Here is a 64,986-nt window from a genome sequence, read left to right on the forward strand (position 1 = left end):
ATTACAAATTATACAACCATAAACCAACCAAGCATGTCATTAAGCAAAATAATCCTAACATGCTTAAAAGACAAAATCAAGACATGTTACAACAAGATTTCGAATCTCCGTAACAAAATCAATCTATAAAATATATCATCTTTCAAAAGTACGTATCAAAATTCATTTTGAAGTTTATAGTCAACCAGAAGAGTTCCAAATTTAGTTGAGTCCCACGGTTAAAAACAAAATCAATATCCGAAGATATCTCCTTAATTAAATCAATTGCTTTAAAATTTCTAAAGTATCTCAATCCATAAAACCATCGAGTTAGCCGAATCATTACAACTACCAAGCTCAACTCCCAAATTTGGGTAACCCCTGTCAAACCCGAAATAACCTTTTATAAAACGTATTCAAAACATTTGTAAATTCGAAAAACATTTTAATAAAAACACAATCTTTTCAAAATAAGAGCTCAAGCAACCTAAGTATAAAAAAATTAAAAGCATTTGAAAAACATAAGTGAGAAAATCTTTGATATAAAATAATCATTCTGTAAGCACCTAAGCAAGCCAACAAAATTACCAAGCATATGACCAAACGACGCTTCAAACGTCGACATGCCACAACATGGTAAAATAACAGCCACAAATATTGAATTTTCTATACGGTGATAATATTGTTTTTGAAAACAACTGTTTGTCAACACCAAGTCAAACGTAAGATTCTGAGATACGAGAAATTGTTCTTACTTGAAAAGTATTTAAAAATCACACACATATTTTTTTTTTTACAATAGACTTCTCTTCCGATTCTCGTGTCAAAACACAAATCAAATCGAAATAGTTTTCTCAATAAAACCATGAAACCAACGCGTGACCAGACAACGTGTAGCCACAACACAAGCTTAAAGATTTATCACAAAAATCCTTTAAAAACCAGATATGGCCAACGCCTAACGTATCATAGTACGTGCCAGCCTATTTGGCACACAACCACACAGCAAAACCAAACTATGCTCACCGACAAGGTGAAAACAATTTAATTATAATCAAAATCATCGAAGGCGTAAAAGCCAAGAACTAATCACCCAAGGTAAAAATCATATAATGAACAACATCGTAGAAAGCATCACCCTAAGTAGACACCATATAAGGCACAACAGTCAACCAAAACGTCACCCGAAGTAAACACCATATAAGGTGCAAAAGCCGACAAAATCTCACCCAATGTATATCTCATATATGGCACAACAGCCAACAAAAAAAATCGCTCAAAGTATATCTCATATATGGCACAACAGCCAACAAGTCAGCCAATATATAAGCAGTAAACATTCCAAAGCAAGGCATCAGTAACACATAAGACCGACACTCAACATCCCTATAGATGAAGGTAGGCAGTTTTGAAAACAAATGATGACGTTTCAAAGACAAGACTTGAATCCTAATTCCGCAGTAGATCCTATGACACAACAACAACACTTAACATACCTCAAAGCGATAAACACATAACATGCAATTATTTGGCCTTAGTTCGAAACTAAAGCTCTGATACCAACTTTGTCACGACCCAATTTCATGAATCGTGACCGGCGCTAGGGTATGGGTATGGTTGTACCAAAACCCGTAGCAAGCCTTGCGGAAATCAAATGAACATTTAAACCTGCAGAAAAACTGCTCGGGGGCAACCGAGACTCCAACTTAAGTCTAGCAATTTATAATACAGTTCTATTATAAATAACTTAAATATCTGAAATGCTCAACAGCATGCCTTAAATATAATAATAAAATATTCCAGTGTAACATGCTAAAAATAAACAATCGGTCTAATCGATAATCCCAATGCAATAACAAATGTAATATATAAACTAGCTCTACTGCGGTCTAAGAGTTCGAAAATAGAAACTAGTTTAATAACATAAAAACCTCCGAGGAATCAAAAGAATCGGAGTGGGCCGGCTTTTAAATCATAAACCTGGAAAATTTGGGAAAACAACGGGGTCAGATATACTGAGATGAGTTCGCAATACTATTTACATTTATTAAGTTTGAAACCCTTAAATCAAAACATTTTTATACTAATATAACATGATTATGGAAAAACAGTATTGAAATGATCCCAGCGTAAGTATGACATAGCATACTGATAAACCCAGAGTGGACGGGAACAAATCCTCGTCATAAATATATACCAGCGTAAGCAAGACTTTAGTCTGCCGTTTCCCAGAGTACTTACCGGTGCACACAGTCTCGATACAAGCCTATCGAGTAGCTCGTTTCAATCCAGTTCCATAATCCGTAAAAACAGTTCGCAAACATTTATAATATTAAAATAAATTGCGGTACTTAATAAAGCGGTAAATAGCACTACAAACTCACTGCTTGCTTATCCACGTGAATCTTGGCAAACAGCTAACCCTGCGTAGACTCCGAAGCACGGGCAGTCGACGGTCTAAAACAATATATAAGTTAAAATTCATTCAACCCCTAACTCTAAGAATACTAGACACCACATAGGACTAGCACAATACCGAGTCAAGCATAAACGTAGCTAGAATAGAATGAACAGTTAATCACGTAATGACCCGAGTCAAAAACAAACCACATCGAGTAATGCAATACTCAATAAATAAATAAGTCAAGTCTATTGGGTTTCCACTTTAAAATCCGTTCCTGAAAATATTACTTAAATAATAAGTAAATAATAACTTAAATCAATTCCTCAAATAGTGGGTTAGCCGAGTTACCAATAACCACCAAGCTACCTCACATGTCGAGTGACCCAAGTCTAACCCGATCCAAAATATTTTATCAAAATATAAACCAGAGTTTATAATTTTCAAAAATAACTTTAATAAAATAAATATAACTAAATCCAATTATAAACCTTAGTTTATAATTGTAGAAACAACGTTGATAAAATAATAAATTAATATTTAAAACGGAACCCAATAGCTTTAACTTCAAGTAACCCAATTTACAACCAATTTACTTAATTAAAATAAATTAAGAAAAACGTTGAAAATTTCAAACGTCAAATTGACACACTCAGTCAATAATTAAAATAAAACATAATTACCCAAGTAATTAATTAATAATTTCAAACAAAACTCATCGCTAAAATAATTTAATAAATAATTAAAAACTAAATTATAAATTTAGTCAAATTGACACGTTAGGCCCAAATCTCAAAATAATAATAATATCCACTTTGCCATTAATAAAAATAATAATTATTAATTTAACTATAAATGAATCAAATATTATTTTTAGATATATCAAAATGTCAAACTTTCAATTTAAAATAAATCCCCAAATTAAAATCAAAATTAATTAATCAATAGATAATATTTAACTTAAGAAATCAATTAGTTTAAAACCAATTAACTTAAGGACCACTCTTGCCTTTTTTTTTGCCATCACTTTGAAACACACCATTGCTGCCAAATATCAATTTTAAAAGTAAAAGAAACCCAACACTTTGAAACATACCATTACCGCAAAAATCAAATCAGTAGCCTAATCATCCTCAATAACCATTAATATCATGAAAATCAATAACCTCAAAAACATGCTTAAAAAGAACAAACAAAGCTAGGCAACCATATTCAAGTCAAACGAATTTTCAATTCTTTGATCTAAACAAGAAACTATATCACTTAAATATTAAACAAGCATGAGGATGAAATCACGTACAAACAGTAAGAACAAGGCAGCCATAATCAATAAATAATATCGACGAAGAACGAAACCGACGTGAATCGAAATCGTTCGAAGAAAACCAAAGGTAACAATAATACATCAAAACACATCAAATAACAACCATTTACATTTCATAAACACTCTAGGACACATCAGAAATACCAAGAAAAGAACTGACAGCAACCTCATGAACAATGCAGTTAAGGCATACCAAAAACGATAAGAAGACGGTGGCTTAAATGGAAAGATTAACGTACCGCTCCACGAAACGAAGTGTAGATCCGAAGAGTACAGAGCTAACTACGATGCCAAACCAACGGATCTCGAATTGATGCAAAAACGAGGGAGATATAGTTAAGAAACGGGACGTGACGTGACGAATATCGAACATAAACAGAAAAAGGGATGAGGAACTTACCAAATACAGGAACGATCTAAAGGAGTTTAGACGAGTGATTTCAGAGCGTTTGAAGTTAAAAGAGACGGCTAGGGTTTGGTGAAAAGTGAAGAATGCATTAGGTAAAAGAAAACGTATTAATATAGAAAATAAGGAATAGTTACGTTGCTGCTGAATTTAAATGCAAGAATAAGTTAATTCATTCAAATTTTTTTGCATGGGCTTAATGAATCATGGCCAAAAAAGTCCATTTAATGATCAAGCATGCATGGGCTCTTAATTTCTAACCAAATACAGGGCTTACGTTGGCCTATTGCATGGGCTATATTACTTCAAACAAACCGGACACGGATCGAACCACGAACGAATCAACGAGCAACTTCAATAAAATTAAATAAAATATTTAATAATAATAATTTACCTAACCTCGACGGAAAATAAAATTAAAAATTTTAAAAAAATAATTTAAAAAAAATACGGGATATTACATTTATATAATAAAATTCTGTTATTTCTGCATTTTTTTGTGTTTTGTTGTATTTCTGCGTTTTTTTTATTCTGCAGAATGATTTGTTGATGATGATTGATTGCTGAATTATTGTAATATTACAGTGTTATTGATTTTATGTTGACATTATGTTGATATTATGTTGATATCTACTGATTCTTTTTATTTTAACAATGACAAATAAGATAATATTGTCTGTGAAATAAACTTTCGTTAGATGAAATGAAACTGTATCATAACCGTGTTTGTCGAAATTTAGTTAGGTATGAGAGGTGGAACGCAAAACAGTTATACAAGTGATTTTGAAGAAACTGTGCAGCTGCAAAGAGAATTGAGGAAAAAATATATTTTAAAATAGATTTTTTTAATTTGTGAACTGTTGTGTTGGTGTATATTTAATATATTTTTATTTTTATATGTAAGAATAATTTTATTTTTTCATTTGAATTATTGTTGTTGTTTTTTCATATTGTTTTGATTACTTACTATGCTAATATCTTTATCTAATTCATTTATTTTAAACATTTTATACCTTTGTTGTTCTTTAGTAGAATTAACACTACCATATTAACAAATTATCAAAATAATGTCAACATGATATCAACAATTAATGCTAATTTAGTCAAGATGTTTGTAAAATGAGAACATCGATTGATTTAAGAAAAAAACAATCAACATATTATCAAAAACATGTCAACAGGTCATCAATACAGCAATTCAAGACTAACTTTACTTTTCTTTTAATGATTGAAAAATCAACATATTATCAACAGTATATCAACAACATGTCAACATAAAAATTGAAAATCAAAAAAAGTAGAAATACTTATCAACATAATGTCAACAATAAATCAACAACGAATCAACAATGAATTAATGCTAATTTAGTCAAGATGTTTGTAAAATGAGAACATTGATTGATTTAAGTCAAAAACAATCAACATATTATCAAAAACATATCAATAGTACATTAATACATCAATTTAAGACTAACTTTATTTTTCTTTCAATGATTGAAAAATCAACATGTTATCAACAGTATATCAACAACATGTCAACATAAACTTGAAAAATCAAAAAAAGTTGAAATACATATCAACATAATGTTAACAATAAATCAACAACGAATCAACATAAGGAATAAAATAAAACATAATTTTTTGAAAAATTGTGACAATCTATAAAATATCAACAAGAAATCAAAAACATGTCAACATGATAATGCTAACATATCATTATCTAATATCATTTAAATTTTGTTTTTTTTAGTTTATTTCACGCACGGAATTATCTAATTTGCTAATGTTTTTTTTTAGAATAAATTTTTTCAATGTTAAAATTAAGGAAATACCAACTGATTATCAACACAAAATCAACATAAAATCAACAACACTGTAATATTATAATATTTCAGCAATCAACCATCATCAATAAATCGAAATGCAGAATAAAAAAAACACAGAAATACAACCAAAAACAAAAAATGCAGAAATAACAAAAATTTATTCCATATAACCATAAATTTATATTACATAACATGAAATTAGCATTATATTCTTAAAATATAATCTCTATACATGTTTAATGGTGAAATAACAGTAAAAAAATTGTAGATCTGAAAATAGAAAAGAAGAAGAACAATGAATAAATTATAGATCTGAAATCAAATAGATGACGACGATGAGCAGAAGAGATGATGGCGTTAACAAAGTTGACAACGGAGGCGATGATGAGAACGATGACGGAGGGGCGGAGGAACAGAGGACGGCTCAGCAGAAGACGGCGAACGGTAAAAAAAGAGAGGAAGATGAACTGAGAGGAAGAGAGAATTGAATGATGAGGAGAGAGAAAATAAATGAAATTATGATTTGTATTCTGTTAGGGTTTAATATATAGAGTCCGTATAAAAGTAATAAAATAGGCCGCACATGGTAGTTTAGAAAAGGCAAACTTGGACCCGTATAAAAGATAAGAAATTGGCAAACTAGGTTGTTTGTGTAAAAAGCCCTTAATAAAAAAACAACGGGCCTTTAGCGTTTTGGAGCCTAGCCCATTTTGTTTTGCTTTGGCCCTTTAAACATAAACAACTTCTTCTCCTCTTGCCGCCACCGACTGCGCCACTCCTCTGCCGATCTCCGCCTGTTCGAACGGCAGCCCGGAGTTTAGCTCACCGGCACCGGTAACACCAGAATTCTTTTCTTTTTAAACTTTTGCTGTAAATTTATTTCGTATAGACTCCACCAGCGCAATGACTGGGAAGTAAATTATACAGTAGATTTTATCTTGTCTTATAATTTTAAAGGGCAATTCGTCGAACACCTCGTGTGCATCCGTAAATTTTCATTTTTTTATCAATTCCCGCTGTCTCTTATCTGCTCTGCATTTCATAATTAATATCATTAGCTAAAATAGTTCTATTTGTTCAATTAAATTGATCTCGCTTCAAATTTTTGTCTAATTAAAAGCAGAGAGCTATGGGCAGTTCAAATCTACTCGCGAAATTCCGATCAATACAAAACCCTAACCACCGTCTACTGCTCCTAAATGCCACCGTCAGACGTTTTGGTCAGCAACCACAAAGTAACAATAGCAAGATTGCTGACACTAAACCGCTAAAGTCTTCGTCTTTGAAAGATATCGAAGTTGCTAAATTTTCAGCTATTGCTGATACTTGGTTAGTTTTTCGTCTTTTATTGCTTTTATTATTTTAAGGTTAAAGCATTGTGATTTTGTTTAATTATTTTTAATTTTATGTTAATTAGGTGGGATTCTGAAGGGCCGTTTAAGCCATTGCATGCGATGAATCCTACAAGACTTGCTTTCATTCGCTCGACTCTTTGTCGGCATTTCAGGTTCTTTTTATATTATCATACTTTTTTTGCTGAATGTAATTTCATTTGATGCTTAATGTCTTGTTTGTCTCCTAAGAATGGTGTTCTTTTATAAAGAATTTTTGCCACAATGAATATGCCTCGACTTTTGCTGCATACTTCGTTTCGGTTTAGGTTTGATAAGATATTGGACTGGTTTCTAAGTTATTCGTGAAGCTCAATGCTGTCATTTAAACCCAATGTGGTTTTAGTTTTTAGGTTGATTATGTAAAAAGTGTATTCCCTTTGCTCCATTTCATTCTTAAAGTCTGCACTTCATCATTCTTCATTTTGCATACAAGATTGATGGATGTTACAAAGGTATCAGCTTTTCTTAAATCCTTCCCGTTATGCTCAACAATCACAAGAACAAAACACGTTCCCCATCTTGCATCTCTATGCACCACCTTGTTTTACTTTATGGAAAATTCCCTTTTTGTAAATTCATAATGAGAAATTGCAAGTGTTAATGAGTGTTTTCTTACTATTTGTATTGTATGAATCCATGTTAAGAGAAAAACTAAAAATTAGCATGGAAATCTATGATCTATCTTTGTTTACTGGAATAACCAGTTACAGCATTTAAGATTTTATTTGAGGTTTTTGGCCATTGTTGGCTTTTTTTTATTCGGTAAGATGAGAGCAAATTTTTCTGGCATGTCCATGCTTTTTTATTGGTTTTTTGTATTTATTTTTTCAGGAAGGACCCAAACTTGGCTAGACCTTTTGAGGGACTAAAATTTATTGATGTTGGCTGTGGTGGTGGAATACTTTCTGAGGTATAATATTATTCTAACTGTTAATTAAGTTCTCTTGCTCTCTGTTTGAGCTTCAACTTTTAAGTTTTCCAGATAAATTTTATCTACGATTTCTTATATCTATTCAATACCTTTGCTTCAAAATTTAATAAGCGGTATTTGCACTTCCATACTCCCATTGAATTCACTTTTAACTGTTTTACAAAGAAAATTATGCTAATACATAATAGCTATTTGTTACTTCCGGATCATGATCATACTCTTTCTTTCTTTTGCTTCTTTAGCCTTTAGCTCGAATGGGAGCAATGGTAACTGGAGTTGATGTTGTGGAGAAGAATATCAAGATTGCACGCCTTCATGCTGTAAGATTATTTAATATTTTAAGCTACTGTAAATTAGATGTTAAGATTGTTTCAAATTTATTGGATTTTCGGTGTGCCAGTACCCTTAGAATTGGACCCAAATTTTATTGGTCAGTTGAAAAGCTAGGAATAAGCGTTTCTTTTCTTTTCTTTGCATCGTTTGCTTTATCTTTTAGACTCGGTGGCAGTTTAATGACTACCTCTTTGATCACAAGTTAGTGATTGGGCTAATCTATGAAGTCCAAGCTTGCTGTTCAATTATCAGGATCACGCTGAGCATGTGATTGTGATTCAAATAAACTTTTTGCTGTCTGACATGCTATATATCAGATTTATGCCACTTTCTTTTGTTAGTTTAGAACCTATCATAAATTCTTGACTTAAATATTGTTAAAATCTTTTCTTTTTGCACAGGACTTGGACCCATCAACTTCACCGACTGAATATTGTTGCACAACTGCTGGTACATGTAAATTTTGCTCATATATGGCGCATGCTAAGATTTCTAGTTACTTCTGTTATATGTTATAATCAGTTCCTTGTTTTGCAAACATGTTCAACTCTTGCACTAAATGGTGGCATTGTCTTGATAGTTAGATCCAGCATGCAGTAGTCAACTTTAAGTTATCTGATCCGAATAAATTTAGTTTGCTTGAGGTAGATGCACTCAAGTTGCTCCAAATTTCTTTTGGATCATCTCTATGCAATGCATCTGCTGATTCTGCTATAGCTATGGTTATTATCAGTTTTGACTGGAGTGGTTGCTTTTTCTTTGCATTACATCAACGTGTTTTTATGTCGCTTTTGCAATTAATAGATGGCATAACATTTTTGGGAGTTCCATATATTCATCTATATCCAATGTGTTAGCATAAGCATTTTATTCTTCTTTTCTTTAAACATGCATATCATGTAAAATCTTCCATCCGCTCTTCCATTTTTAGCTTATTCATGATTTCATTAAAATTATGTCTCGAGCAATGTTTCACTTCTATAATTTTTAGAACCTTCGAAAGAATTTTACTAAATTTCAATTTTTGTGAACAGAAATTCTAGTTGAGGAGCAGAGGAAGTTTGATGCTGTGATTGCACTTGAGGTAAACACGAGAATCATGATCAACCTACTTAGATGATTTTTTTTCCACATTTATTGCCTGTTTGTTTGGGGATTATGAGTTGTGATTGTTTGTCTAGGTAGCCTATTGATCAGCCAGCCCTGCCCGAATTGCATAATCAGTTCAATGAAGATTTCAATACAAATAGGCACAAGCTAGATATTAAGGATTTAGCATTTTGATGATGTCAAAAAAGTATTTTGATTTAGTATAAGAACAAATGCATGTGGAATGAATCAATTGTCTTCCCACTAGGAAAGCATTACTGAATTACGTTATAGTTGAGCTGGATATGTGCATTATATTTGAAAATTCACTATTTTCTAAAGGTTATTGAGCACGTAGCAGACCCTGCTGAATTTTCCAAGACTCTAGCAGCATTAACTCATCCTGGTGGAGCTACTGTTATTTCTACGATTAATCGATCCATGAGATCTTATGCTACCGCCATCGTTGCAGCAGAATACCTTCTCCGTTGGGTATAATTCCTTAAAATTGTGCAGTTGTTTTATTTGAATATGTTGCTTTGTGGAGATACTAATAATAGATATTATACAGCTTCCAAAAGGTACCCATCAATGGTCAAGTTTCCTTACTCCTGCCGAGCTGGTTCTGATTCTAAAGCGGGCCTCTGTCGATGTAAGAAAATTGCTAATAATGAAACTTTTGTTTATTTCTTGTGTCACTGCTCTATCTACTAATTTACTTTTTTGCTATTACATCTTTGCAGGTTAAAGAAATGGCTGGATTTGTGTACAACCCCCTGACTAGGCAATGGTCACTATCAGACGATATTAGCGTGAACTTCATCGCCTTTGGTACTAAAAATAGCAATTAAAGACTGGCCAGTGTACATATTTCTTTTTTAATATATTTTTTGCTCTAATGACAATTATAGAGATTAACAAATAAAAATACGGTAAAATCAACGATGTAACATTTTAAAGCAAAAATTGGCACTGAACCGCCTATTACGTTTACATATCTGCTAGTAAGGATTGTGTTGGGTGGGTTTAGGCTAAATTTTATCAGATTTTGGGTCATGTAGTTTACAATTTGATTCATTTTTTTCTTAATACGATTAGCATAGCATGCATGGAAAAGTAAAACAGAAGGGTACATCAACTATATGATTAAATATGAAGATGAAAATAAATGCAGTTAATTCGTAATTGAAATATAATAAAACTTAAAAAAATTATCATCCATGTGCCCAAAATATGCTTTGTACACTAACTATTTCCAATTTCAAGCTACTCAACTTAAAAGCCAAAGATTTCAAGTTCATGTTCACTGGCTCTCTTTCTCGAATATCTCGAAGTATTGGTAAATAAGAGTAGCGGCAAGCAAAATTCCAGTTCCTGAGCCAATTGCTCCCATGGAATCTGCCAATATTGAGAGTGCTCCTATGCACATTCCTCCAAAGGCAGCTGCTATCGGAATGTAGCGATTCAATTCCTTTTCTAAGTTTGAATCACGGTGTCCTGTCATAATCATGTGTTGATCCTGCACAACCAAAAAAAATATAAGTTCCGTAAACATATATCATTTATTTAGTGTATTATCTTATTCATTCGAGAACTTAATTCAATCATACAGAACACGTAGATATTAAACAAGCGCGTCTTAAACATTATACTAATTTCTTTTTAATGAAAACAATACCTTGAGCTGCTTAGCAACATCTTTGGCAGAAGACCCCGAAACCTCAATCCACGTCTTCGAGAAGAGAGCGCATGCTGAAAGCATGAATACGACATAGAAGAGAGCATGGAAAGGATTGGCTGCCATATCGGCCAAACTGCATTGCAAGAGAAAAATGTTTAGACATGAACAAAATGTGAACCAACTTGGCAAAATATACACAGTGCTAAAATCACTATACTATAAAGATAGTTCACCTTGATGGAGGTGTCACATAGTAAGCAAGACCACCAACTGGGATAGATCGACCACTGGAGTATCCAGTTTCTTTCCATATTCCCAAAAGATCTACCAACAAATTTCCACCGAACCTATTGTATAGCAACTGCACAAAAAAAACATAATGTCAATACTAAATAGGTAAGGCAATGAACCAATGTGAAGCGAGTTGTGATACCTGAGAGATGAAATAAAGATTGGATACAAGCGCGGATTGCAGAATAATCGGCATGTTCGATGTGTAAAACAGCTTAATGGGATACGACCCTTGTTGACCACGGGCATTCTTAGACTTGAGAGGCAGAACCACACGAAATCCTTGAAAATATATCACGATCAAAAAGATCAAAACGGTAGCGAGCAAGCTGGTAAGATTAGGCAGATTCTGCCTATAGAAAGCCTCTCGGAGAGCGCTAACTTTATCCGTCCTAGTGATGAGAAGATGGAATAGAGCAACAACAGCACCTTCAAATTCAGCACCCCTACCGCTGTTGATCGTGGTTGGACTAAATCCTTTCCATATGATATTTTCACTGCACGAACAGCAACAGAACATTATGGGCAAAACAAAATAAAAATATTTAAAGGAAGGGGAGATAAAATTAAGAATGTACTGCACCAGGTATTGGTAGCAATGAAGAGGGAAATGGCAGAGCCTAGACCGTATCCCTTTTGGAGAAGCTCGTCGAGGCAAATAACAATAATGGCAGCAAAAGTTAGCTGAATGATAATGAGAAGAGCATTCCCAACACCAAGCTGCCCAACGCTACCATACATCCCAGAGAGCACATAAGCAAGAGCCTCACCAACAGCAATCAGAATCCCCAACAATTTTTGTGCTCCATTGCTATATATAAAAAGAAAAGGCCACATTAATCATAACCACACAAATCTAAACAAGATAACATAAATCATACATACAAAAAAGAACTTACAGAAGAGCACGATCCTCGCGAACATTGTTATCAACTTGAATAAGTTTAGAACCAGCTAGAAGCTGCATAACCAAGCCAGAAGTAAGAATAGGAGTAATTCCAAGCTCCATAAGAGTACCACGATTGGAAGCCATAATTGCACGCATCCAATATAATGGATCCGCGCCTGTTGTCGAATGAATGCCGTAGAGCGGGAGCTGACTGCACACCAGAAATATAAAAAGAGATAGCAGAGTGTAAATAACTTTCCGTCGGAACGAGACCTTGTGGTCGGGATTCTGCACTTCCGGCAGAATAGGTAGAAACGGTTTTACCAAATCCAATACTTTAAATCCTCCTCCCATCTCTTACAATGCCAATTTTTTATAATGAAAACTAAGATAAAAAATTTGAACTTGGCAAGATATTACGACTTATGTCTAGTGATTTAGTGTTTGATATAATAAGAATAGAATGAAGCAAGGCACTGTATTTATAGTTTATGGAGGCGGCTATAGAAGAATCTATTTACTTGCGGGAAACCAAATCCATGCAGGATTAGGAAAAAGAATAAGACGTAGTCCATGCAGGATTAGGGAAAAGAATAAGACGTTAGTAGTTTTTGGGTATTTTAAATACATAATTTAATAAAAAAATACTAATTAACCTTTAATTCATGTCTAAATATTATTAGTATTAATCAATCATAATTCCTTAATGAAAATCTATTCAGGGCAATTTTGCCCTACGCTTGGACCTAGCGAGGCGATTTGACTAAATCCGGTCTATATGAGATAGTTTGACGGAATAAAATGGATTAGTTTGTGTTTCCCTGTTTTTTAAGAAAACGGTTGGTGCCTTTGAAGTGTGTGCGGGCGTGCCAGAGGTTGGACCTCAAATTGAAAATTAAAAATTGACCAAGCGATTGTAACTGATTTTCAAAGGACGTAAAAAATCTAAACGGTTCGTAAAGAAAAACTCTTGAAGAACTTTAAAAATAAGAACAAACTTCTGCAATTAAAATTTAGAATTCAACACTGTAAATGAAACTACTGCTGAAATAATGTCAAAAACAAAAGATTGAAATTGCGAAAACTGTAAAGTGTTTACAAATGATTTCATAAAATAAAAGTTTTTGGTTGTGATAATCTCCTGAGAGTATTGAGTTTTTGTTGAATTTGGCTGGGGTTTCAAATCGTCGTCTTCTTCTCTCTTTTATAGCGTTTGTAGAAACTGCCTGATGATAACTGCCTCTTTAACTGTCCACGTCTTCACAGCGCTTCCCACTTCTAAAAACTGCTCCTGAAAAATCGCTTTACAAAAAGCACGTGACTTCCTGGACCTTGGCCAATTGAGCTTCTGGGCTTCTTCTTCTAACGGGCTTCTGGTCTTTTGATTCTGAAATTATCTTTTCCTCCAAGATCAGGTCAAGGTCAAAAACAAAACCTTTGAGAAATCTCTTGAAAATTTGAAAATCAAATGAATTAACTTCTCAAATCTCTTGGAATTAACTTCTGACAGTTAAATCTCTTAGAATTAACTTCTGACCGTCAAATCTCTTGGAATTAACTTTTGACCGTCAAATCTCTTGGAATTAACTTCTGACCGTCAAATCTCTTGGAATTTAACTTTTATTTGGAAATCTCTTGAAAAGGTCAAATCTCTTAGAAATCTCTTGGAAAAGTCAAATCTCTTGAAAATCTCTTGGAAAAGTCAAATCTCTTAAATCTCTTGGAATTAACTTCTGACCGTCACTTGAAATTTAACTTTTACAGTCGAATCTCTTGGAAATCTCTTAGAAAAAGTCAAATCTCTTAGAAATCTCTTGGAAAAGTCAAATCTCTTGAAAATCTCTTGGAAAAGTCAAATCTCTTAAAATTAAATCCTCCACGTCAAATCTCTTGAAATTAATTTCTCCACGTAGCTTTTTGTATCTTTTTAATAGAATATGTGCTTTATGGCATTCGGGCCATATTTTTAATTTTGGCGTAAACAGTTTGATAATTTAAAGGTTTAAGTAGATGATCATGAATGTGATTAAAGTACGGTTAAACGATATATGAATCATGATTACAGGTAAGCAATTTTGGAATAAAAAAACGAATAAAAACAATCGTGAGTATTTAACGAATAAAAAAACGGCAGCGTTCAAAGGCGGTAGTGTTTGGCTTTCAGGTAAGCAATTTTGGAAACGTGGTTCCATGGAATAAGAACCAAAGATTTGAGATTTGATTTCTTATAAAGGATCTGTATAATTTGGCCCAGTGATTTGATTTCTCTTGTTCCAATTTGTCAATTTTGGTTTTTTTTGTTTGATTTTGTTTCTTCAGACTTTAACACTCAGGGGTGAGTAAGGACCGAATCAAACCGAAAAATCGAATCGAACTGAACCAAACTTTGTTGATTGATTCGGTTTTTCGGTGAAAACGGTTTGATTTGCTTTCTACTCTAGGTAAAGTTTGGTGTTTGGTGTTCGGTTTGATTTTGGTGTTTAGAAAACCGAACCGAATGAAAAACCGAATTAACCGAACTTCAATATAAAATATATATATTTTTTAAAAAAATACACATATATACTTATATTTATATGTTTTTTGTCTTTATATCTCAATTATTGTTGATATATGAGTTAATAATTGTTATTTAAACATATATGGAAGTTTATTAGACTCTAATTATTTAATATTTCAATTAATTTTAATATAAAAAATGGTGAAATTCGGTTTTAACCGTACCAAACCGAAATTTTTGGTTTGGTTTGGTTCGGTTTTTCACTTCCACATTAAAAGTTTAGTTTGGTTCGATTTAGGAATTTTTCAAACCGAACCGAACCGACCGATGCTCACCCCTACTTAAAACGATAGTGTTTCCTATTTTGTTCCTCTGAGATTCTAACACTAAAAACGACAGTGTTTTGAATAAGGCAATTCCACATGTGAAATGGTGAGTTTCACATGTGAAGTCTGACATGTCTTTTCATGTAGGATTTTAACAGATCGGTCAACAAAAATACACCTAATTTTTTATTCAGTGATGGATATGAAAAAAATAAAAAATTGTGATTTTATATGTCAACTATTAAATGTCGTGATTGAAATAAAATTAGATATAAAGATCATGATTTTTTTATGAAATTTACTCTAATTTTAAACATTGAAATTATTTTTGTAAGTTTCCTTTAAAAGAAATAAAACTTTTAGTTAATTAATTATAATGTTTTTTTAAAGAAAATTTAAAAGTGAATTATTATAAAATCACTTCATTGAATTTGCATATAATCACAATTTAAAATACATTGTATAATTGCCACTTAAAAATAGTATTTTCCTAATCTAATTGCCACTTAAAAATTAGTTACAAAACCAAAGGAAATTACGAAGCTGCCAGTGTTAGAAAGAGTAAATCAAAACGCAGCCGTTTCCGAACTGACACGTCAACTTCCTTTCTCTTCTCTCGCACACCACCTTCATTGAAATTAAAATTAAAATCTCCCCCATTTTCAATCGAAATTTCTCTTCTCTGCACAAATTTAGGGCACCAAATTTCTCTCAGTCACCATGAATATCTTCAGATTCCTCGGCGACATGACTCATTTAATCAGTATTCTCATTCTCCTCCTCAAAATCTACGCCACCAAAACTTGCTCCGGTAAGAATAAAACCCTCCGGTTTGCATTTCCATTTTTTTTTAATTTTTAGTTTAATGTCTGCCATTTTTTAGGGGTTTCATTGAAGACTCAAGAACTATATGCGATTGTGTTTGTGGCGAGATACCTGGATCTGTTCACGGATTTCGTGTCGGTGTATAATTATGTTATGAAATTGGTGTTCATCGCCAGCTCTCTTGCTATTGTTTGGTGCATGAGACGTCACCGTATTGTTCGACGAACTTACGATAAGGAGCTTGATACGTTTCGGCATTATCTCCTTGTTGTTGCTAGCTTCGTCTTGGCTCTCGTTGTTCACGAGAAGTTCACATTTCGTGAGGTCACTTCATTTTTCTTTAAACCTACTTTTTTTAATTAATTCTTTGTTAAGCTAGCTGATTAATTTAAATAAAATTGATGTAATGTTCCAAGAATCTGATGTTGTAGAATTTGTGCCCGAAATTTGTTTGAACTGTAGCAGTAGGTTATCAATTGTGCTATTGCTTTCGTACATTATTGAATCGCGCCATGTCAATCTCTTGTTGTACATTTTGTTTATCTTGTTGTAGATCTTTTGGGCGTTTTCGATATACTTAGAGGCGGTGGCAATTCTTCCCCAGTTGGTACTGCTCCAGCGAAGTGGGAATGTGGATAATTTGACTGGGCAATATGTTTTCTTCCTTGGGTATGTATACACATGGTTTTTATATAGTGGCAAGCTGCTTGGTCAATGCTTTTGTTCATATACTGTTTTTTTTTCTCATATGAAATATTTCTTGTATGTTAAGTGTTGTGCTAAATCATGTCTGCTCTTGGGGGTTTTAATAATTTGCAATGTGTTTCATGTCTATCTTGATGATAAAGTACTTGTCAGCATATAAGCAACTATCGCATATTCCCGTGTTTCCAGTCTCTAAATGCTACCTTGTTGTTTATATTCCCTCTGATCAGCTTAAAATGAAGATTTATACCCATATGAAGTATGCTGTTCAGAACTGCTTTAACATGAAAATTTATCATTTTTATCCAGCTATATAGCCTTCATGGGGGCACTTTTTCATATATATGTTGAGAACTGCTTGTGTTACTTACTCGTATCTTTGATACTTGGGTAAGATGTGATTAGGGCCCCTTTTTTATATTTATTTTGCACAGGGCGCATGTTTGGATCCTCTCTCTGTTGAAATTTCTCTCCTCTCAACATTAGCAAATGTCATAATTTCCTTATCAGGAAATTTTGCTGAAGTTATTTTTGCAATAAGTTCCATCTACCACTGCGTAGTGCCTAAATTGAGTTGTTTTATAGGGATTCAAACTGAAATGCCTTGGCTGAATCTGCAAATAAATTCACATCGATTTTCTTTTTGTGAATAGAGCTTGTCCATGAGGTTTAATATGTCTATTAACTGTTTCCATGTTTAATTCTATGTGTTATCTGGGACAGTAACTGGGAGAGCCTCTTAAGATTTGTTTATGGCAGGAGCAGGATGCGGTTACTGCAGTTATCCTTGATTTAGTCCTCACTTGTATTTCTTCGGTTTTATATCACTGTCAAAGTAGGGCTGCTTCCAAAGTCTAGATAGGAGAACTTTGTCATGTTGTTGGCCAATGTATAACTGTGCCACGTTCTTTAAACACAAGAGGGAAAATTACTTAAAATATCATGCAAGGAAGGTGGAGATTTTGACGGAATGTTGATTTAGCAGCAAATCTTAATTTTCTCGAGTCAACAATATATTTTAGACGAGCTAAAATGTCACTTCCTTGAAATGGGCTTCTTTTGGGATGTTTTTGAAGCCATGTTTCTTTTTATCTTTATTGTGTGATGATGTACTCAACAACAATTTATTATGTCCGCAGGGCGTATCGTGCCTTCTACATCCTTAACTGGATCTACCGGTACATAACAGAGACGCATTTCAGTAGATGGATATGTAAGTTTGTAGTGATCATTACTTTTCAACAGGATTAACTCTTTGGTTAGAACTGTTCCAACTTCCATCTCATTTTGTTTATTTGTCAGCTTGCGTCTCTGGTCTTGTCCAGACAGCTCTCTACGCGGATTTCTTCTATTACTACTTTATAAGGTGTGAGAACACTCCTGTTAGTATTTCTCCTTTTATTTCGCTCTTTCTGTTATATATTACGACAATATTTTCATTCCTTTTTCTCAGCTGGAAAAATAATGCAAAGCTTCAGCTGCCAGCGTGAGTCAGGCGCCAATATTTCTAAGTTTCAAATGTGATGTAAGCTTGTCATCGTGTGCATACTCGTCCATTTATTCTGGTTTATATTGAACGTGATGAAGAGTCTTATGTTACAATACTTTTGAGCTGGGATCATTTCCAATGTATACGAAAGGTTGATGAAGTCGATGGTTCATTTTGGAGTATGCCGATCTCATAAGCACTTTTAGGTTAGATCAAATGGTTACGAGGTGCTAATTTTAATTGTGCCAGAAGCCTTCATTTTACTTTGTACCTGTTAAGAACTATATTTGGGAAGTAAAATTGTAGACTTCACTAACAACATTAGGGTTAGACACAGTTGACATTAGTAATTTTTTGTTCCTGCAAATTTGTTTCAATATGCCTCTTAAATTGCATTCTTATCTTAATTGTGCATTATGATTATTAATCTTACTGTTTCTGTTTTAGTGTGAGTAACAATAGAAACAAAGACGAGTTACACAAATTTATGGTTTTTTTATATTATCACGTCATTTTTTTGAACAGGTTGCCAACTTCCTTTGATTTCTCACTTTGTTTTTTAAAGTTAAGAATGCATGCATATGTCCCTAAAGCTAGGGGCTAGCAGAACTTTTATTACTTTTTTTTTATTAAACCGAACCAAATTAAAATAAGAAAAAATTGAAAAGATTCATCTAAGCTAAATCAAATATTTCGGTTTAGCTTGATATCTTTTAGTTTGATCGCCTGAAATTTAATTGAAATAAATTTATTTTTAAAATCGAAATGATATGATAATTATTTGCAAAGTTTCATTAATATTTTTATTGGAACGTTTTAAACAGAGTTTTTAAAATGTTCGAAAATACATTGATTTATGCGGGTTTCGGAGCAACCACTCTCATTCCCTAGCATTTGGTTCAAGTTGACAGAATTTGTAGGATTTGTCAATTGAGTTTAGAAGGTAAAATTTGGGTTTCCTATTCAATTGCGGTTGTTCATGTAAGGATGAGTTAGGTACTGCTCATAAACAATGTGCTAAGACTTGGTTCACAATCAAAGGAAACAAAATTTGTGAGATATGTACTATCAAAAAAAATTGTGAGATATGTGATTCAGTTTCTCTTAATGTTATTAGAATAGTTAGAGACTGAAACAATAGAAGAATCAAGTAACGTCATAACAGCAGCTACAACCTCACCATCAGTACCCTGCGGTCGCCTTTTTCTTTGTTTTTTACTTGCTTTCATGTTATTTGCAGTTATTTTATCATGGATGTCTCACTATAAATTTTACTTCTCATAAATGTAATAAACTATAAATTACTATTAGTTATATTAAATATATTAATGTATATGTATTTGTCGTCCATTAAATATTATAGTTTAGATTAAATATTTCAAATAAAAATTATTTTAACTAATATTTTTGGTTATTTTTATAGTATAATTATATAATTATATATATATATATATATATATATATATATATATATATATATATATAATACACTTTCAAGTATTCATCAATTAGCAAATTGCTCTTGTCTTAGGAAAAATTTACGTAACTGGACTTATGGTTACAAGATAAATAAAAAAATTTGATTTCCTTTTTGTTTTATGATGCAAAAGGCAAATAAGAAAAATACATTAGTATTCATTTAAGTTTGCGTTAAACTATTCAAAAATACAAAATATCTAAAACCATGCCCGCAAAAATAGAGTGCAATGGCCGAGGTTTATATAGTAGAATTGAAACCCGGTCCGGACTAGGGCCGTACTTGGGCTTACTTGAAAAATAAAAAAGCCCGCTAGACCTGGCCTGCGGTCTGAACCTGACCCATGAACAAGTTTAATGCACACTATCATATCATACATGATACACGTAAAGCTGCATTTGGTTCAAGTTGACAAAATTTGTAAGATTTGTCAATTGAGTTTAGAAGGTAACGACCATGAATCTGGCTCTCTTATGCAATTGGGCTGTTCTTATAAGGATGAATTAAGTACTACTCATAAACAATGTGCTAAGACTTGGTTCACAATCAAAAGAAAAGGAAACGAGATTTGTGAGATATATAATTCATTTGCTCGTAATGTTGTTAGATTACTTGTGACTAAAATAATAGAAGAATCAATTAACGTGTTGTTCTTTTTATGTGAAAGGTTGTTGTACCTTTTTTTATGAAGGGTGTTCATGTGTTGGTTGTATCCAAAGTCACGGCTCTAGTTTCTGATTTCATAAATTAGTTTGCGGGTGATGGTGAAGATTAAGCGAATACGACACTTTACTGGCGAAACAGTTAGATAATTTATTTTTTATTTTTGTAAGTAGGTCTGCGAATTAAGCAACATGTTGTCCGTTCCAGGTCATCATGTTTAGTTTTCAAATTTTCTCAAATTTCTTATAAATGTAACTGTTTCATATTCGAATAATGAAGTTTGATGAATCCTCAAATAAAAAAAACAATAGAAAAATCAATTAACGTCATAAAACTAGCTACATTCTCACCATTAGTACCCCATGCAGAGACTCGAAGCCTCTACTACGGCTGTCTCTTTCTTTATTTTTTACTTGCTTTCATGTTATTTACTCCCTCCGTCCCGTTTAAGAAGGGACAAATGACTTTTTCACATATATTAAGAAAGCATTAACTACTATAGTGTTTTCTTATTTTACCCTTATTTATGATATTGTTATATTTTGTATATAAACTAATAGTAATTAATTATGGAAAGAGAAAAGGGGGTAAAAATGGAAAATTCATATAAATTGGCACAAAAAACACGATATGGCCTTCTTAAGTGGGACAAATAAAAATGGAATATGTCCCTTCTTAAATGGGACGGAGGAGTACATTTGTTTTAGGCATAATTTCTTAAAAAACCCCCACCTTGTATTTTTTTTTCGTTTATACCCTGACCTTGTAAAAACACCATTTGTACCCAATTTTGAGTTTTTATGTTTCATCTCTACCCAAAAGTATTAAATTGTACTCTTTTCATTTGAAAAAAAGTTTAAAACAATCCTTCATTTTTAACTTATATACGAATTAGATATTAATGTTATTAATAGTACAAAAATACCATCTTTTTCAAAAAATTAAAAATAATAATAATTTTTTTAAAAAATATTTCGATTTTTTTTAATTTTTTTAAAAATATTTCCGACAAAAAAATTAAAAATAATAATATTTTTTTTTTAATTTTTTATTATTTTATCAAATTAAAAAAATAATTAATTATTTGGATGTATTTGATTATTTTTTAAGTTTAAGGATTTATTTGTATATTTTAAAATAGAAAAAAATATGTTTTAAACTCTTTTCCAAATGAAAAAAGTACAATTTAATGCTTTTGGGTAGAGATGAAACATAAAAACCCAAAATTGGGTACAAATGGTGTTTTTACAAGGTCAGGGTATAAACGAAGAAAAAATACAAGGTGGGGTTTTTTTAAGGAATTAAGCCTTTGTTTTATCTTGGGTGTTTCATTATAAATGTCACTCCTCATAGATATAATAAACTATAAATTACTATTAGTTATATTAATGTATACGTATTTGTCGTCTATTAAATATCATAAATTAGATTAAAAATTTCAAATAATAATTAAAGTAATAGATTTTAAAATAACAATTATTTTAATTAATATTTTAAATTGGTTATTTTATAGTATGATTTTTGAATATATAAATTTAACACACTTTCAAGTATTCATCAATTGACAGACTACTCCCGTCTTAGAAAAAAAATACGTAACTTTGACTATGGTTGATAAATAAAAACTTCTGATTTTCTTTCCCTTTCAAGTTTGCTTTAATTTGTTCAAAAATAAAAAAATATTAAGAACTCGAGGTGGCAATGGGTCGGGTAGTACCGTGAACCGGCCTGATAAAACTCGGTCCGAAAGCGGTCAAATCTTGAACCATCTCTAAACTAGCCTAGTACTATAGAGAAGTCGGGTTTAGGTCGATTCAACATTTTCAAGAACCGGAATCGTGGGTACCAGTTTCGAACCGTATATGTTTTTTTTTTGAAGATATTCTTAAATTATTTATTGTATGTATATATATGATTAATTATTAATATATTATACTAGAAATATTTATAATATATACAACTACAACTACAAACATAATATATTATGTATTATTTTTTAATTTATTATCCTTTTAAATATTAATTATTAATTTTATTTTATTTTCATAGAAAAATAAAATGGTTAAATTTGACTTATTTTTGCTCATGGGCAAGAATAGTCTCTTCAAGTTTGAATTTATTCAAACAACATGACTAGGTCTGGTTCAATTTTATGAAATTGATAATGAAAGAAATGTATTCATATGGAATAATTATTTGTATGAACAAGTATTTTATCTTTCAAAAAAATCTAAGAAACTAAAAATATGTATTTTATTTTTTGAACTAAGCATAGCTTAAATATTTTTGATTGACTATTATTACAGTATTTAGTAAAGTTATTAACAGTTAAATATAATCCAAAATCAGTTTTTTACGCCTTTAGTGGGACCAATCTTTATTATATAATCCAAAATCCAAGTTGATCAGCCACGTTCATAATGTGAAACAGTCTACTAGCCCAAAACTCAGACTTTATCCACGCGGCACAATCCCATTCGCTTTATTAACGTGTCAAATTCGTCAACTCTACGCCACGACACACCAAAACAAAATATCAGCAAATTGTTTCCAAAAAATAAAAATAAAAATAAAAATAAAAATAAAAATAAAATAAATAGTCTTCTCCTTTTCCAATTCCTGTAAGTTCTTCGATCTATCCGCCTCCATAAATTCTAAATCAACACCTCTGCTTAATCTTTAAATCTACGAATCTCTAAAATTAATTTTAAATTTTTTTAAAATTTTTTGAGATGGGAGGAGGATTTAGAGTACTGCATCTGGTGAAACCGTTTCTATCATTTCTACCGGAAGTTCAGAACGCCGACCGCAAGATTCCGTTCCGGGAGAAAGTGATTTACACTGTGATGTCTCTGTTTATATTTCTGGTGTGCAGTCAGCTGCCGCTCTACGGAATTCACTCGACAACAGGCGCAGATCCGTTTTACTGGATGCGTGTAATTCTGGCTTCGAATCGCGGTACTGTTATGGAGCTTGGAATTACTCCTATTGTTACTGCTGGATTGGTTATGCAACTCTTGGCTGGTTCTAAGATTATCGAAGTTGATAATAATGTTCGCGAGGATCGCGCTCTTCTGTAAGTTTGTTCTTCTCTAGTTTTAGGAATTAAACTTGATTAGCTAGAATTGTATAATTATTATGTATCTAATTGGTTTTGTGATTGTTTTTTTTGCAAATATGGTACCTGTGACTGAGTTAATTCCTCAAAAGTTTGTGATGTTTGTGGAAATCAAATTGGAAGAGTGTGTATCGTTCCCTTGTTAAGCTGCTTATGTTATGTTTTTTTAGAATTAGAACTAGCCAAAGAGAAAGTTTTTAAAAAATTTAACCATTAGTAGCATAGGATGAATGAATTATCATCCCTTAATGTTTTTATATATTATAAATTTAGATTTGGGTAATTATGTTTTCTGTTGCCTTTTCTTTTTTAGCAATGGAGCACAAAAATTGTTGGGGATTCTAATTGCTGTTGGTGAGGCTGTTGCATATGTGCTCTCTGGGATGTACGGTAGCGTTAGCCAGCTTGGTGCTGGGAATGCTATTCTGATTATCATTCAGCTAATTTTTGCTGGCATCATTGTTATTTGCCTCGATGAGCTTCTCCAAAAGGGATATGGTCTTGGCTCTGGGATCTCCCTTTTCATTGCTACCAATATCTGGTACAGTACATGCTTTTATTCTCCCCGTTTTTTAGTTTTGTTTTCTTTTAATTTTGTTTTGACCATAATTTTCTCTTGCTGTTCATTGTAGTGAAAATATCATATGGAAAGGATTTAGTCCAACGACGATCAACAGCGGTAGGGGGGCTGAGTTTGAAGGTGCTGTTATTGCTCTATTCCATCTTTTGATCACTAGGACAGATAAAGTTCGTGCTCTCCGGGAGGCTTTCTATCGGCAGAATCTTCCTAATGTCACCAACTTGCTTGCTACTGTTTTGATCTTCCTCATCGTGGTCTATTTCCAAGGATTTCGTGTGGTTCTACCTGTGAGGTCTAAGAATGCCCGTGGACAACAAGGCTCATATCCCATTAAGCTTTTCTACACATCTAATATGCCAATTATTTTGCAATCTGCACTTGTTTCCAATCTTTATTTCATCTCTCAGGTATGACATGTGACTTCACATGGGTTCAAGGGCCTACCTATTTAGTCCTAAATCATTGACACTACGCTTATCTGTGCAGTTGCTGTACAGGAAGTTCAGCGGAAATTTCTTGGTCAACCTGTTGGGAAAATGGAAGGAATCTGAATATTCCGGTGGTCATTATATTCCAGTTGGTGGTCTTGCTTACTATGTCACACCTCCAGCAAGGTGAAGCAAAGCATTCATTTTCCGAACTGTCTTGGTCATATATTGTTTTCTGGATTGTGTATATCTTGCCAAGTCGGTTCACACTATTATTTTTTGTCTGAATACTTTTCTCTTGCGCTGATTCTCGGTCTTACATTACATCCATGATGCAGTTTGGCCGATATGGCAGCCAATCCTTTCCATGCTCTCTTCTATCTGGTATTCATGCTTTCAGCTTGTGCTCTCTTCTCGAAAACATGGATTGAGGTTTCGGGGTCTTCTGCCAAAGATGTAGCTAAGCAGCTCAAGGTACCATTTACATAAAAAAGAAATTAGTAGGCATTTGTTTGAAAACCAAGTGTTTTGCATGGTTGAAACAAGTTCTCTAATGAATAACAAAGAATACACTAAATAAATGGTATATGTTTGCTCAACTATGAACTGAAATTGCAGGAACAACAAATGGTGATGCCGGGACATCGCGATTCAAACTTACAAAAAGAATTGAATCGCTACATTCCCACGGCAGCTGCTTTTGGAGGAATGTGCATCGGTGCACTGACAGTACTGGCAGATTTCATGGGAGCAATTGGCTCAGGAACTGGGATTTTGCTTGCAGTTACAATTATTTACCAGTATTTTGAGACATTCGAGAAAGAGAGAGCCAGTGAACTTGGCATTTTCGGCTTTTAAGTCGCGTAGCTTGTACTAGGAAATGGTTATGGTAGAAAGCTTATCCTAGCTAGACAAATGATAAGTTTTGTCTTGCTATAAATGTTCTTTTATCCGAGTTTTTATTACATTTAGATTACGAATTAACCATATTAACTGCATTTTTGTCATCTTCATATTTAATCTTATATGTGAAATTGAGAGCACCGTGCAAACTATATTTTAGGATTTGAAAATCATAATCAAAAGAAGTCGCAGTCAATTACAATAAAAATAAGAAATGCATAAGCTGTCATTCTATCAGAACAAGTAGTCTTATGAGACAAACAATAACCAGGTATAGAGGCTTCCTTTATTCAAAGTTCTGCTGCCTATACGATTGCTGCTATAGAAATTGATAAATCAGAGAGTATTTTAGCAGTTGCACTTATCTGTGATAAGGCAATGCTCATCAGGCCATCTCCAACATTTTCTTTTAAACCCCTATAAATTTTAAAGGCTTAATTACCAAAAAAAACCTCACTTTTTAGCCCTTTTTCAGTTGTCCCCTGACATTGCAATTTTATCAGTTGCACCCTAATTCACACATTTGGGTTTCAATTCCACCCTAAAAATCAAATTGGACTTTTTTTACTCGAGAAAAATTCATAAAAACCCTTATAAAGTACTTGTTTGAATTCTTTTCCACATAAAAAGTTAAAAATGGATGACTTATTTTAACCTTTTTCAAATGAAAAAGAGATCAATTTAGTATTTGAGGGTGGAATTGAAAACCAAAGGTGTGAATTAGGGTGCAACTGACAAAATTACAACCTCATGATGCATTTGAAAAGGGGCTAAAAGGTGGGGTTTTTTTTGTGATTAAGCCAATTTTAAATCAAAATTTATCTATTATAGTGTTTCTTCTTAAATAATTTACGCCATTTTATTATATCCATCATACCAATAAATTATTTAAATATTATATACATCATACCAATAAATTATTTAAATACTATATACATCATATAAATAATTTATTCAATACTTACAAATTACAATATACATCCATATTTTTATTTAAATATATAATAAATTATTTATAAAATAAATGTATTCATATATCTTCAAAATTAATAAAAAAAAATGAAAGACATTACAATACATTTATTAGAATTACATAAAACTTCATATTCAAATGAAAATAGTCCATTACATTTTCTAATTAAATTAAAAAATACAAATGCATGTTATTTTAATTAAAATATTTAATTTGAATATTTATTTTATACATATTCACTTAATGCATTGCAAAGTGTAATAAGGGCAATTTTGTTCTAAAATCGTCGGTGATAAATAAAAAATTATTAAAATCGGATATTATCATTGATTACCATTTTATTTGATTTAGAATAATCAATTCCGTTGACAGTTAGGAATTTATGTTAACGGAACTAACAGAAGTCCCTAATTGTCAACGAAATTGAACGTGAGATGTTAAATCGTTTGATTTTCAAATAAGAGGTATCAAACTATGAATTATGATATATGGAGGGTCTCACAGCAATTTGCTTATTTAAATTTTTGTTTATCTAGTCCTTGTATTTTTATATTTTTACTTATCTGATCCCTCTTCAATTTCGGCCTTACGCGCGTTTAACGGCTAGTGTAGTGCACATTCACTTTCCATCCAAAAAAGACTTAGAAACTAAAATTGTATCATACTATTATCATAACATTATCATACTATTATCATAACCGAGTGCAAAAATATTTTACATACTTTATCATAACCTTATCATAAAAGAATTATCATATGATAACGATGTGATAATGTTATGATACAGATATGATGGCTTTATGATACCGATATGATAATCAAGTGTTGTTTTTTTGCAGAAAATCAATTTTCTGCAGTGTTATGATGATAATGTTAGTGATACCGATATGATAATCAGACACTGTTTTCTGCAGAAAAATGTTTTTTTAGCAGAAACTCGTTTTAAAAGTAAAAAAACGTTTTTATGCAGATTTTTAGATCTGAAAACTGAACAAAATTCAAGATCAATTTTTTAGTTCTGAAAGTTAAAATAAATCGTAAAAATAACCACGAGCTAATAAAAAAATTGATAAAATTAAATATAGAGCGAGGATAGAATGACGGCGGGGCGAGGGCGGAGAAATAACGAAAAAGAGAGAAAAAAATGAAGACAAAGAAAAAAATAGAAAAAAAATAGAGAAGAAAAAAAAGAGAAAAAAAGAGAAGAAGAGAAAAAAAGACATCTGAGAGAGAGAAAACGGACAGGTGTAAGAGTAAAGTGCTTAGAGTAAAAATAATAATAAAAATAGGTCTTAGAGTAAAAAAACAAAAATATTAAAAAGGTGAGGTATTTTTTATACGTTTTTCATGTTGAGGTAGAAAATTATATTATTTTTAAAAATAAAGTATTTATCCTAAATTTCTCTTTATGGACCGTGAATGTTGGGCTGAAAGATTAATGTGCATGTGAAGTATAAATACGTTAAAGAAGAGAATAAAAGACTAACTATTGGAGATGCTACCTTATATATAGTCTAGAGTACCTGTTTGGAGGCCGGATAAAATAAGTTTAACCCGATCTGCGACTCCAGCTTAAGCCCCTATTAGGTTGGCCAGATAGTCTGTTACGTATCATGCAGTGCTACAACCTATAATATTCCAGCCTAGAGATCCCATAACGAAAGCTTCAATTCAGATGATGTGATTAACTGTAAGATTAAGATTCTCTCTTCTTTCAAGTAGCTATGTATAGGAGAAAGATACTGTTTTTTGCATCATTTAGAACGCCAATCCAAGTGAACTAACCACTAAAACTCGACGCTCGTACGATCCATCGTCCGTTAGCGCCGACAACTTAAACTTTTCCAAACTGGCATTGCAATATAGCATTGCCACATAGGCATTAGATTTGTCAATCCCTTCTAATTCTGCAATTTGCGCAAATAAAAAAATCAGAGATTAGCTAAAAAGGTTTCCTTTTTTTGTGCAAGGAAGGAGGCAATAACCTAATCAGACTATTGTCTGAATATTTCTACCATAAAAGATACCTAATAGATCCTGGTTGATCCAGTAAATAAGACTCTGAGGTGGTTCATCATGAAAAACGAACCCAATAAAACTATCATCACAGATTGCTGCTAGATGATCGGCTGCGAAATTCGCTTCCCTAAAAATGTGATTGATTTGAACCTCCCAATTCCGATTGATTAGCGCAAGGATAGCCGAGAGCATATATTAGAATACATCGCTCCATCTTCATCATTCTTAACTTATCTACGACTAGCTTGTTATCAACCTCTAGAAAAATCTTTTTAAGGCCTAACCGCCATCTAAGTTTGAGACCACCACAGAGATCCCATAACAAATTCAATCTGGATGATATGATTAACAGTAAGATTAAGATCATTTCTTCTTTCAAGTAGCTCTGTATACGAGAAAGATATTTTTTTGTATCATTTCAAATGTCAGTCCAAGTGAACTGACCACTAAAACTCAATCGAAAAAATATCTCTCTCTTAGTACAAGGGCGGAACCTGGGGAGGGGGAGGCCAGACGGTCACCTGGCTCGCCGGTTGGAACTGGCATGGACTGATTCCTCAGTCTCTAAGAAAAAGAGAATAAATTTTTTTTAGGACTCCAATTTGTTTCCCAATAAAACAAGTGAGGTGTTTACAATATTATAAAAAAAATCAAAAGTCAAAATATTGTCGTGTTATTAATTTCCATTATTATTTTTGTTAACTGTTTAATTCTTCTATTTATTTTTTGTATTTACACAATTTATATTTTCGGTGTTAAAAAATATATTCAAATTTCAATTCAATTTTTAAACTTATACTTTTAGATAAATATACATCATATTATAACGAGATTTGGCGGCTTTAATTTTTTTTTTTCAATTTTTTTTTGTTTTCCAATTCTTTTATATTGAAAAGTTAATTAAAGTAAAAAAAGAATAACGTAAATTTCTAATATTTAGATTTATGAAGTTTAATATTATTATATGAAAGTTAATATCTGAAACATTTGAGTGAAAATGTTTGTTAAAATATTTGAAATTGTTGTTAAGCGCTTGCAGCGACCCTTTTGCCGGCTTTGTCAGTTGCAAAATCGATTGGAAATCAACCTTTTGGAAAGGCATAAAGCCTATCATTAAGAGTTATCTGTACTTCTCTAAAGCAGCAATTTTTCTTAGGGGTTTGCAAATCAATTCAAAGAATTGGATATAGACCTAAACAAATCTCTTAGTAGTTTGACAAATTTTTAACAAGTCGAAAGGAGGTAGTGCTCACTGATGAATATGAGGGAGGGAGTAGGAGGAGACAAACTAGGTTGCAGCGCTTGTTCTTTTTGTTTTGTTGAGATTTATATTAAATTTTGAAAAAATTGAAACCGTATCTTTGTTCCTATTTTTATTTGTCAATTCGTTTAATGTTATGAAATATGGTTTTAATATTATACATAGTTGTTTCGACGCACAAAATTGTTTGAAATCGAGTTCATATTTTTATAACTTATTAATTTGTTTAGCTCAGTTATTTGTGACCGCAATCAAGAGCGGAACCATGGGAGGGCGAGGCCAGGCGGTTGCCCAGCTCGCCGGCGGGAATGCCTGGGACCAATTCCCTCCCTTGGCTACCGGCCGGCTCAAAACAACAGACTATTGTGCAATCTTCTGCTTCAAAGGGTTGCAGCAATTTTGAAGAAATTAAAGTCGTTTGGTTTTAATTTTTAAATGCTTTTTGCCAACTTCAAATTAAATTTTTTTATCGGTGGTTCCATTTTGTGAAACATTAATTGCAAACATGTAATCGGCAGATCGATTTTGTGATTCATCATTAAGTAACAGTATGAAATGGATTTTTGCACTTCAAACTTTATTTTTACGCTCTAGATATCCTCTCTAAAGCATTAGTATTTCTGACTTTAACAATTCCATAAGTATTTTTATATTTTTAAAACTATCATTTTTGCCGAATATAAAATAACCACACCATCATCTTTAAACCCTAAATCCTTAGCAATGCTGTCTATGCCATCAGCCACCCGATCTGCAAATTTAAATATAGAACCTGTTTGGAGATCGCATAAGATGGACTTAACCTGATCTGCTACTTCAAGTTGAACCCCAATTAGGTTAGCGACCTAGAAAATTCCAGCCTAGAGAATCTACAACAAAAGCTTCAACTCAGATGATATTTGCAACCGTAAGATTAAGATCAGCTCTTCTATCAAGTAGCGCTCCATAGGAGACATATACCATCTTATGTATCATTTCAAACGCCAGTCCGAGTGAACTGATCACTAGAACTCGGCGTCCGTACGATTCATCGTTTGTTAGTGCCGAGAGCTTGAACTTTTTCAAAACGATATTGCAGTATACCATTGCCACACATGCAATGGATTTGTCGATCTCTTCTAATTCTACAATATGTACAAATAAATATAGATTATATAATAAGATTTACAGAAGTGAATCTTTTATTATTTAATCGGAAAAAAGATTGAAAAAATATACTATTTTATTTAAATTTTGTTAGGGTAGAAGCTTGTATATTAGTTGGTTAGCATTCTCAGATTCGTGACGAGGATTTTCCAATAGTATTTAAAGAAAAGCAAAAACAACACTTACAGTAAGGAAGGGATGTTTCTCCGACTGAGTTAGTGTCATTTATATTTCCTATTTTCCGCGTCCTTTTGTGGTAGGGGCGGAACCAAGGAAGGCGAGGCTGGCGGCCGCCCAGCTCGCCGACAGGAACACTTGGGACCAATTTCCTCCCTTGGCTAACTGATAGGAGTAAAATACTCCTATGTATTGAGTCGTTTTCCGCATGCTTTTGTTATGTATCACCGTGCTTTTCTAGTATTTTGTATATCTTATAGCATGTGTGAGTGTTTCAGGGATATTAGAGCATTGCGGAGTGTTTTGGCATAAAAAGAGGGAAGAATCGACGATTCGGAGAAAGGGCGAAGTCTTGAAGCAAAGAGATGTTGAAATCACATTTGAGAATCTGACCCCTCTGCACTATTTGACGATTTTGGAATAGTTAGAGTCTTCTAACGAGTTTGTGTTCTTCATACAAAATAAATTAGACATCTTAAGCTTTCCAGGGGTTTAAGAACCAACTCATTTGAAGGTTTCTACATTGAGTTATGAAGTTTTGAAGTCAGTGGTTGCGCATCAGAAATAGTGTCTCTTTCGAGACGAACTTTTGTGCATGTCTCGATCGAGAAGCATGTTCAGATGAGCTTCTCGATCAAGACCAGTGTTCCAAAAAGAAACAGAGAGCAAGCCAAAATTGGGTCTCGATCAAGAAGCACTTCTCAACAAGCTTCTCGACAGAGACCTGAAGAAAACTCAGAAAAGACCAAATTTCGAGTTTAGAGCTTTGCTTTGAACATTTCCTTATTTAGCCCAACAAAGCTTGTACTAGAATGTTTTATATCTCCTCTTTTGCTTTTGCCTATATAAGGCACCTTATCCCTCAATTTTATATATATAACTTATTATGTAACAACACTTTTAGTTAGGAGTAGAGTAATTTTAGGGTTTTGTGCCTCCATCTTTTCCACCATTGTTGTGTGGCTTGGAGTTTCATCTTATTTGTATTGAACAAGTTTTATCCATTTTATGAAAGCTTTATCGGTGGATTTAAGTTTTCTTAGTAAGTATTTCTTTATTATGATTACTCTTTGTTTATTTGTCATTAGTTTGATGTTTAGCATGTTTAGTTAAACCCCCATGTTTGGGGATTGATATGAACTCTTAAATGTTGCTTTGAATGGATTTGTATGTATGGCTTGAATAACATGTTTTAATCATTATTCTTAATGCTTATTTTAGAATGATCTCCTAAAGCATGATTAGTGTTTGTTTAATGCATTGAGAGATGGTTAAATAGATAGACATATGTGATTAGAAGCCTAAGTCATAACACCGTGAGAGCGGGTTAGGGATTAGGTAGCCATTGAGTTGGATTAATCATTGCTTCTTGTTTAATTGATTATGTTTAGTATCACGAGAGTGAGTTAAGCTTTAATTGGTTGCTCGATAGGTGGTTTGTTGTTCTTTGGGGCTCGAGAGAGCGGGAACGATGCATTAGAAACAACTCGATTCTTGTTGAATGCCATAATATTCATTTTCGTTTATTGCAATGTTAATTAGCTAGTATCAACCCCTAGGCGCTTTTAATTATTGTTTTTAATTCTTTAATCAATTAGTTGTTCAATTGTTGTTGTCTTTTTATAATTTAATTATTGTTTGCTTGAGTTTAATTCCATAATGTTAATTGAAAAGCCAATCACTCGTTTGCTATCCGAATTGAATTTCAAAATCATATTTCACTCACTTTTAACCTCTCATCCCTGTAGGTTCGACTACCCGGACTTATAGTCCACTCTATTACAAGTTTGCTTTTTGCTAACAAGGTTTTGGCGCAGTTGCCGGGGATGAGGTTGCGTTTAATTGATTGAAAGTATTTTGCAATTCGGTCGAGTTAGCCTTATTTTCTGTTTTTATTTTTATTGTTCATTCTTGCTTTTTCGTGGCTTACGCTCGGTATTTTTGTTTGTGGTTGTGCAGGAAATTTGTGTGTTTGTTGGTTTATCTTCAAATATTAGTTTTATGGTGAATCTATTCAGGCATGAGTAATGGCATGGGATCCGGATTGTGAGATTTGTGGAGATTTTAGTCATACCGGAGCGGAGTGTCCTACACTCTATTCAAATTGGAATGAACGTGTCAACTATGTGGGTGATCAATGGTAAGCTAGTGACCCTTATTCCGACATGTATGATCCGGGATGGCACAACCCTTTGAACTATGATTGGGACAACAATTGGTAGAACTTCAATGAAAACTTGAATTTCAACTCAAGTTATCACCCACATCAAAACCAATGAGACTTCAACTCCAATTTTGGCAATGAACAATAACAACCACCTAGTTTTCAACAATGTGAGCTTTGTAGAAATTTTGGCCATAGCGGAAGCGAGTGCTCTGGGTTTAATCAAGTTTTGAATGAGGAGAACTTCAATGCTTATTTTGAGTACCACATTGAGCAAGCGGTTGTTTCCAAAGCCAAAGAAGTAGCTGCACTCCCAAACACTTGTGGGATTTGTTGGAAATTTGGCCACACTAGAGGCGATTGCCCCATAATTCAAGCTTTGGACGATCCACATGACAAGAGACCCATGGAAGTTGAGGATGAGCTAAGAGCTAGTGAGGAAGTGGTAATTGAGGTTGAAGCTCCTTATGTTAGACCTCCACCTCCTCTTTATGTATCAAAAGTTCCTTTTTCGAGTCGACTCAAGAAGGCACCAGACAACCAAAGGGGATTATTAGCCGAATTTGAAGATACTCCAACACAACATGCTATGGCCATAGATTTGAAAGATGATGGTGATTTAGTAGAACATCCTCCCACAAGGCTTCACATAGAGATCGAAAGAGAAAGGTGTGAGGATGTTAAACTTGAAGCTATAATTTCCAACCCACTTACTTGTCTAAAGAGCTTAAATGATGAAAGTGGGGAGAAATTTGGTATTACGGTACTCTACAAGGAAATCTACAAATCCTTTGATTATAAAGATCCATTCTTGGAGGAGTTTGATTCCGAGTATGACAGAAATAATATCAAATATATGAAGATGCTTCATACTCCTCATGTTCTTTGTTATAGAGTACAAGCATACTCTATATTATTGGAGTTGTATTTGAAGGAGCCAACAAGGAACAAGAGAGAGAAGATGCTACCAAGACGGCTTCCGCATGTTAGGTTGTATTTTTAACAATCTTACGCAAATAGTCTAGTTTTGGACTCTAACTAAAGCGCACTCGGGAGGCATTCCCGAGAGGTTCAATTACTTTTCTTGTCATTTATCTTTTGTTATTTATTTTTAGTGTTTCATTTAGGTTATTTTGCGTTGATTGAAAAAGATTTGATTCTCTAACCCAAACTCATGCAATTTTCATGTATGTTTTATTTCTTAACATTGAGGGCATTGCTTAGATATAGTGTGAGGAGAGTTGGAAAATTGAATCCCGTTTGTGTTTAGATTGTAAGAGGTTGTTTTTATGTGTTTATGCTTTTATGTCGTTTTTTATGTTGTGTTGTGTCGCCTCAAACCAAAAATTCGAGTTCCAAGCTTATTGAATGCTTTTGTACGAATTTTGGTTTGATGGATTTTTATTTGAGTAGGATACCTTGTTAGGTATTTTTTGTTGTCTCCCTTTGATCACTAAATCTTTGACTTGTAGTGTGATAAGCTTGATTAGTGATTTTAGCATTTTTGATTTTAGTATCCAAATTACCTACCCAAACCTTTAATCAAGTTACAACCTTTCAAAAGTCCATATGATGAGTAGTCAATTACCAAACTAAGTAGTGGAGACCGGACTAAGAGCAAGTCTATGGTGAATTTCCGAATGTTTTTGTGCTTAATTTTCATACCCGAAACACTTGAGCGTTAGAGTGAAACCTTGTGAGAAAATGGTTACCTAATGCCTATGAATGATATGCCATGCTCGTATTTTGAGTTAACCAAATGTTCGCATGTCCCGCCTATGATTGCAATACATGATTGTTTTGAATAACGCTTCATTGACACCGTTGTAGCCTCAATATCACAGGAACACGTCGCTATAATTGAATACATCATTTATTTGCATGCCTTTTAGTTTTTGGCATTGGATGTTTTGCCTTCACGTTTTCATCGGTCGGCAGTATGGTTGTGACATTTGTTCAAGTCGTTAAATTCGCTAATCTTGTAGCTTTAGTAAGATTCATTTCTTGTTTGGGGAAAAGCAAGAGTTTAGTGTGAGGAGGTTTGATATAAGTAAAATACTCCTATGTATTGAGTCGTTTTCCGCATGCTTTTTTTATGTATCACCGTGCTTTTCTAGTATTTTGTATACCTTATAACATGTGTGAGTATTTCAGAGATATTAGAGCATTGCAGAGTGTTTGGCATAAAAAGAGGGAAAAATCGACGATTCGGAGAAAGGGCGAAGTCTTGAAGCAAAATAAAAACAAAAATGAAAAACCAAATCACTTTTTATTTATTTAATCCTTTGAATCAGTTGACAAACACGGATAATGGACGAAAAGATAACATCGTAGTTGAAAATAAAAATGGAAAAACAAATCGTTTGACTTTCAAATAAGAAGAATCAAAATGTAATTAATTATTATTATTATTATTATTGACATTATATAATTTTTATAGGAATTAATGTTATATTTATAATTTTTATTATACTTTTTTTGTCTCCTAGAAAAATATATTATCTTCAATGTCCCATAAAAATAAAAAAAATTATCATCTTTAACATATTAATTATTAAAATATTCCCATAATTACATTATACGATCATTAAATAATGGCCAAATGTCGTAAAAAGGCCAAACCTTTTATAAAAGTTTTACAAAAGTTCTGACCTTTCAATTTTGTTGATTTTGGCCAAAAACAAATTATTTGGTTTCAATTGTGGCCAACTCTCAATTTGATTTCAATTTGCCTATGTGACGCCTATGTGGCGCCTATGTGACATGCCAAATATTGAAAGGTCGGGACTTTTGTGAAACCAAATAATTCATTTTTGGCCAAAATCGACAAAATTGAAAGGTCAGGACTTTTGTGAAACCAAATAATCAGTTTTTGGCCAAAATCGACAAAATTAAAAGGTCAGGACTTTTATGAAACTTTTGTGAAAGGTTTGGCCTTTTTAAAACATTTGGCCTTAAATAATATGGTTCTACTTTTATAGTGATCTAGGTAGCACGGAAACGGAAACGGAAACGATTCAAAACGGACACGGGGAAACGAAAGTTTTTCAAAATGAAGGATACGAAATGTGGAGGAAACGTGCAAATAACAAAAATATAGGGATATATTTATAAAAATATTATCTAAATATTTATGATAATTAACAAAATAATTCATTTTAATATACTAAATATTTAAAATTTTATAAATATATATAAAAAATAATATAATTCAACACAAATAAGTATATTTGATGTATTGAGGGCAATGTGAATGTAAAATTATGTGTAACTAGTTAATTTTTTTTATTTGTGGGTAATAATTTTAATTTTTTTATACTTTTTTAATTTTTATTATTTACGGAAACGGCCCGAAACATTTTCTACGAGTGTCCAAGAGTTTCCAGTTTCCGAAACGTTTTTGAAATGGGAAACGCAAATTTATCAAAATTTCCGTGGTTCTTAGATAGTGATCCATTCTGTAAAAATTAATTGTAAAAATATTACAATGAATTAATTATTTTATAATCAAATAAATATTATTACTAATAGCAATATGAAAAATTAGAAAAAGGATAAGGCAGATGGACCCGGGTCTCCCCTTCTAAAATGGAAACATAAAAACAAAAAGAAAGAAATGAAAAAGACATGAAAGTGGGAGAAATTTTTAGATAGACTCAGTACAGCACATTATCCGTGAACTAAACCTATCACATAATAACACGTCATTAAAATGATGTCAATCTTGTAATATTACTATTCAAAAGTGTAAATAAATAATAAACGAATTTATAAAATTGTCATCATTTTAATAACGTGTCGTTATATGATAGACTAATCTACTGATGACGTGGTGAACTGAGTCCACTTAAGAATCTCTCTAAAAGTGGATACCCACTCTCTCTACTAATCCACTTCTCTCTCTACTAATCCAACACTAATCTGTTTCTTAATCACACAACAAACCATTCCCAACTATTGTTTAACTTAGTGGGCATCGCAGCCTTCACTTTTTTTCCTTTTTTAATCGTTGTAAAGATACCAGCCTTCACTTTTTTTCCTTTTTTTCTCCATTATTTGATTGCCCATCTTCTAATCTTGAAACCAATCTTGGAAACTTTGATTTTCTTGAAAAATCTTGAAATGGGTTGTTCTGGATCATCTCGGGCCAAAGGAAATGGTAAAGATTTTCTTGTTTTTCAGTTCTTGAAATCCAGTTCTTTGCTCTTATTACATTCAGTCTATTTTTGTTTGTTTCAGTTCTTGAAATCCAGTTCTTTATTTTATGATATTTGGTAGATTTTTGGTGATGATGGTTTAGTAGTGATCATTTGTCCAATTCCTTTTCGAAGATTTTTGGTTGTGTTTTAGTTGTTCAAGATCAAGATTGATTCTTGATGTCTAACTTCGGGACCAAATAGCTTAGACAATTACAAAATGTATAGGTTCATTGTCAGAAATTTAGAGGACCGCTGAGATAAAGAATTTAGGTGAATACTTAAACCAACAATTTGGTTTCTTTATGAATATTTAGAAGTGATTCTGCATAAAATGGTGTCTTCTGTGTGAATTATCCGAAAATAAAGCGATATTAAAGGAGACTAACTTAGATACTTGAGCATGGAACTTTATTGGATGTCACATTATTAGTCAGTCATGGCATGGATTTAACTGAAATAGGTATCTTTATAAAGTTCATGTATGTATTTGTATGATCATTCTCCAGATTTTGGCATTTCCGAATAGCTTATGGTCTGATTTGAACTCCAATGTGAATGCTTTATGTTGATGGATTTTACTTGTAGTTGACTTTGAATGAAACTTTGTTGTTGCTTATTGTTGTCTGCAGAGCACTCAAAGAAGATCCGGAGGCCAAAACCTTGGAAGCATTCTGAACCAATTACTAGAACACGACTCCTGCAAATGCGTGATGAGTTTTGGGATACTGCTCCTCATTATGGTGGGAGGAAAGGTATTTTTGTTCAGAGCTGTTTACTCTTATCGTCAAATATGCTAGCTGATCGTTTGTTTCTTCTTCGGCTAGCTGGGTGAAATCGTCACTTTTTAACCTAGTTATGCCCTGAATGCCATTCATCTGTCCGTTAAACTGGAGTTCTGATATTGTTTTTAACTTTTTATCATTATTATAATAAAATAAGGTTGAGAAAAGCATTGGAAAAATGCATATGCAATTGCAAATGTGTAATAAGGGTGCATTTCAGCACGACTGTAATATGAATGATGGCCTCTTTTTATACTGTTTTATCCGTTCTTTAAATAGAATGAATAAAGTAGATAAAAAGATAGCATAGTGGAACAATAAACATGATGAGCGATAAAAAATAGTTTTGATAGGCCAGAATCCAGATCAAACAATATGTTCAACTTTGTTAAAAAAAAAAATCAAATAAAGAGTGCGTTTTTCCATTCTACTCTGGCTATAGGAGCAAGAGTCCTCCTAATAACATTTTCTTCTCCAAAAGCCGGAGCTTTCTTTTTTATGATTATTCTCGTTATTAGTTTTCTCGCTTCCTAAATTATGACATTTCATTTTTCTTCAAGAGGATTTGCATCTACGCATATGTCTTGTATAACTTAAAATTCTTTAAGATGGCAATTCTAGTGGGTTGATGCATAATCCACAGAAAATGCATCAGTAAAATACCATAGCAATTAATCTACAATAGTAGTCCTTATGGTATATATATCCATAAACATTGGATCAAAAGATGCAAAACAGTGCTAGTATTTGGTTAACAGCACAATCTTATACTTATGGCTGTGAATGCTTTAAAAGGAGGTGTGCATTACGATTGGTATTATGTGTTGTAAGTAAATTATTTATAAAAGAAGTGAACATTCACTCAACGATTTGTTCATTACATGATTGGCACTTTGCACTATAGATTTCCTATATTTGTCTATTTCTGTGTTTCTTTTAGATGCATATTTTGCTTAATAGCTTGCATAGAATTGACTGGTTGAAATATTTGGATTGGATAGCAATGGTTGAGGGTAACATGCTTGGATTTGCAAAAATATAATTTTTTTTTGTGAAGCTAATATTTGAGAATCCTGTTGTGGAGATTTATTGGTGAAAATCTTTTATGCAATAGGCATTGAGACTATACTGCGAAATGCTATATAAATTTGTTAGTTTATATTCAGTCTTTCTCTCAAAATTAACCTACTGTGGATTTTTTATTTGTCCTAGTGCTTGGCGGTATTCATTCTCTATTTTTTTTAATTTCTTTAAACAACAACTTGATGGTTTTGGGCAGAATAACTAACATTTTCGAGGAAACGTTCTTCTATAACAGAGATATGGGATGCACTTCATGCCGCTGCTGAAGCTGATATAACTCTTGCTCAAGCCATTGTGGACAGTGCTGGTGTGATCGTTCAAAGCGAGGACTTGACAATTTGCTACGATGAAAGAGGTGCCAAATCCCTCTGTTAAACTTACACGTCTACAATTATTCATACCCTCAGAATTTTAATTATACCATTGAAATTTCTGCAGGTGCAAAGTATGAACTTCCTAAATACGTTCTGAGTGAGCCAACTAATTTAGTTGGAGATGATTGAAAATGTGGTAACCAATTCTTGAACTGTATATAAAGCTTTCTCATTTTATAGTAGCCTCCATTTTCATAATTTTCAAAAGCTCGGTAGAACGTTATGACTCAAATGGATAACTAGCTCTGTCTGCTCATCGGTGAGGATTTTTCAAGCAGCATGTGACAGTTTCTAAAGGAACATGTAATAGAATGACTCATGTACATTAGTATGTAGCTGGAAGAGGATTAGACTTGAAGAATTTTGAATGCAATGCAGAATTTAAAATACTATTGCAGCTGGTCTATGATTTCAAGTTTTTTTTTTTCATGTCTCTGCCATTTTATCCTCTTTTAATTATTTCTTAGGTATGGTCCTATGGGGTATGGGCTGTGGTTGTCTGGTTGTTGTTCTACTCTATCATTTTCAATTCAAAATTTGGAGACATGACAGTAGGCCTCCAACAACACATGTATCACAAAATGGAAACCAAAAATAATTAAATTATAGTTATAAGCAGTAATTGAAGAATCGACCGGTCGGTTCAATCTGTTGAATCGGGAATCAGACAACTAATCGGTCTAACTAACTCCTAAGAATAGGATATCTGCTCCAACCGAATTAGACCGACTTAACTAGAGAACCAACAAGTTTCCAAAATTGGTTGACCCGGCTGATTTGTTTTTAAGTACTGGGTAGTTTTTTTTTTGTTTTTTTTTTATATTGGATAATTTTGTCTTACAATTTGTTGATATGGGGTCATGAAATCTGCTAGAAGGAACATAGACTATATAAGTTATCTATTTTTATTCTATAATTTTACTCTATTTGTTCAACCGGAACCAGTGACCACACTAGTTCGGTCACTGATTCAATTTTTAAAACACTGGTTATAAATATAATTTTGGTTAATGATTCAATTTTTAAAACATTGGTTATAAGTATAATTTTTGGAGTTTTAAAAGTGTTAGAAATGTAGATAAAATATAGTATACCAAGAAAGTTTCCATATAACTAATGAGCAAAAGGTCAACCGTCTCTAAATTTTTGTGATTCAGAGTTAAATAACTCACTCTCAATTATTATTTTCAATTAAGAAAAATGCTTTCTATTTTGAGGTCAAATACAAAAAAATATTCTTTATTAGTTCAGGATAAAATTACTCCCTCCGTCCCATTTTATAAGTCTCATTTGACTTTATAGACAAATTAAGAAAACATTAATTATCTTTGTTTTTTTATATTTTTTCATGTTTTGCCTCTATTAATGATAGTGGAATTTTCTATAGATTTCTTTTAAGATAACTAAAATAAGGGTAAACTATAGTGTTCAATGGAAAAATATTTTAAAAATATTAATCGGACTTTTTAAATGGAACATCCTAAAATGGAATATGAGACTTCTTAAACGGGACAAAGGGATATATCATTTCGATCCTTAAATTTTACATATATATAATGTACAATTTTGTTCTTAATTAATATAAATATATATAATATTGTTTTTATTTGATCAAAATAACTAAAAATAAGTTATTTAGATAAAAATTTAAAAACCGAACTAACCTTTTGCACAATACTAATAATGTAACATTATTAAGATAATGTGTGCCAATTTGTTTTGAGTAATGCATAAAATTATATAGCCGCAAAGATGGAAGAGAGCACGTGAATAATCAGTGGCAGAAAATACAAAATGTTGAGTTAATGTAGTGCTTTTCTCAAGATTAATAAAACATTAGAGATTGAAACACAGAACCAAGGTTTTGTCCCTTGGGAACTAGACATTTCAAAGAGTTTCTAATCATAATTGCCACCATCTCTAATCTTTGTATAAAGGTCAAATTAAAGTAAAAGCCACCTTGATTATAACCTCCATTGGATTGCTTAATCTAATTGATTATATTTAGTTAAAAGATTATGCAATTAAAGATTTGGGTACTATTCAACTTTCAAACTCCACCTCCCCCAACCACAACAAGAAAAAGTTATCATAAAAATTGACTTTTGTATTTAGAAATTTAGAGTTTTGGATTGACTTAGAAAAGATAAGAAAAAAAAACAACTTGCACCATTTTTTTTCTATGTATATATTGAAATTGGGTAGTTCTCGCCGGAAAAGATTAAATAAGAATAATTAATCATATTTGTGGACGTTCTTGCAAAAAAACACTTATAATACTCCCGGTCGATTCGAAAACATTAGTTGAGCCCGAATTAGGATATCCATTGAATATTTTTGTCATTCTCCCAATTCTCTTGTACATATAAAATAATAAATATTTTTTACTATATAGTTTTTTAATAATTTTTTAATAATTTTCTTTATTAAACTCGGCTCGAGCTCGAGTAACTCGAATGTCGTCCGAGTTCGAGTTAAGCCTGATAAATTAAGCTCATTCAAACTTGAACTTATAAGACTCGTTCAAACTCGAACATTAAACTTTAAAGGGGTAGTTATCATCTTAGTCTTCTTTCAAATAAATTTAGCTTTAGCTTCCAATTGATAATACCTTTTAGGTAGTTGAACCGTTAATTCATAAATTGGCCCCGAATTATATTCTAAGAGACTAGAGAGTGATAGAAAAAGGCCAAAAAAAAACACATGAACTTATTGATTTGCTATAAATACATATCTTTCAAGTGGTTAGCTCACATATTTACTATACCTAATTTTGTTAAACATTTATGTACCCAATTTATGCTGGTGCGGCATCAGAGGTTGATCATGATCAAAACATGTAATGGTCATAAATTAATAAAACTTTATAGTATACGAAATTAATTTATAGGATTGTGTACATTCAATATTGAGCTAGCAAACATAACTTATGTGGTCCACATCATCCACCATTATTCATGTTTCACTGAGAATCCAAGAAGATCCACATTAATTGACTCCTACCATATCTATATATTTATGTAGGGTTTGGCAATTATTCTTAGCCTATACTATTTTTTTATTTTATTTTGACAATTTAAAATCGTATTATTTGCTTACTTAATTAATTATATACATATCTCATTATGACAAGAAAGAAGAATATTTGTTTGTGGCATGAGACCAACTTAATTTCATAAATAATTACATTTTATGCTATTAAATTAAATATAAGAGATAATATGTAATAACATTGTTTTCCTCTTCATTTTTAAAAAATAATTATTTTCATATTTTATATGATTGAAATCCCATTATAAAAGTGAGTTATTGTTAAAGAAAACTAAAATATAAAAGGAAGTAAATAGTAGTTAATTAAATATTTATGAAGGAAATGGTAGCTCGAATCTTAATTAATGGGATAATTAATTCTAAATATAAGTATTAAAATTGAATACAGAAAATACAATATTTAATTTGTGTTGTTTTTTAGTCATTGTGAATCTCAGTTTCAAGTGGCACAAACTAGCTAGGGTTTAAATATGTACTGATGTAGAAGTACTATTGTACAGAAATGGGGACCCTTTTGGGGCTAAATTTTTATGAGAGTGACATTTATGCCCTTTTGCCCTTTATGGCCCAGTTGTGGTAGATAATCCAGACATATAACTTGGATGTTTTTACATAATTTAATTTGAAAACAACCTAACTAACAATTATCTGATTTTAGTAACACTCCCCCTTGCAAATAAATTTCAGAAAAAACAGATAATAGATTCCAAGTTATACATGAGTGTAAATTTGTGCTGTTTGCCATAATTAACATTTGGACTATCTCTTTCGACTCTTATAAAAATGTATAGTATCTAGTAGCGGAGCTAGAATGGAGTGGCGGAAATTTATTGACGAAAATTGAATTAAGAAAAAAAGAGAAAATAAAATTTCTTTTAGAGTTGATTGATTTGGATTATAAGAGTTAAAATTAAGTGAGGTATAAACTTGCATTCATAATAAGTATTGATAGCTACATCAACGTCATACAAGTAATAAATGGACAAAATTAAAACAACAAATATAATTAAAATTAAAATTGAAACATTTTGAATGTCAAACAGGTATGAAAATTCGGACGAAAAATTTAATTTTTTTAGGTCATTCGGCTAAGAAAAACATGGCAAGCCAGCCCTAAAGTAAAACATTTGTATTTTACAAATTACTTGAGTAGCTTATATTATGACTTTTTCCTTGTAAGTATTTTAAGGTTATCATTCAAAACCCATGTGCAAATTGTTGGATTGAATAAATTTTATCTTGTTGATCATTACACTAGGAAAATAAGTAATAAAAATGTTCATAATATATTTCCCTAATTCACAAAAAAAAACCATGGGACAATAAATTGAGCTTAATTTGAATATTTTAAATTCAGAAGTATTGATATAAAAAATTAAAAGTAAAAATTAAAAGAGAATAAAATGGTTTTGAAGGTGTGTAACAGTAAAAGGGAGAGAATAAACATAGTAAATGGAATCAGTAGCATCATCACTAGGGGTGGGCAAAAAAACCGGGCAAACCGATTAACCGAACCGAAACCGGAAAACCGAACCAAAAAATATGGTTAACCGGTCGAACGGTTTAGATTTAGGTTTTGATTTTTAGTTTTCATGGTTAATGGTTTAGGTTTAGGTTTTGGATTTCTAAAAACCGTGGTTAACCGGTTAACCGGTTTATATATATATATATTCATATATTTTTAATAATTAATAAGATATATTTTATGATCTATAAAATAATATTGATTTTATAATATACACAATAAAATCTAAATATAAAAATATATTGACATATATTTTATTTAGGAATACTTATATATTTTAGGAGATTTTATATATGAAAATATTGTAAAAGAAATTTGTTTTCCTTATTAAAATATTTACTTAACAAAAATAGAAATATTTAAGTCTATAAATAGTAGAAAGTGGACGTGAACAACACTACAAACAATTCAAAAAATACAAACCTAGCTTTAATATTACTCATAAATTATTTGTAAATAATAATAGTTTTAAATATTTGCATTGATTTAACTATTTATAAGATAGTTTAGATTTATATTTTTTTAATATAATTTGAATTTCTATAGTTTTTTTTTGTTTGCTAAAAATCAAATAGAATTAAAAATATATCTTTTTTTGTCTTTAATTTTTCTAATGGTTATATGGTTAAAAACCGCAAAACCGAAAAACCGAACCGTTTTTTATGGTTAACCAATTTACTGGTTAACCGTTTAAAATTTTAGGTTTAGGTTTTTAATTTTAAAAACCGTATTACAATGGACCAGTTTACAAATTACCCTCATGGACCGGTTAACCGGTCCATGCCCACCCCTAATCATCACAACCAGTAATTTTATGAACAAAGGATCACTTTACCCCCCGAACTTGGCGCAAAGTATCAAAAACGTCCAAATTAGCGAAACCGGATCACTTTTACCCCGAACTTGGCAAAACCGTTTCAAAAACACCCCTATGCTGATGTGGCACCCTAATTGGAGAGTGAGATTCTAAATTTCAAATAATTAACCCTAATTAACTTAATCTAATTAAATATTTAATCTTAATTAATTTAAAATCCATCTTCTTCTACCTCTATCACCACTAGCCCCCACCTCCATCAACCACCACCAAAAATCTAAACACCACCGCCGGAACCCAAAACACCACCGCCCGACATCTGAGCCGCCTCTCATCTGTGAGAGACGAAGAGTTCGTCTCTCACAGATGAGAGACGAAGAGTTCGTCTCTCACAGATGAGAGACGACTCATCTGAGAGACGAACCCTCGTCTCTCAGATGAGAGAGTTCGTCTCTCAGGACGAACCCAGATCTGGGTTCGTCCTGAGAGACGAACCCAGTTCGTCTCTCAGATGAGAGATGAGGGTTCGTCTCTCATCTGAGAGACGAACAGAGACGAACTGAGTTCGTCTCGAACTCAGTTCGTCTCTGCTCTTCAAAATTTAAAAAAAAAAATTAATTTTTTTTATAAAAAGTGCAAAAAGGTTCCTTATGTTTTTAATTAATATAATTTTGATATGTAAAGTTTTAAAATTAAATTATTATTTCTAATTATTATGGACTAATTTATACAATGTTAAAAGAATTAGGATTATTTTAAACCTTTTACCATTAAAAACCACCTATGAGAAAAAAACCACCTCCAAAACCAGAGAGTGTGCCTCACTCTCTTAGGTGAGAGTGGGGAGGGGTGTTTTTGTACCAAATTTGACAAGTTCAGGGTAAAAGTGATCCCGTTTTGCTAATTTGGACGTTTTTGATACTTTGTGCCAAGTTCGGGGGGTAAAATGATCCTTTGTTCGTAATTTTATTCAATGCTTCATCATTCACCATCTTCTTCTGTACCCCGCACGTGACTGTCACACTACTTATACCCTGCAACTGTTTATTTATGCTTTTTTTTTTAAATTCCAAATTCCAAAAAGAATCACTTAATTATTTGTCAAATATAAAAAAAACCAAAGGGTCATTCTCGTCCTCAAACTTGAACGTAAAAATCAATTAACTCACAACTAATTATTTTACTCAATTAAAAATAATAGTACTCGATATTTATAAGCCAATTAATGATAGAATTGTTTTAAATAAACAAGTCTAGGGACTAAAATAAGTCATTTAATTTTTAATTAATTAAAAACAAAGAGTGTTATCTTTCATAGATCTAAAATGGATATAATATTTTTATATGGTTGAAATGATTAAGTATGAGTCAATTGATTCTAATGTACAGATTCAGAATCAGAAAACACGATGACCTTTTTTTCATATAAAAAAGTTAGTGATATAATCACCCATTAGTCTTCTCTAATTAGCTCACTTCAACCAAACCTCAATGTAAACCACTGCAACCATCAGTTTATAGTTCAATTAGTATATATAGTCTATTGATTATACGATTTTTTTTTATTTAAACAGGTTGAAGTTTGAACAATATTTTTTATTTTTTAGCGGAATCAATATGGACATGCTTTTGATTAACTATCGAATCAGTTGAACCGGCCGGTCTGATTCTCAAAACACTGATCAGCAGGCAGTAGTAGTACTTATTAGGCATGAAATCCCCTTGCTTAATGAAACCTGATGCTACTCATTAATTCCTTCCCTTATTTGGTCTATAGGCAATAAATTTCAATTAAAAGAGACCTTACTATATCTATTAGTAATATTTTCTTACTGATTTTGCTCACTATATTTATGGTCTTATGATAATCATTCCATCTACCTTTATTAATTTTCTTTTTATAGAACTGCTAAGATTATTAAGCATTTATGATCTTAGATACTAATTATTTGCTAGCTTCTCCTATCCATACATGAATTAGTTTTTCTATTTTCATTGAAAATATTAGTAAGATTTTTTTTAATAATTAGAAAAGGGAAAGCGTTTATAGAAGGAATCGAATTTACTACCTAACAGTTTGCTGGTTAGCGCTTATAGTATTTGAGTCATAGTTTATTGGTTAATAAGAATATTACTATCTTATATGAATTAGGCAAAATTTCAAAATATTGATTAATGTATTATCTTGGAACAAAACCTTGTCTGACAATAGCACTAACACATGGTTTTTCTTGTACCAATTAATTCAGTCTAAATGTGGTATTTCATCTTTAATTTTTTTAACAGACATTAAAATCCTTAATTAAGAACTTTTAATTCATTTTAATCCTTAAATTTATCTCTTTTAAGGGAAGAAAAGAAACAGATTGAAAGACAAAACCATGATTGATTTCTTGCATAGAAATGGAAAACTAATACAGCTGTAAATTTTTGTCTTGACCTTGTAGAAAAACTAAAATCTTGTCAAAATAAGCAAAACCAAATCAAGATTCGTACTGAATTCTCTTCTCCTCTTCAATTATTTTCCAATTTGATTTGAAATTGCACTTTTTTCTTCGAATTATATATATACAACTTTTATTTGTTCTAATTTTATAATTTTATTTGTATATATTTAAATTTTACGTCAAAATATTCTAACTTCAATATCTTATATTTAGGTGATTTTTCCACAATTTTAAACTCTTCATTTATTTTCAACCCTCCATTCCATATAATAGTATATTACTATATTTTATAATGTTTACGTTTATCGGCAATTCTAACTTCAAATTGCTAACTTCAATTTAATCATCTCATTTACCATATATAATTCATTCTAACATCAAAAACGACATGTATTTCGTCAGATTTTAAACGATATACACATCACTTTTCGGGTTTTTTGAGTTTTCCGGATTTTCACATCACGACGGTGAGTGGTATTACACTAACCAGAATTGGATCATAAAATTAGTGAAACTTCTATAGGTCCCCCACCATCATAACTTTAAAGACTGACCCAAAAGAGTCTCAAAGATCAAACCAAAAAACGGCTATTTCAAAACAGAAGCAGAAGCAGATTATGACTTACAGAACGGACTCTATCAAAATGGTCCCCAATTTCAAAATCCCAGTTCCAAAAACATAAAAAATATATAAAATTTTCACTCAAGAAATGAATAAAATATATAAAACATTTAACAATTTTCTTTAGCACTCTGCATGCTCAAACAAACGGACACACCGCTTTATTGGTTATGTACATGTCCTGTTTTCTTTCACAGATCTCATTTTCCTCACTAAACTGCTACTGTTTCCTTAGTTTTTTCAGCTAAAATTAGCTCTGTTTTCAGTGAAAATGGAACTTTTTTTAAGTCATGAGTTGCATGTGAAGTTGGTGGCTGAGACTGAGACAACTGAGAGGGTTTAATGAAGATCTAATCTTTGTGGTGTTAATGATCCAAACGGGTCATTTTTGCTTTTTGGCAACTTTCAGGTGAATGTAGTGTTTTCACTTGTTATTTTTTCAATCCAAAGTTTCTATTTTGTTTCATTATTTTTGTGAAAAAGATTGGGTTTTTGGTGGTTTAGTATGAAAATATTGAGACTTTGATTAGTGGGTATATGCAATTAGTTGTGGTTTTGTGATATGTTTTTGCATGGAATTGTTAGTGCAAAAGTGAGAGTTGAAGCGTGGGGATTTTGTAAAAAGATTGAGGTTTTGAGTTTATTTTGATTGGTGGTAGTTTTTCTTTAGTTTGGTAGTGATGGGTGTGTGACATTTTGAGTAATTTGTACTATTTAAGGAGGGTTTTGGGGATTTGAATTGTAATCATTTTGTGAAGGTTGACACTTTTCCAAATAAATGCTATGTGTTGGGTGAAGAATCTTTGATAGCTTGAATCTTGCCTTTTGTTATGGGCTTTGCAAATCAAGTTATGGTTAGTTGCTTAATTTTGAGTATCTGGGGAGGTTGCATATTTGGAAGGGAAAATGCAATTTAATTTGATTGATTTTGTTAACCTGCTAGAGATTCTGTTGTCATATGCATTCCCTGTCTGATCATGACCAAGGCCGACCGTAATAGGATTCTCAAGGATGCAAATGGGCAAATCAGTGATCATCTTCGAAACCATATTCATTTAACCAATTGCATTCATCTCAAAAACCATATGCATAAGCAAAGTCCGATACTGACTGATAAGTCACTCATGAGGGACCTCATGGTTCTCCAGAGGTCCCGATCACTGAGGGATCCTTCCGCTAGTCCTCCTTCATGGCATTCACCTTCTGTTGCTGATTTGCTACCTAAGAAAGGAGACAAGGACGTAGTAGAGGGTAGAAGGTCAATTGGCAGTGAGCGTCGAAGAGAGAGTCGAAGACTTTCCGGTAGCTCGCCGCCCTTCTCAAATTTAGCACCATCAAAGGTTGTTCCTGGTGAGCTTAGTAGGGGAAATGACAGGGTACCGGTTATTAGTGATCGGAGCAGCAAGAGTGGAGTTAGGGATGGTAGGAGAATTAAGAGAGAAGAATCTAGTCGGAAAAGCACTAGGGTTGATTTTCTGAGTGAGGATGAGGACCCTTTACAAGATCAAGATGTTAATGTTTTAGCTAATGATACTGTTTCAAGGAATTCAGAATCCAAATCTAGAAAGAGTAAACAAAAGGGGAAGCATAGTCAAGATTTTGGTGTCAGAATTCTTTCTGAGCAGTTGAATGAAGTTGCAATGGACAGTGATGTAGCTTCTTCTGACGTCCATCTACATGGTAGACGGTCTCAACTGGAGAAAACTGGTGAAGCAATTGAGGCCAGCATTCGTGGTTGTAGTGGGTTAAATCGGGGGAAAAGGCGTAAGTTTCGAAGTGCCAGAAGAACTAAGGCTACTCAATCTAGAGATATTAGGGGCCAGAATGAAAATTTGTCCGTTGCTTCGAATTCATTTAACCAAGGTTCGGCAAGGCCAAGATATCGCATGGAGGAAGAAGAAGAAGAATATGGGGGTCATAGTGTTATGAGAGATCCTAGAAATGGATGTGGGATTCCGTGGAATTGGTCAAGGATTCATCATAGAGGTAAAACATTTCTCGACATGGCTGGAAGGAGTTTGTCTTGTGGCCTGTCAGAATCGAGGTTAAGGAAAGGTGGCATGGCTTCCCATGAGAGAAATGTTGATAATATGCCTGTGGAATCTGATTATTCAAGTTCATCTAAACAATCTGATGCTGAGGCGCTGCCTCTATTAGTTGATGTTTCTGGATCCCAAGAAAGCACTGATAATGCTGGTTGGGTGCATGATTATTCTGGAGAGCTAGGCTTATATGCTGATAATTTACTGAAAAATAATGTTGATTCTGATCTTGCTTCTGAAGCTAGATCTGGTGGTCAACAAAAGCTTCGTAATTGCAATAGCAGGCATCAAAATTTAACTCAAAAGTACATGCCAAAAACTTTTCGAGATCTGGTGGGACAGAATCTAGTGGCGCAAGCTCTCTCGAATGCTGTTGTGAGAAGGAAGGTTGGCTTGCTATATGTATTTTACGGGCCTCATGGTACAGGAAAAACCTCATGTGCCAGAATATTTGCCAAGGCTTTGAATTGTCAATCTCTGGAGCATCCCAAACCCTGCGGCTATTGCAATTTTTGCAATGCACATGATATGGGTAAGAGCCGAAATATAAAGGAAGTTGGTCCGGTCAATAATTTTGATTTTGAGAGCATTATGGATCTGCTTGATAACATGATTATTTCCCACCTGCCATCGCAGTACAGAGTTTTTATTTTTGATGACTGCGATACTCTATCTCCAGATTCCTGGAGTGCGATATCAAAAGTCATTGATCGAACACCCAGACGTGTAGTTTTTATCCTTGTCAGCTCAAGTCTTGATGTTCTACCCCATATAATTATATCCAGGTGCCAGAAATTTTATTTCCCAAAGCTGAAAGATGCTGATATTATATACACATTGCAGTGGATTGCATCGAAAGAAGATATTGATATCGATAAGGATGCACTAAAACTCATTGCATCACGATCAGATGGATCATTGAGGGATGCAGAGATGACTCTAGAACAACTGAGTTTGCTTGGTCTGAAGATTTCTGTTCCTCTGGTTCAGGAACTGGTAACATTTCTCATTATAGTGACCAGAATTAGACTGCTAAAAGATTAATTTTGGTTTTATGATTTTGACTTGTTTTTCCTTTTTTGTCAGGTCGGGCTTATCTCTGATGAAAAGTTGGTGGATCTTCTTGATATAGCATTATCTGCAGATACAGTTAACACTGTGAAGAATTTGAGAGTCATAATGGAAACTGGTGTGGAGCCATTAGCTTTAATGTCACAGCTTGCTACAGTTATCACTGATATATTAGCTGGTAGCTATGACTTCACAAAAGAAAGGCACCGAAGGAAGTTTTTCCGACGTCAACCATGTGAGTGAAAAAATTTATATGTTGCGTTTCTTTGTCAGAAATTCCTAGTTGAGTAATCTATATCCCATGTTTGGTAAAATGTAATTATTTAAATTCCTCTAATAGGTTATTAGGAGTATATGGTTATACTTTCTATTCCTTACATTCGGAAACTATGCATACTTGTTCTGATTTGTAATTTGATGCAAACATTTAGCAAAACTATGTAGCTTTTTACCTACTTGGTCAGTGTGTGCTCAACCATAGCTATTACATTAAAGATAAAAAACTGAATCTATTTATATAAATATCAGCCATTTTCAAAAACTGACAAATTTATTGGTTCCAGTGTCTAAAGATGATATGGAGAAACTACGTCAAGCGCTGAAAACTTTGTCGGAGGCTGAAAAACAACTTAGGATGTCAAATGACAAATTAACATGGTTAACAGCTGCATTGCTTCAACTTGCTCCCGATCAGCAGTATATGCTGCGTGGTTCGTCTACAGAAACTAGTTTTAATCATAGTCCTTTAACCCTGCATAACACGAATGGAAGAGAGACAGTCAGGAGAGGCGGTGAACATGCTGAGATACCCAATCATGATAGAGGCTTGTTGACACAACATAGATCAGAAAATTATCCTGTTGGAACTTCTGGTGCATCAGCTGGTATTAGTGTGGATAGGAAGCGAAGTGCAGGGACTGCGGTGGCTCCTCAGAAGACATCTGCAGTATCTTCTGATACAATTAGAGGGAATAATAGACTTATTTCAGGCAAAAGCTGCAATCGATATGAAGAGATTTGGTTAGGGATGATTGGGAAGATTCAGTTTAACAGTATAAGAGAGTTCTTATATCAAGAAGGGAAGCTGATCTCTGTCAGTTTTGGTGCAGGTAATTTTTTGAAATTGGTGATGAATCTACTGTGATTTTCCTTAATTACATTTCATCATAAAAGCCAATTGACGTATCAAATTTCGGAGAACTTTGAACTGTCATGCGTATTCTAAATTAAATTTCTCCACCAGTTGGATTTGTTGGATGATCCATGCAACTTCTGATGCTTTGATTCGTTCGAGGAAATTACACACTATAACTCAATTTTTGTAAAGTTTACATTTTTGACCACAAATTTTGTTTATGCTAAAATCTGTCAAATTTTATACATTTATACCTCATGGATGTCAACTCAAAGTCAACCTTATATAAACTTGATGTTAAATTGAAGTCAACATTATGTCGTCTCAAAGTCAACCTTATTTTGAGTTGTGAGGTATAAATGTAACGGATATTTACTATTACTCCCATGAGATAAAAGGGGGTTTCAGCTATAAAAATTATAAATGTGAGGGGAAATGGTAGTTTTTTTAAAACTCACGGGGAAACAGTATTTCGGACCTAAAGGGAGTTTTAGTTGAAGAAAACTAAATGTGAAGGGGAAAATAGTAGTTTTTAAAACTCATGGGGGATCAGTATTTCGGACCTAAATTCATAGGGTAATAGTAATTATCCCTAAATGTAAACTTTTTCTTTTAAAGATTTTTGCACATAAAAAACCATGAGGTATAAATGTTAAGTTTTGAAAAATTGGGATATTTGTGCAAACAGTCGGATTTCTTTTGTGTTATGTTGAAATCCTTCATTTGTTGATTGTAGATTGCATCTTAAAACTGCTAGACATTTCTGCCATTATCTTTCAAATCTTGGTGTAGATTGGCTGTTAACACATTAACGTGTTCTAAATTAACTGTTCAAATAAATTCTTCATTCTTATGCAGCTCCAACTGTACAGCTAATGTTCAGTTCGCATCTCACCAAATTGAAGGCGGAAAAGTTTAGGGCTCATATTTTGCAAGCTTTCGAGTCTTTTCTTGGGTCGCAGGTTACTCTTGAAATCCGATGTGAATCAGATAAAGTCACAAGTGAAGGTTTCCATGCGCCTCTTGTATTACCAGCTTCTATAAATGCTTTGTCGCAGTGTCAAACGGCTGTTGAGCCAGAGTCTGGTGCTGGAAGAAGTGAAATTGTGGAATTGCCAGCTTCTCCCCGGGAAATTAATGGTATTGGACATTTCGACAACAATGCAGAATCTAGTAAACGAGCTTTACAGCGTGCAAGGGTGGGAGAAACAGTCAGCACTGGTTCCATGTCAGAAAGAAGGAAACTTGGCGAGCCAAGTCAGAGTATGAGCCTCGTGAGAGGCAAGGTTTCTCTTGCACATGTAATTCAGCAGGCAGAAGGATGTAAACAAAATGGATGGTCCAAGCGTAAAGCAGTTTCGATAGCTGAAAAGCTCGAACAAGAAAATTTGTACGTACTATTGTGACTCTTTTTTACCGATTCTATTCTTACTATTGGTCAAACTACTCAGAAAGCTCCTTTGCAGATTCTATTCTTATGCCTTGTTTTCCTGTTTTATCGCTAAAATCTTAATCGACTTTTATGTACTATAATTCTACAGGAGACTTGAACCTAGATCACGAAGCTTACTATGCTGGAAGGCATCTAGAGTAACTCGTCGAAAGGTAGAAAATAATTCATTTCCAGAACTTTGTCATAGCAAACTGTTAGCTTTCATAAATTTAATGTCTATGAACGAGGACTCGTATTTCCTTCCCATTTTCTTTAAAAATCATCAGAGTATAAGATTCCTATCTTCCATTGCTTAAGTCAGTTATATACTAAAGCAAAGTATTATAGAATCGGAATAATGCCAACAGATTATTCGTTGAGCTTGCCTTTTGTTCTAACTCTTTTCCGGATGTGCATTTGAAATGCAGCTTTCTCGGTTGAAAATCCGGACGCGTAGACCTCATGCGTTGCTGAAGCTCGTCTCTTGTGGAAAATGCTTCTCCTCTAAATCTCCAAGGTAGAAGAAAAATAATGAAATTTCAATGGCCTTCAAGTTATTTAATTCTGTAATTAAACAGTTTATTGCCATTTACTTAGTAGGCAAAGGTTAGTCACTGATATCTTTTCCCTTCAAATAAATGTATTAATTAGTCAATTCTGATGAGAATGTAGGAGATAATCAAATAGTGTAGCCTCTTTCAATTAATTTTTCATTTTATTTATGCCACCGATTATGGTCTTAGGTGAAATAATTTACAACTATAAGGATCATTCTGAAACTTGTGAATTTCTTAGTTCTTTTGATAATTTTTTTAATTTTTCACCTGAAAACAATATATATTAGCTTCAATTGACTATTTATTACCTCCATACAATGTACATTTAATATGAATTGTTGACTGCAGATGTCACACAGAGTCCTATGTTAAACATTTTATTTTTATTTTTAAAAACTCTTTATAAAATCCAAACTTAAATTTTTAATCACAATTTGACATAGCAAAGCCCTCTTACACAAAAGTAAATGCTGTAGGTAAATTCTTGTAAAAATCAACTTGCTCTCCCTTGTTTGCTAGATTATCAATTTGCTTTATCACCCTTGTGTTGAGGATCATTTACTTGATTATGATTTTGTTCATCATTTGTCCTGCCAAAAAAGAAATGATTTTGAAGACATTCTTTCTTGAAATTTCTCCCAAAAATTGCTAAAGAAAAGCGCGAACGGTAAAATAAAAAAAAGAGCCAAATGAAACACGTCATTTAAAAAGAATAAAAATAACATAAGAAATTTACCCTTTTACTATGAAACGCCTTAAAGTCGAGACAATTGGTAGAGGACGGAAAATATTTATTGAGCTCCATATTTCTGATGCCATCTTGCTGAACTCATCATTAGCACACAGATGCGCTCCTAAGATGCAACAGAAACAAGTAGTAGAGACTTGGTGATTTCCCAAGCCTCCCCATTTTCAGCAGGTTTCGGCAAACTAGCAGGTTCCGGTGGACTAGCATGTAACGGTACAGACACATATCGATGATGTTCCCCTGAGATTCTACAGGGGGATTCAAGACTCTCTTTATATGTCGCCACCTTAAACTGCCGATGACTATCTGGACATTTAACAACCCGGTACTGATTTGTATTGCGACAATATATAACTAAACCACTAGCATCTGCCCTCGTTATTATTCCATTTTCCCTGGCAAATCCAACCGGCGCTAGACAATGGTATTCAGCGACGGGAGAGAAATTGATGTTCAACTTAATCCATAATTTTTTTGATGCACATTCTTTCATCACATATATAACGGGATTACGTAGGAAACAGCCCACACAAATATATCCGTGAAAAACCGAGATGAATTGACACCAACCACGTATCCCTTCAGGTAAAAACACTTGCTTCAATTCATTCTCTTCTATATCGAAATAAACAACCATATCTTCGCGAGAATTACGGTTAGTAGATACAAGCCAATGTGGCATCCCACTGGCAGGAGTCATTCCTGGATGATCTGTTCTCATCCTGTAAGAGAAATGGTGATTTATTTTCTCCCAGCACCCGGTTTTGAGACTATAACTTCGAACATCCATTCCAACCATGTAGAGAGAATAAAATCCTGTAACAATCTTGTAATCATCATTTGATGCATCATAAGCTAGACCAACTATACTCCATAAGGCATGATCTTCAGGTCCGCAAATTTTATAGTATTCTCTGGTAGATGGATTCCACAAAATAAAAGCGTCAAGTCTGAGACCAATAGCTATGAGCACGAAACCATTGTAAGATCCATGTACGCCAACAATAGAATATATTCCAAAAGGATATGGAATGGCTAATGCTTCATCATCAAAGAAATCTTGAGCCACGGAATTGAAAATACGAAGCGAGAGACAACGACTCGATGTGTTGGTATCCTCAACCCTAACAACTACATATTTGTAGAAGGGATTATGAGAAATATGTTCACGGAAGAACTCGGGACTCGAAATCAAAGAAAGCCAATAGCTATGTACCGACTTGAACCGAACGAGTGATTTCACAGGGAGTCTTAATAAGATGCCCAACAATAGTTCTGGTGGAAAATACAATGAGTCCTTCTTTTGCATTAACCAAGCTAAAAACTTCATTCTCTCGCCCTATCTGCCATATTTGGAATTCTATATTACATGCAAAATTCTGATACATTATGATAATAGTGCAATTAATTAGAAGAATAGCTACATATATACCTTGTTATAAATAAACCTCACGCAATTGAAGCCTGAAAAAAAACCAAGATAAGCTGATGAAGAAACGAAGCCAAAAAAATTGCAAATTGCTACAGGGAAATTTGATAGAGATTTGTGAGAGTTTGAGTCTAGAATAATTAAGTAGTCTTGAAAAGAGTCTCGGGAGAGTCCTTGTGAGAATTATTTTCTGTTCTCTCATAACTATTAAGAATGAGAACTTCTTGTGTGAACGAATATGATTCATCCGTTTATAGTGTAACACGTGACAATAATAAATGTTATAACCAATCAATAAATATCATATTAATTTCTCTTGCTGGAGAATATATTCTAGTTTTTTCAGTCTCTAAATATAAAAAAAGGATAAATTTGACTTAATCAGTTAATTTACGTAAAAAGTTTACATTTTTTATTGGAAAAAGAAGAAGAATTTTTTTATAAAATATCATATATTTTTAAAATACCTATTTTCCATACTTATATACACCTTTTTCACCTATTTTTCTATAATTTCGTCGGTATTGTCTTTTATAAAAATATCCTATTATATATAAAAGGCCTAAATTCATTTTAGGTTATTTTGTACAAAGCCGCATACTCTCTCTGCATCTCTTTCTCTCGAAATTCTCTCTTTCTTCCTTTTTTTTTCCGTTCGTCTACTTCTCTCAACTTCTCTTCCGTTCGTCTATTTCCGCCGCACATCGCTTTTTTCTATATTGCCGCTGTACGTTTTTCTGGAGATTTCTCATCATGGTTTTCTCGTTGTCGCGTTTTTTTCGGTGGATTTCTTACCGTTGCGATTCCATTGATTTTCTTGTCACCGCGTTTCTTCAAATGGATTTCTCGATATTGTTTTTAGATTTTTTTGTAATTTTTTTACATTTTTTGTGATAATTAATATTTTTTTGTAGATAGATTATTGAAAATCTATTATTTTTTGTTTATAAAATTTTTCTATTGTTCATATAATTATTTTATTTTTTTCTTGTTCATAGATTTGTTATTTTATTTTGATGCTACTGATTTTGTAAACAATAAATTGATTTATAGTGTATTTGCCGTGTGCTTATGAAGTATTTACGCTATAGTGTATTGTTGGTGTATATATGGTGTATTTATGATGTATCTATACTTTTCTGGTGTATTTTTTATTTTTTGTAGTGTATTTATGGTGTATTTACAGTGTGTTTATGGTAAACGATAAGACACGACAAAAACACTATAAATACACTATATACTCTATATATACACTATAAAAACACCATAAATATACTAAAAAGCACAATATGTAAACTGTAAAAACAACATAGTTACACTAAAAAACATGATAAACAAAAAAAAAACCCAGAAAAAAATTTATAAAAAAGAATACAAATCATTAAAAATATTGAAATTAAAAAAAAAATATTTTTAGTTTAAAAAAAAAGTACAACCTGTAAATATGTTAAAAACAATATAAAGTTGGAAATAAAATACAAAATAGTATACTATAGAAAATTTTCTCTTTTTAAAAAATAAGTATAACAATTTAACCATGCTAATTTCACTTCCTACATAATTAACAGAGAGAGAAAAAACGTTAAGTTCCTGTTTGTTTTAAAACTCTTCAAATCATATTCTTGACTCACGTCTAGAAATCATGTCTTTAGCGACGGAAGTTTTGTTGGTAAAAGTATGAAATCCATCGCTAATAGTGATTAGCGAAATGGCGACGGAAAAACTATGATTTCGCCAATTTTTTAGTGACACAATTTTGTGAATGGTCACTAATTTGGCGACGAATGAAATTTCCAAGGTAGAAGAAAAATAATTCTCCTCTAAATCTCCAAGGTAGAAGAAAAATAAACAGTTTATTGCCATTTACTCATTTATTGGTTTAAAATAATCTCCACCTCAGCGAATTACACTAATGGAGCCGTGACATTTCAGCACCGTGTATTAATTTGAGAAAAAAATGATAGTTCGTGCATGAAAATGAGAAAATTAAAACTACGTGATTAAAATAAAAATAAGTATAAAGTTTGTGGTGTCATTAACTCGAAAATAAAATGGTAGCTGCAGAAAAGCAGAGTCAAATTTCTTGAATTTCACTCAAAGAGGAAAAAAGAAGGCAAATAAAAGGACCTATACTGAGCACTTGACTAAATGAAAAAAACAAAAACAAAAAAAATCTGAAATCTTATTTTCAAGATTTCATAGGCACCGGTTTGAATTGATAATTTATGAATTCAAATAAAATAAATCGTTTGATAAGTAAAAATGTGGTGAATATTTGTGTATTTTATAAACCGATCATCCTTTAAAAAATTTCATTTGATCTTTCTCCTGAAAAGAAAAAAATTTGAAATCTATTACTGTTTTTTATACATGAGATATATTGTTGTTTTATTTTAGTATTTCATTTTGTTCATATAAATCCATTGATATTATATTTAATTCAAATGATGAAAACTGTAACTTCATGGGTTTCACATTTCATAAATCCAAAATTCATAAATTTTACCGAATTCATAAAATTTTAAAAATCTTCAATCCAATGTGTTCTATATCTACTACTATTGTAGAAACTTTAAATGGCATGATAGCGTTGAATCATTGCTTATAGTACTAGTTAATGATACATAAGATAAATCCTAATTTTATATTTATTAATCATAATTATCTATGAGTTCTTTATCTTACGTACTGCCGATACATACTCATAAGTGGTGAAATTCTTATCTAAACCGGTTTATAGTAAAATTATGGACCATACAATGAGATGCTAAAAAGATAAAAAAAAAATGTTAGATTTTGTAAAACCTCCTTGGACAATTTTTGGTCCTGTAAGGTTGCTCAAGAGGGGGGGTGAATTAAGCTTTTTGAAAAATATACTAATAAAAGTTATTTTACCAGATTCCAAAAATGTGAAGCTAATAATAATAAAGTATAAGCTAATCGAAAAAATAAATGAAATGCCGGAAAATAAATGACACAGAGATTTATAGTGGTTCAACACCCGCTTACATTTACTCCCCAAAGTATTTTCATCTTGAATATTCCACTATCAGTTTCTATTCCGGGCTAGAAATAAAAGCCTTGAAAATACAGCACTAAAAACTACCCTTTTCAGCCTGATTTTCCCTCCCTTGGTTTTTCCAAGATCCAAAAACTCTACAACCAATAAACTTATCACCTAGGTGTTTGCAAAACCTTTCAACAACAGTTTGTTTTTTTCGGTGTATAAAAACCCTCAAAAATACATATAAGCTAATAGGTATTTGAATTTAAGAAACACCAACGAATGAAGCTCAGATATATAGTGATTAAAAGATGTAGTAATGCGTGAAAAGCTTTCTCTCACTAGAAGGAAGCAAAATCTCTCTTGAAAAATGATGAAGGAGAAAATGTACTATCTTTAAAATAAATGGTCCAAAATGGCCCTAAGATATTTTCTCAAAAAGATTCATTTCTATCAAAATTTGTTGGGCTATAAGACAAGTTAAAACCTTCTATAAACATTTTGAAAGAGTAAAGAAAAAGAAATCATGTGAAAAAACAGTTATTCAATTTTTGCTAAAAATAGTTTCTCTCTCCAGTACAATCAGTTTGTCCTTTTCTGCACATCTGTAGACTACAAGACAATCAAACTGATGTCAACAGATTTTACAAAAATGCCCTTTAAAAGAATTTAAACAAAAATATTCTAGATGCATGTAAAACATTTTGAGCTTCAAACTTTGGAATTTATTAAACCCACATACCTTTACAAAAAGGCCTATTCAGTGTTAACTAACTGTCCAACTTGGTTCATCTTTTGGATTGGATTCTTTAATTCCAAAACCTTCTGATTAGAAACTGGCTCTGCTATCTTCTAGATTAGCTTCTGCAATTTTCAAGAACACTAAAAAGCAGAATATTAAATGTACTTAATTAAAGTTGTGAATCATCAAAATTAGGGGTAATCTTTAGCCAATATAGGTCTATGAAAAATTCATGGAGCAGGTCTTTATAAGTGTAATTCAATACAAGTTCTGTTGTATAATATTTCGAAGAACATAGTGTTTAAAGCTTGAAGATAAAAATATATTAAAGTATACTCTAGGATACAACAGCTCCTAAATCCATTGATATTTATTTCTGATATCATATAAATATTCTATGAGCTATGAGTATGTAGGTAAAACGATAGATAATAAAATTAGAAATCATCATGCAAAAAATTAAATGGTTTAATCTGAAATTATTTGGAAAAAAATATGAAATTTATTTAAATCTCTAATGATAATTTTTTTTTATCGTGTATAAGTTGTTGGACTTGATTGGCCATAAAAATAATATGAATTCAGTCACATTTTGCTTCTTTGTACTTTAAAAAAAATCTATTTTATAAGATTAAATTCATTTTAAAATTTCTATACTTCTTTTTTATTCGATTTTCTTTTTCTTGTCTTCTATTTAATTTATTTTGATTTTTCAGTAATAAATGTAGAATAATTTATTCTTTACAATTCCATCCGACTCTAAATTAGTAATAAATTAAAATGATATTTAGGCATGAAAAGATTATTGAAAGTAAATAAAAATATGACATTGATATCTTAAAAATTATTAAGCTGTATTTGTTTATTTGAATATTTAAATTGCTAATTATAATGCCACGTAACGATCTTGTTGACTGATCAGAGTAATATTCTTTTCAAGTGCATGCAAATGGCAAATTATAATATAGGGATTTAGTTAGTGGGACTAAGACTAATTTTCATAAACAATTAGTGTAATATTGTAACTATTTTCCCTAATACTGGTTTTATTTAATTAGTTCACACAATACAGACTTTTCAAAACCTTTATATTGTCAAACAAAATTGCGAACATAAGCACATTGTCGTATCCATGCGCTTTCTTGATGGTAGGTATGAAACGACACACAATCTTTTTTTCTAATTTATACTACTAAAGTATGGGTGCTAAATTGCATTTTGGTACATTATTAAATATAGTTTAAATCAGATTCTTAATTATTCTCGTGCTCTCTTCAAATTTTCTAGACGTAATCAAATTAAAATATCCGACCTTTTCACTTTTTAATAGAGCCTTTCAAAATGATTTCGATAAATATATTTTTTCACTTATCAATAAAACCTTTCAAAAACATCAACCTTAACCTAATTTTGATAAATACCGTTCAACTATAGCCCACATCTGTGTGCGTGTGTGTGAGATTTTTTTTTGTTTTTTCATTTATGAATAAATTTAGATTTTTCTAATCGAAAAAATATTTATCAAAATTAGACAGTCAATGAAATTAAAAAGTTGACCATAAATAAAAAAAATTAATTAATTTTGAAACAAATGAAAAGTGGGCTAACATTTAAATGTATTTATCAAAATTAGCTTAGAATTAACACTTTTAAAAGCTTAGCTTTAAATAATAAAAATTAAAATAAAATGGAGTGGTTAGAATAATTTGTTATCAACACCACACGTGATTGAATTGTTTTCTTATTGTGTTAGTGTTATACTATAATTTTATCTTTGAAATGATGGTTTAAGATGAACTTAATTAGTACATACACATGCTAATTTGACACGCATGCACCAAAGTTATTTCTTTCTAAATTACCACGTTAATTATATTGATTCACTTAATCTTTAACGAATTTTCTTTTATTGACTCCATGCTTTTCATCGCATTGTTCTTATCGTTTTTAACTTAAATCATAACTCTATTGAATCTTCAAGAAATATTATGGTTCAATCCCATGTGACTTTGAATAGAGAAGCGAGGTTAGTTAAAATTTCAGACTTTCTTGTTGCATTAGCTAGTTCTTTGAAGTGAGCAAATTAAAAACCAATAAACTATAACTCAAATGGTATAAGCGCTAGGCAGTAAACTGCTAGATCGTGGGTTTGACTTCTTCTACAAACGCTCCCCCTCTCTAATTATAAAAAAAAAAGGACAAGTTCATACAACAATTTTGAAATAAATGCTATATTATTATTATTATTAACAAATGATTGCTATTTTGATTAAAATGTTATACAAGTACCAATTAAAATATAAATACTCGGACGACCGAGATATTAACTTTTTAAATTTCTGGAGATGTCAAATTGATATTTTTGATTTATTAAATATTACTATTTTTTAAAAGTAAATCAAATGACATTGTTTCTTTTAAATCAAATAATGTATCATTTCGTCTAAAAATAATAACCGAACAATACATAATTCAAACAAAATAAAAAATTTGTATTACTTGAACAAAATTTATGATTTGGCTAATTCTTCACACCCTCTTTATTTTATTAAAATCCAATTGTGAATTCAAGGGCAGCAATAGCAGGCAGGGCCAACGCGGTAATAGCCGGTATTTGCCACATTCATCTCAGCCGTCAGTAACACGTGGCAGCAACCCACCTAATGGTAACATAAAATAAAACTCGTCGGCGACAATCACCGCCACCGCAACAAATTTATATTTAGTATTTTATTACTAAACCATGTCCGGCTGTATAGTTATCGTCACACTCCCACGTGCCGTCCATTCTTTGACTTAACCCAATTGTGTTTACGTGGCACGATCGTAACGGACAAAAATCATTGGTAATGTCGGCCTGCAACGTGTTAACAAATCCATGGTAAATTCATGATAGGTGGACTATGGAAGCTTGTAGTCTAAGATGACTGTTCTGCTGTAGCCTGTCATAGTTCGACACGTATGATAATAACTTTGACACCCAAAGAAACATTCTTGTATGGAGTGAGTCGACATGCAAAATACTATACTTTGGTTTAACGCTAAAAAATAATTCAAGCTTATACCACCCTTTAAATATGTAATTCATGGATTAGTGTGAATATGGTATTTCTGAGAATTATTAATTAACACTAATCTAAAGTTATTTGTTAAATTTATTTTATTTGTATTAACGAATAAAGTTGACAAAAAAAATCTCAAAAAGATATATTAAAGTATATACCTTCTCCATCTTATTTAAAAAATAACATATTTTATTTTTATATGTTTTATTCTAAAAAACATTTCTTAGTACTATTTTATATAATACTTTCTCATTTATCCTCTTTTATTTTTTTTAGAATCACTCTAGAATTTTAAATAGTAAATATAATTTACATGATCACTATTAACCGGATAACATAAAAAAATAGTATTTATTATTTATATATATATATATATATATATATATTTCTTCTTAGAAGGGATAAATAAAACATATATTATTATTAATTATAATAAAAAATGTTAAAAAGGTTAAAATATACTTAAAATATTATTGCTATATTAAATAAAGATAAGTATAATAATTCTAATAAATTAATTTATTTATCCAAATAAATAATGTTTTTAATATTTGTGTTTGTTTTAAATTGTTTATTAATTTTAATTTTATAAGATAATATAATTTTTTATAAAATACTTTTAAGTAAATTGATTTATTTTTAATGTTTGTTGTTTTAGGGCACATTTTATTTTTTTTCAGTGATTAACTTCTTAAAAATTCTTCTAAATAAATAATTTACTTTAATTGAATTAAATTAAATTAGAAATATAATACTAATAAAGAGGGCTTATTTTCACCTATAGTCTTTGACATTTGGGCTTTCTATAATTGTAATCCCTAAATTTTATTTTCAGTCTGTAAACCACTCTAGTTTTGATTTCACGGTTAGTAAACTTTTTCCATCCAAATGTTCATTGACGCTTTTACCAGAAGTTGACTTTGGCGTTTAAATTAAAAAAACTCAGTTCACATCATTTGGCACTTCACCAAAATACCCTTAAACATACAAAATTTCCAAAATACCCTTAAAAACTCAAACTATTTACCTAGTTTCCATCACCTTTAACCCTCGCCAACCCTAAGCCCTGCTGCCACTGCCCAAACCACCGGCCGCCGCTACCCAACTTCCAACTACCCCTGCCATTGAAAAGCTCATGTACCATACGTTTTCAGGTAAATCCGTCTGGGCTTGTCCGAAGACACACTATGCATCTTTACGGCAAAACCATATGCGTTTGACACGAAGACAAAGGATCTCTTTGTATTCTTTGTCTTCAGACAAACCCTCCTTGAAGATGAATAGATCTTCAAGGGGAAACAAATCTGGGTTTACTTTGAAAATAAACGTATGTTTCTGTACGTCTTCAAGCGAACCTAGATGGATTCACCTGAAGACATAAGGTTAGAGGCGGCCAGAGGATGAGAGTAGGGATGGTGGTGGCTGGTGATGGGGTAAAGGTGGCCGGTAGTGGTTAGGGTGGGTTGGCTTATTACTTTTAGTGTTTAGGGGCATTTTGGATATTTTAGATGTTCAGATGACGTGTCATGAACTTTATTTTATGTTTTAGTTTTTTTAGGTGCC

General features: G+C 32.2%; 7 protein-coding genes across 8 annotated transcripts; 5 read left to right on the forward strand and 2 right to left on the reverse strand.

Moving 5' to 3' along the window:
• The first annotated feature begins 6,655 nt into the window (after positions 1-6,655).
• On the forward strand, positions 6,656-10,676 carry LOC126675346 (ubiquinone biosynthesis O-methyltransferase, mitochondrial). Of its 2 annotated transcripts, none has more exons than XM_050369977.2 (10): positions 6,656-6,770; positions 7,060-7,265; positions 7,354-7,443; positions 8,162-8,240; positions 8,504-8,581; positions 8,996-9,044; positions 9,629-9,678; positions 10,026-10,175; positions 10,255-10,335; positions 10,427-10,676. In XM_050369977.2, the coding sequence occupies exons 2-10, from the start codon at positions 7,066-7,068 to the stop codon at positions 10,532-10,534; spliced, it is 885 nt and encodes a 294-aa protein (XP_050225934.1). In that variant the 5' UTR covers positions 6,656-6,770; positions 7,060-7,065; the 3' UTR covers positions 10,535-10,676. The 2 variants fall into 2 exon arrangements, with proteins under 2 accessions (XP_050225934.1, XP_050225935.1); XM_050369978.2 differs by having other exon boundaries at positions 6,659-6,770; positions 7,057-7,265.
• Positions 10,677-10,830: 154 nt separating this feature from the next.
• Positions 10,831-12,976, reverse strand: LOC126675345 (uncharacterized). The gene is made up of 6 exons (XM_050369976.2): positions 12,555-12,976; positions 12,239-12,466; positions 11,798-12,152; positions 11,598-11,725; positions 11,362-11,497; positions 10,831-11,202 (listed from the first exon to the last, which is right to left on the reverse strand). Exons 1-6 carry the CDS (start codon positions 12,896-12,898, stop codon positions 10,987-10,989), a joined length of 1,407 nt encoding a protein of 468 aa, XP_050225933.1. The 5' UTR covers positions 12,899-12,976; the 3' UTR covers positions 10,831-10,986.
• Positions 12,977-15,991: 3,015 nt separating this feature from the next.
• LOC126675113 (ER lumen protein-retaining receptor A-like) lies at positions 15,992-18,790 on the forward strand. The gene is made up of 6 exons (XM_050369696.2): positions 15,992-16,181; positions 16,254-16,519; positions 16,749-16,864; positions 18,040-18,113; positions 18,203-18,266; positions 18,354-18,790. The coding sequence occupies exons 1-6, from the start codon at positions 16,091-16,093 to the stop codon at positions 18,388-18,390; spliced, it is 648 nt and encodes a 215-aa protein (XP_050225653.1). The 5' UTR covers positions 15,992-16,090; the 3' UTR covers positions 18,391-18,790.
• A 4,328-nt stretch (positions 18,791-23,118) lies between these two features.
• Positions 23,119-25,642, forward strand: LOC126673871 (uncharacterized). The gene is made up of 6 exons (XM_050368182.2): positions 23,119-23,605; positions 23,961-24,188; positions 24,280-24,634; positions 24,714-24,841; positions 24,994-25,129; positions 25,274-25,642. The coding sequence occupies exons 1-6, from the start codon at positions 23,262-23,264 to the stop codon at positions 25,511-25,513; spliced, it is 1,431 nt and encodes a 476-aa protein (XP_050224139.1). The 5' UTR covers positions 23,119-23,261; the 3' UTR covers positions 25,514-25,642.
• Positions 25,643-37,147: 11,505 nt separating this feature from the next.
• LOC126671408 (uncharacterized) lies at positions 37,148-40,153 on the forward strand. The gene is made up of 4 exons (XM_050365175.2): positions 37,148-37,457; positions 38,127-38,249; positions 39,598-39,717; positions 39,801-40,153. Exons 1-4 carry the CDS (start codon positions 37,421-37,423, stop codon positions 39,863-39,865), a joined length of 345 nt encoding a protein of 114 aa, XP_050221132.1. The 5' UTR covers positions 37,148-37,420; the 3' UTR covers positions 39,866-40,153.
• An 8,060-nt stretch (positions 40,154-48,213) lies between these two features.
• LOC126673131 (protein STICHEL-like 3) lies at positions 48,214-54,605 on the forward strand. Its single transcript, XM_050367119.2, has 6 exons — positions 48,214-51,236; positions 51,327-51,546; positions 51,875-52,420; positions 53,305-53,836; positions 53,988-54,051; positions 54,307-54,605. Exons 1-6 carry the CDS (start codon positions 49,176-49,178, stop codon positions 54,397-54,399), a joined length of 3,516 nt encoding a protein of 1,171 aa, XP_050223076.1. The 5' UTR covers positions 48,214-49,175; the 3' UTR covers positions 54,400-54,605.
• Positions 54,606-54,849: 244 nt separating this feature from the next.
• LOC126675000 (F-box/kelch-repeat protein At3g23880-like) lies at positions 54,850-56,787 on the reverse strand. Its single transcript, XM_056105288.1, has 2 exons — positions 55,172-56,787; positions 54,850-55,025 (listed from the first exon to the last, which is right to left on the reverse strand). Exon 1 carries the CDS (start codon positions 56,511-56,513, stop codon positions 55,290-55,292), a length of 1,224 nt encoding a protein of 407 aa, XP_055961263.1. The 5' UTR covers positions 56,514-56,787; the 3' UTR covers positions 54,850-55,025; positions 55,172-55,289.
• Positions 56,788-64,986: the final 8,199 nt, after the last annotated feature.

The sequence above is a fragment of the Mercurialis annua genome, linkage group LG3 (assembly GCF_937616625.2).
Source record: "Mercurialis annua linkage group LG3, ddMerAnnu1.2, whole genome shotgun sequence".
Classification (NCBI taxonomy): Eukaryota; Viridiplantae; Streptophyta; class Magnoliopsida; order Malpighiales; family Euphorbiaceae; genus Mercurialis; species Mercurialis annua.

Excerpts from the sequence above, each read along its gene's own strand:
- LOC126675113 (XM_050369696.2), top strand. The coding sequence starts at position 16,091 with ATGAATATCTTCAGATTCCTCGGCGACATGACTCATTTAATCAGTATT. Across the intron at positions 16,865-18,039 it reads CAATATGTTTTCTTCCTTGG|GGCGTATCGTGCCTTCTACA; the intron begins GTATGTATACAC and ends TTATGTCCGCAG. Across the intron at positions 18,267-18,353 it reads TTCTATTACTACTTTATAAG|CTGGAAAAATAATGCAAAGC; the intron begins GTGTGAGAACAC and ends CCTTTTTCTCAG.
- LOC126675346 (XM_050369977.2), top strand. The coding sequence starts at position 7,066 with ATGGGCAGTTCAAATCTACTCGCGAAATTCCGATCAATACAAAACCCT. Across the intron at positions 7,444-8,161 it reads ACTCTTTGTCGGCATTTCAG|GAAGGACCCAAACTTGGCTA; the intron begins GTTCTTTTTATA and ends TTATTTTTTCAG. Across the intron at positions 9,679-10,025 it reads ATGCTGTGATTGCACTTGAG|GTTATTGAGCACGTAGCAGA; the intron begins GTAAACACGAGA and ends TATTTTCTAAAG.
- LOC126671408 (XM_050365175.2), top strand. The coding sequence starts at position 37,421 with ATGGGTTGTTCTGGATCATCTCGGGCCAAAGGAAATG. Across the intron at positions 38,250-39,597 it reads TCATTATGGTGGGAGGAAAG|AGATATGGGATGCACTTCAT; the intron begins GTATTTTTGTTC and ends CTTCTATAACAG. Across the intron at positions 39,718-39,800 it reads AATTTGCTACGATGAAAGAG|GTGCAAAGTATGAACTTCCT; the intron begins GTGCCAAATCCC and ends AAATTTCTGCAG.
- LOC126673131 (XM_050367119.2), top strand. The coding sequence starts at position 49,176 with ATGACCAAGGCCGACCGTAATAGGATTCTCAAGGATGCAAATGGGCAA. Across the intron at positions 51,547-51,874 it reads GTTTTTCCGACGTCAACCAT|TGTCTAAAGATGATATGGAG; the intron begins GTGAGTGAAAAA and ends TATTGGTTCCAG. Across the intron at positions 52,421-53,304 it reads CTCTGTCAGTTTTGGTGCAG|CTCCAACTGTACAGCTAATG; the intron begins GTAATTTTTTGA and ends ATTCTTATGCAG.
- LOC126673871 (XM_050368182.2), top strand. The coding sequence starts at position 23,262 with ATGGGAGGAGGATTTAGAGTACTGCATCTGGTGAAACCGTTTCTATCA. Across the intron at positions 24,635-24,713 it reads ATCTTTATTTCATCTCTCAG|TTGCTGTACAGGAAGTTCAG; the intron begins GTATGACATGTG and ends TTATCTGTGCAG. Across the intron at positions 25,130-25,273 it reads ATGTAGCTAAGCAGCTCAAG|GAACAACAAATGGTGATGCC; the intron begins GTACCATTTACA and ends CTGAAATTGCAG.
- LOC126675345 (XM_050369976.2), bottom strand. The coding sequence starts at position 12,898 with ATGGGAGGAGGATTTAAAGTATTGGATTTGGTAAAACCGTTTCTACCT. Across the intron at positions 12,153-12,238 it reads TTCATTGCTACCAATACCTG|TGAAAATATCATATGGAAAG; the intron begins GTGCAGTACATT and ends CTGTTCGTGCAG. Across the intron at positions 11,726-11,797 it reads ATCTTTATTTCATCTCTCAG|TTGCTATACAATAGGTTCGG; the intron begins GTATCACAACTC and ends TTTTTTGTGCAG.
- LOC126675000 (XM_056105288.1), bottom strand. The coding sequence starts at position 56,513 with ATGAAGTTTTTAGCTTGGTTAATGCAAAAGAAGGACTCATTGTATTTT.